The sequence below is a fragment of the Odocoileus virginianus genome, chromosome 9, assembly GCF_023699985.2.
Source record: "Odocoileus virginianus isolate 20LAN1187 ecotype Illinois chromosome 9, Ovbor_1.2, whole genome shotgun sequence".
NCBI lineage: Eukaryota > Metazoa > Chordata > Mammalia > Artiodactyla > Cervidae > Odocoileus > Odocoileus virginianus.
This window is the reverse complement of record NC_069682.1, coordinates 53,766,784-53,831,558: the sequence shown is the minus strand read 5'-3', so window position 1 is coordinate 53,831,558 and position 64,775 is coordinate 53,766,784. Positions and strand designations below refer to the sequence as shown.

The 64,775-nt window shown below is 47.9% G+C and overlaps 1 protein-coding gene across 1 annotated transcript; it reads right to left on the bottom strand.

Moving 5' to 3' along the window:
* Positions 1–4,161: 4,161 nt before the first annotated feature.
* Positions 4,162–50,696, bottom strand: APCDD1L (APC down-regulated 1 like). The gene is made up of 5 exons (XM_020905142.2): positions 50,441–50,696; positions 50,223–50,294; positions 12,975–13,113; positions 10,082–10,634; positions 4,162–6,519 (listed from the first exon to the last, which is right to left on the bottom strand). Exons 1-5 carry the CDS (start codon positions 50,694–50,696, stop codon positions 5,755–5,757), a joined length of 1,785 nt encoding a protein of 594 aa, XP_020760801.2. The 3' UTR covers positions 4,162–5,754.
* Between the last annotated feature and the right edge of the window lie 14,079 nt (positions 50,697–64,775).

Here is a 64,775-nt window from a genome sequence, read left to right as displayed (position 1 = left end):
TCTTCCCTACCAAGGGATCAAACCCGTGTCTCCTGAATTGGCGGATGGATTTGTTATCACTGAGCCACCAGAGAAGCAGGTATTTTTAGTGAAGCACTAAAAAGCTGATGGGAAGGTGCATGGATGAAGGTGGGATTTGTTGAACAGTGGGATTCAATGAAAGCTAACTCATTAGGGACCTAACAGATACCTCGTTGAGGAATTTCTATCTGTCAGTACCTGTAGTTGGTTTAGCAGGGGCTCATTTCTCTAAAGAGGAATCTTACAGTCTCCATAAGTCTCCTTATGCCTGGCAGCATAAGTCTGGCCATCATCCCTTAACAAGGAAGAGAATGTACAGCTTCACCCTTTCATGTGTAGAATTGTCTTTACTTCATTTTTAGCTTACACCTTGTCCTTGCCCTAAATGGTTTCCACATCCAAAGATACCCTGATTAAACTGCTGATTGTTAGAGGGGTTAGGGACAAAACTCCTTTTATAGACTTGCAAATGGTCCTCCTGTTTTCAGCCCTACTGCTGTCCTGCTTCTGAGTTGCCTCGGCCCACCAATTCCTTAGCCTTCAGGGTACGAGTGGACACACCTCTGAGCTCCACTTCTCAGCCACCCTGCCCCCTCTTTTCTTTGACTTTCTTGCAGCCTACTACAGGAAGGGGCCCATCCGTGTTCCAGATCCCAGAATTTTACTTTTGTTGGCTGTTGTCTCTTTTCATTTTTTATCTGTGTGATTTTGTGCCTTTTTATTCTTTTCCTGACATTTACTGGGATTTCAGAAGGAAGTAGAGGGAAAAGCATTTGTTTTACCTGGCCACTTTAGCCAGAAGTTTGGAAGGCCTTCATGGTGGATGCTAAGTCAATACTTATAGGTCTTATTAAACAGACATGACTGATTTTAACAGAAGTAATAACCACCTAAGTTTTTTGTTCATTTATTTTCTCCTGAGGTATTAAAACAATACCAGATGTAGGAGGAAGAATAGTACGTTATTAATTAACAGCCTTTAGGAAATAAATATGACATCACTGAGAAAAGACCCAACCTCACCAAGTTTCCTAGTTTAAAGCCATTCCTGTTAGACTCTGCTGCTGATTCCTCTTGAATCACTTGCCAGTTATCACTTGCCAGTTTTGGTCTTTCCTGTTGAAGATGGGTGGCTCCAGGAACATCATCAGGTTTCAGCTCATTTTGCTAGTGGGGGACTGGAGCAGAAGAACATGGAGTCGTAGGGGCACGTGTGAGGCTGAGGGTGTCCTCGATCTCCGTGACCTCTGTTAAGTATGAGAAACCCGAGATGGGTCCTCAGGGGGTCCTGTGCTGGGTGCTGTGACACCCTCTCCTGGGACAGCAGTTGTACCTAATGTCCTTCCTAGGGAGAGTCTGGCTGGTAGAAAATAGGTATCTTCAAGTTCACAGAGTTCTGCTTTGTCCATCTTATTAAAAAAACAAACAAAATTCCAAGCTGGTATTTTAAGAATGTGGTATCATCTTGATGCTTGAATGCAGAGCCCTTCCAGGCAGTTCTCAGAGCATTTCTTCATTTACTCAGTGTTTACTGAGCCCCCACTCTGCACCAGGCTCTGTTCCACACCCAGGGGGACAGCGGGGAACCAGACAGACAAGGGTTGGCTGTCAAGGAACTCATACTCTAGAGGAGAGAGGAGGAGTAGTGTAAGTCGCTCAGCCATGTCCAACTCTTGGCGACCCCGTGGACTGTAGCCCGCCAGGCTCCTCTGTCCATGGAATTCTCCAGGCAAGAAGACTGGAGTGGGTTGCCATTCCCTTCTCCAGGGGTCTTCCCAACCCAGGGATTGAACCCAGGTCTCCTGCGTTGCAGACAGATTCTTTACCATCTGGGCTACCAGGGAAGCCCCTAGAGGAGAGAGGCTGATGAGAAAGAAGGAAACCAACAAATAGGGTATTTGAGATCCTGAAAATTGCTGTGGTGGGATGAAAAGGATGCCCTGGTGGGCAGTGACGCAGTGGGGTGAGGTGAGCAGAATGCTCCAGGCAGAGCGGGGAGCAGAGGCAAAGAACCTGAGAGGGACCACGTTCGGGACAGCAGAGGGGGGCGACTGGCTGGGGCTGATGGAGGATGGAGGTGGCCAAAGGGGTCTCAGGGGAACCCGGGGGTCACAGGAGGGTCGGCCTCGAATCTGAGAGGGTGAGCCCTGGGGAATATTGGCAGGTAATTGACTCCTGGGCTCACGTCCGTGTAATGGGGGTTATAAGTGACAAGGAGCCAGCTGTCTGTCACTTAAGGCCATGAGGAACAGACTGGGGGTCTCACAGTGCTGCCCAGGTGACCCCCTCCCCAGCCAGCTCCACTAATGGCCGGGAGGGGGTTCAGGCCCGGCCGGCACTGACCCTGTGGCCGGAGGCTCTGCCCCTCCCCGCTCCCGGCTGCATCATGGGCCCCAGGGACCAGAGCCGCTGCGTCACCTCGAGCTGCGTGGCTCAGGCCAGCTGCACCACTGGGAGACTGAGAACATTCGTTTAGAGAAAGCAAAGAAATAACTTCTGTTGATAACCAGCATCTGTTAGTTAATAGGCCTCTGAGAGCTGTAGACAATTTAAACTTTTTATTAAAAAAGAAAAAAGCTCATTTACCCTCCTGGGAGCTGGCGCTATGAAATTATAAACTGCACAGGTTTTTTTTTTTTTAAACGTGACTGAACATACAATGGAGAACATTAATTTTGTTTTGTTTTGAATGAGAACTGTTGGTTTTCCTTTCCCCTCTTCTGATTAAAGCCATCTCGAGTTCTCTGCGGAGGGTCCAGACATAACGATAAGGCGGGTTCCCAGCCCTGGAAGAGTCCCCTCAGTCCTCTGGGTCAAAACCCACCCCTCACTGGAGCCCAGAGTCTGGGAAGCTTGGCTTATTGCCCAGGAGAAAAGAGCCTGGAACTTTCTGTCAGCAATGAGTGGGCTTCCCAGGTGATGCTAGTGGTAAAGTACCCGCCTGCCAATGCAGGAGATGTGAGTTCGATCCCTGGGTCAGGAAGATCCCCTGGAGGAGAGCACAGCAACCCAGTCCAGTATTCTAGCCTGGAGAATCCCATGGACAGAGGAGCCTGATGGGATATGGTCCATAGGGTTGCAAAGTGTCGACATGACTGAAGTGACTTAGCACACACACATCGAATGTTCCAGAACCAGGAAGCCCAGGATGGGAGGGTGTCTCCATCTAGTCCCTGGGGCCAAGAACCTTCTCTCTTCCTCAGCAAGGCTTCCTAATTAGGGGAGGCTCAGTTATGTCCTCCAAAGCAGCCCTGAGCTGCTTTCTTCAAATACAGTCATGACTCCCAACCCTGCCAGCAACCAGTGACCCAATGGGACACCCTGAGTCAGAGGCTCTGTGCTTAGGCTCTTGGGGCCCAGCTGTGGTGGCCTGGGGCTGATCCCTCTCTCCTCCAAGCCTGGATTCTCTCTGCAAGTTGCAGAAGTCCCCACCTACACTGTGGGGTGTCCCCTCATGGGATGCCTCACCGGGCATGTGGCAATGCCTTCTCTGCTGGTGAAGGTTAACTGGGATCACCAGCCTTGGTTTACCCAACCATATTCATCCAGGTTCTACTGAGTACCAGGTATGGTGTACCAGTTGGAAAAGATCCCGGTGACTGAATTCAGGCCTTCCCTCGAGGCAGAGAATAAACATGAATAAATATGACAGTGATCAGCAAGCATTATAAGGAACATAAAGCAGAGTGATGGGGTGGATAGAGAGGAGAGCAGGAAACGGAGGCTGCTTTGGGGGTGGGGGGCGGAGTATTCATGTGGCTTCCCCAAGGAGGTGGCATGAAGTCTGAGATGTGAATGAAAGGAGTTGCATCTCTGTGGATCTGGGGGAGGAGGCACCAGGCAGCAGCAATGACACGTGCAAAGGTCCTGGGGCAGGAAACCGCTTGGTGTGGTAAGGAGACAGAAGCACACCCAGGGTAGCCAGGGCAGCCAGTGGTATGTCTAGACCTGGGATTTTATTCTGTGTGGGCTGGAAGCCCCTGGAGAGCTTTAATTAGCACAGGGCAGTGGCGTGAACTGAAGGAGCAGCAGAGAGCGAGCCAGGGTTCACCTCCACTGGTTTTATTCTCTTTCACATGTTCTCCACAAGACACTTCACTTCCTTTCTTTAGAACCATAATCCCCTTGGTTGACTTTAATAACCAGCAGGAACATTTTTCAGGCTGTTTAATTTTATTAAAAGATTGAAATTTGATGATAAATGGCAGTATGGCTGCCTCAAGCCTCAGATACAAGACTTGCTCAGCTGTGGACATGTCCCCGCCACCCACCCTCATCCCCACCAGGAACACAGACATACACAACCCCCACCGTGATGCAGTCTGAGACTGTAAATAATCTAATTATTTCTTGTACTTTGGTAAATATGCCAGGAACACTCATAGCTCTCTGAGACCTATAGAGAATATTAACTTGGTGGGTTTTTTTTTTTTTTTTAAAGAATGGGTAGATAAGTTAGCAATTTCAGCGGACTGATTGAATCCCACACTATCGAACAGAGGACAAGGGCCTCCCTCTGAAAGCATCATTAGCCTCACAGACAATTGTTCAAGATCTGCAATAAGAGCCGGAGATAGCTAGGATTCTAGGATTGGGGCAGAGGAAGGAGGGCGTGACTCATCAGCACAGCGTCCCAGAAACCCTTGAGCCCACCAGGAGGCCAGTTAATTTCGCGGGGTACAGACGAGGCTCTGGGCACACAGGCAGGGTCCCTGGAGAGGCACAGCCTGTCCCCACCGCGATGACAGCTCTCTCTGAACTGAGAGCATGGGCACAGCGGCACTGCAGCGGGCAGGCTGGGCACCGCGTGGCTCTCCGCCGCCTCCTCCAGACACTGCTGGGCAGACCAGTGACCCTCGGATGGTCCCAGAGATGCACCGGAGGTTTCTCTCCCTCCTTGTCAGCCAAGCACAGGGAATCTTGAAAACAGAGGATGCCCGTGCAGGCCTAATTACAGAGCACGTTAGTGTTACCGCTGTCATTAGTATTAATTACTTTCCAAAGGCTGGAAATACTGCTTTCCTCCCAAGACCTGGCCCCAGCCGCTAGCTCCACGCACTGGTGAACAGGGTGGGCAAGGGAGGCCGAGCTTCTAGGCTCAGATGGGGCCGCCTTGATTTGCTCACTAGCCCAGGAGGGCTCGATTTCTCTGCACACGCTGTTGACAGCTTGAGGCCTGACTCGCAGAAGCACAGGCAGGCTCAGACAAACGCCAGCAGTCACAACTCAAGAAAGCCGAGCTGCCCCCAAAGAGAGACGAGCCCCTGCCGGCGAGCTGAGATGTGCCGAAAGCCCGAAGCAGCATCTTTAATTCATGGCTTGGTTTTGAGTTGGTATTGCTAAATGCAAATTAATAATCTTTAAACAGCAACCCACAGACTCAGGAGAACTGTGGCAGCATGCACACGGAGAACTGTGTTCCCAGTTCACTGAATCCCGGGGCTCCAGGAGAGAACTGGGGTGCCATCAGGCAGGAAGATAGGCGTGGTCCACTCCTCAGACTACCCAGGAAAATCAGAGTGAGTGTGTAGAAACTCGGAGCAGGTGACTTTGCTGCCAGGCCTGAGTCTGTGGTTGTGACTTAAGTTGCTGGCCGTGGTGCAGACCCTGCAGGTGCTGAGCTGATGCAGCCAGGCTGTGTCACTCTCCAGGACAGTCATGGGTGTAGGAGTCTACGGCCAGGAGGGAGTCCATGGGCCAGACAAGTGTCCTGAGGTACCGTATATACCGATTTCACAACCACTGGAGTAAGGCCGGCCTGAGAACCAGGAGTAGGACGGGGAGAGGGGCCACATGGGGACATGGCGTCCCACCACGGACAGGTGTCTGCAGCTGAGCCCCGTGCTGTGGGGAGAAGCCCCAGGCCACGCTGTCACAGGGCACCAGGGGCGCTTGATAGGATGTGGGCCGCTTCTCCGGGGTGTCGGGACTCGAGCCATCTGTGGGCCTTTGTCCGATGAAGAGCAAGCTTTGCCCGAGCAGGTCCCGCTCCATCCTGAAGAGCTCATACTCCACGTGGGGCAGCCTGATGCCTAGCGGCAGACATCCATTGGTGGCTGTGATGTCCCGCTCGGCTCCCAGGGCCCAGGCCCCCGGGCCCCCGCAGCTGCTCGGCTCAGAGAAGTTGAGCATGGCCGTGGTGACCCGGTCCATGGGGGTGATGCGGGCCCTCGTGACCTGGAATACCAGCTCGGTGCCACCTCGAACCTTGGCAGACGGCGTCCCCTTGGTGTAGCAGCCGGCTGCGTAGACAGTGAAGGTGGGCTGCCGGCAGGTGGGGTCTGAGAAGTGGTGGTAATACCCTTCCCAGGAGCGGTTGTGCCCGTGGAAGGTAAAGAGCCTGGTGAGGAAGAGCACGGCGGGGCGCACCTCGCACCCGGGGCTGACCCAGCGGCCGCCCAGACGCAGAGGCAGGGCCACCTGGGGGGGCAGCACGGGCGGGTGGTGCTCGTCAGAGCGGGCGATGAGGCTGCAGGCTGGACAGGGGTGGGCATGGTGCTGGCGGAGACAAAGGGGAAAGGGATGACATCAGAGGTGGGGTGCCAGGGAGCGCCTGGAGTGGGCTGGCTCACCATCCCGCCCCCCACACCCATCACTTCCTTCATTCCCACCTCCAGCCCCATGGTCACCTTACTCTTCTCGGACCTCTGTCAGCTCCTCCATCCTCTAGGCCTTTGCACCTGCTGTTGCTTCTACCTGGAATCCACCTTCCCCTCTGCCCCGGCACGTGGCCGGACTGCCCTCTTCCCAACCTCTAAGTCTCAGCTCAGAGCCCGGGCTCAGAGAGACCTCTTCTGACCTCGCCTTAGACAGTGGCCCTCAGAGATGCATCATCCCCTCTTTCCTCTTCTGTCCGCCTCTCCTGCTTCATTGAACAGTAAGCTCCAGAGAGCCAGACTGTCTCTCCCTGGCTGTTCCACCCCCAGCCGAGCAAGGTTCCTATTCACAGCAGGTGTATTGGGTGAAGGAAGGAAAGAGAGATGGAACTTGTATCCTGGGATTTGAAAGGAGGTGTTCTTTCCCACACCAGGCCTGCTTGGTCCTGAAATTTGACCTTGAACGTTTACTGTCCTTCTTGCCTGTAGTTACTCCCTTCACTCCCAACCCATTCTTTGTTAGGTGCTTCCTAAGGAGCCAGGAGCTACGCTGAGTGCTTTCCACGTGCCGCTAAAATTCTCATGCTCTCAGAACCCGCCTGCTGAGGGTCTGTGCTGAGGTGTGGCTGAAAAGTTGGCAAAGTGATGAGACACAAAGATGTCCATCCCTGTGTTGTTTAGAACTGGAGCCCAGCCCCTAGTGCAGTCAGGTGAGGTCACAGTCCTCAGGTGCCTGAGGCTGTGGATTTGTTTTCCTCTTGCTTTGGCCTTATTTACAGTTGCCTCTGCCTGATAAATTCTCATGGGTTGGGTTTACAGTAAAACACGTCAACAGGAAGCAGATGCTGAACCAAATTGCGTGGGAGGAGTCTTCTGCTTTTGGAGTGAAAAAGCTCAGTCCAGGCCAAGAAGAAACAAGATATTTTGACTTCTTTTTTTTTTTTTTTAAGGGAGCTGATGCCCAGAATTTAGTTGAGAGCATCCTTCTGAAAGGTAAATGTCCTGGGACAGCCTATTGTCAAAGCAAGCATCTTTAGCTTTAGCTGCTCCAGAAGGAGACTCAGGGCCAAGGGTACACAACAGGGCCGGGAAGGGAAATGCTTCTTGAGGGTCCAGCTGGGAAAACAGATCCAATTTTTCTTGCCAAAAAAAAAAAAAAAATTTCCACAGATTGCTGCTGGGTGAGTCTCATGCCAAACAAGGGGCATTTGGGAGTTCTGGTTTAGAAAGGAAATATTGGATGAGTGAAAACTTTTTTTTTTCTTCTATTTTGGATTGCTACATTATAAGCTCTTCTTATTTATTTCTATGATGAACCTACGCTTGCCCAGAATTCCATTTCTATCATACAGAAAATTATATTCTTTTCTGTTTTGGGGGATTTTGACCCAGAGGACCTGAAAGCACTTGGCAATGCTAAATAAATGGCTACAGAAATGTTTGTAACAAAGAAGCAAGAAAGCTGGGTAGTTAGCTGGAGTGCTGGTAATTGGAATGCTGGCTGATAAGAGTCTCCTCTAATTTAGGCATTTTAACCCACATTCCAATTGTTGTTACACTAATGTGTATTGACAGGACATAATGTGTTTTATCAAAATAATCTCTGGGCTGCCTTTCTCCCTCAAAAGATATCTTCTGCATACAGGCTATCTGGGGATGCTGGCTGGTGATCTGGGGCAACCAGTCTTCTGCAATGGCAGAAACAAATGGAGAACAAGCAAGACTGGAAAGTGAGAGAGGGAGAGAGAAAGCATCTCCTTCTCCGATGCTCTGGAAGAGGGTGGAAGGAAATATCCATCTCCCTCAAAAAAACCTTCCCAGCATCACTGCGCACAGATCCGGAGTTGCATGTGTTAATACACAAGACCCTGGCCAGCAGAATTCACACTTGAGGGCAAGCCAAACTCCTTCTGATTTAAGATTGTTCCATAAAGTTATACCAACAACACAGAACAGTTTCTAATTAACCCCTAGAGGTGACACCAGCCTTAGATGATTTTGGTCGATTAGGACTCTATATCCAGGCAATGAATTTGGGGATCAAATTGGCTTTAAATTAACTTCTAAAAATGTTCATATTTACCATCTGGTTTGGGTTGTGGGCAAGGCTTGGGACCCAGAGAGCTTAAGGTAATGACTAATTTGTTACTTGGGAGTTTATCTGCAGTGCATCCATCTTTGAAATTATCTTCCTTTTTCTTTTTCTATGGGGATGAGGGCAGTTGGTGAGAAGACATTTAATTTAACGTCTGCACATCTGGCCTGCCAGCCCAGGCTCAAATGCACGTGTGTCCTGCTTAGCAATTGCACTGCAGGTTGCATGGGTACCCTGGGTGGTCAGGCAGCAGAAGGCCAAGAGTGTGTGGCCCCAGGGACGGTGTCGTCCTCCGCGCCTTGGGGTCTTTTCTCTCTGTGTCCGGAGCAGATTGCCCTCCTAATGCGGTGATGGGTGCCGGTAATCACCCCACTGACAGCACTTTCTCTGCTCTGAGAAGGATGGACATCAGAGAGGCCTGAAACATTGGCTGACAAACAGAGAATTGTTTCGAGGTCATGAAAAGAACTCAGGCTGATTTTCTGATTGTGAGAACTTCTTATTGTGCTTCCTCCCAGATCCTGAGTTGGGAGGAGGGAAGAGGGAGAAGGAGAGAGAGCAGAGGGTGCCCCCGCCTCCCCCCGACCCATACACAGTGGATCCTTCGCCTCATTTGATTTAATTCCTTGTGTCTAGTATACAGCAGGCACTCAATACACACTGAATGTGTGAGGGTTGCCTGTGGGTTCAAAGAGCACTTGATAAGGATGCCCGAATGATTTTCACTTTTGAAAAATATCCCTTTGGTATTTCTTACAGACATTCTTAACCCACCATCCTAACCTTGAGTTCATTTTTACTAACCTCAACCTAAACTCAAAAGAATTAAAAATTCTTCTAATTATGAGAGTGGGCAGCAAACTCCTGTAGCCCTGTGGCTTCAGTGCCCCCCAGTCCCCCAGTTCATATACCAATGTTTATGAGCCCAGCAAGTGTGCCATCCCCTGGGCTCTGGCTGGGGAAACAGAGGGGCACAGGGCTTCCCCCCTGCAGAGGATCCAGTGCTGCCCGGGTAAGGCAGTCAACCTGCAAATAAACAGTGCAGCCCTGAGCGTGTGCAGAGTGGGGAGGGAAGGGGAAAGCCGAGCAGAGACCTGAGAGACAGGGACCTGCACCGGCCCAGCAGGGGCAGGAAAGAACTCTCTAGGATCCAGGAGGACCGGACTCAAGAAGGCAACCCAGGAGTTCCTGCTGGAAAAAGTCAGTCCTGTTCAGACCTGAGGAAAGGCCTCAATCGGCAGAAAGAGCATGTGCAAAGGTCCTGGGGCCGGTAGACCAGTGTGGGGTTGGCATTGGGAGAAAGAGGGCTCCAAGCAGGGACAGGCCCCACATGCTCTCAGAACTCACCCTCTCGGGGCCCCAGACTCACCAGGGCGCTCTGCAGCGGACGCTGGTAGCCGGTGGGCCGGTAGTGCCGCCGCTCGGCCCGGTCGGTGTGGATGTCCCCCAGGTAGAGCTCCTCCACCAGGCGGGGCGCGGCCCGGGGCTCAGGCTGCAAGCGGCGCTGCACGCGCACCAGGCTGAGCTCGTGCATGGTGAAGCCCAGGGCGGCCGCGCAGTCACGCTCAGCCCCGGCGCCCAGCAGCTCGTACAGGGCGCCGGGCAGCCAGGCCCGCGCCGGGGGCAGGCGGTGCGCGCAGTCCCGGCTCGCCTTACTGTGGTCCAGGCGCCCGGCCACGTCAAGCAGGGCGCGGCGGCTGTGGAAGACGACGCCCACCTTGTACAGGTGGTAGTCGGCCTCCGTGGCGCCGCGCGTGACCCAGGAGGCCCGGCGCAGGCGCACCCGGCCCTTGATGAGCAGCGAGTGGGCGGGCTCGCGGCACGAGGGGTCCCGGTAGTAGAACTGGTAGGCGCGGAACAGGCGGTTGGGGTAGAAAGTATAGGAGCGGGTGAGGAACTCGGGTCCCGGACGCACCTCGCAGCTGCGGGGCAGAAGGAGAGGGGGTGCAGAGCAATGAGCTGAGCTCGTGCTTAGTGAAGCCCGGGGCAGCTCCGGGCTCCACCTCCCGCAGCCTTCCTCTCAGGCCTGCAGGCTCAGTTTCCCCAACTGCCCTCAACCCCCCTCTGCGTGCTGCGGGCCTTCCTCTCTTGCCTTATGGTCTCAACAGAAGCTTTCCTTCCATTCGGTCCTAAGCACCTTTTTCAGCCGACATCTCCCTGCTTCTGGCCTGGGCCCCCATAGATCCTCATTGGTCCAGGAAACACACAGGATTTGCAGCCAGAGGCCCCTGGTTCAAATTCCATTTTAGTCCCTCATGAGGAGTGTGATCCGGGGTGACGCCCTGCTCCTTCCTCTGGACCCGGGCATCGGATCCACAGGCTGGGCTCCCAGGAAGCAACCAGCACAGTGGTGGTACCCGGGAGGTGTTTAAGAAATGGGGGCTCCTTTGCTTCGTGTGGGGAACCCTGTGCTCTGAGCTCCGGGAGGCAGAGTCCTGCCTATTCTCGCCCCGGTGGATTCCTGGCACCTGCTCCAAGGCCAGGCATACACTGGATCCCCCAACCCTGGCCCTCACTGAGTGACTCATGAATGATGAGCGCTTACATTGTCTCCCCATTTGCTAAGCTGACCGACACTGCCCCCACCCCACCCCAAACCAGGTTTCATCCAGGCCTGTGACAGACTTGTTGATCTAAACTGGGGGGTCAGCAAACTTTTTATGGAAAGGGTCAGACTATAACTAGTTTGTCTTTGTGGCCAGGTGGTCTTTGCTGCAGTTACTCAAGATTGTGGTCTTGGAGCCAAAGTAGCCAGAGACAGTACTGTATGTAATGGGTGTGGTTGTGTGCCAGTAAAGCTTTGTTTACAAAGCCAGTCCTGGTCCTCAGGCCCTATTCTGCTGGTGATGAAAACAGGACTCCTGGACCCTGTCACACCCTGGGGTCAGGGTGCATCTGGGCTCAGCTGGGGTGGACGGTGGACGAGCCACTCCACAAACAGGCAGTACCTGGACTATTATTTTCTCAGTATTTTTTGTACTAGGGCTGCTGGAGCAGGAGAAACGTTCTCACCAGCCTTTTCTTTCTATCCTGTGTCTTTAACACCAACCTCCCCTTTCTCCCAAAGCAAACAGACTCAGGGCCTTAGGCAGGCAGTGAGAGAATCGGGTGAGAACTTAATGATGTTGTTTTGTTTTCAGACTTTCTTTTTATGGTTACCCCCTATTTATGGCAAGTAGCTCAGCTCTCCATATCCATAGTGATATTACACTTCCTTTAAAACATAATCACAGAACTGTAAATGTGTACAGTATACCAATTATCCCCCAATAAAGCTGTAAAAATACATGAATATATTTACACCAACAAAAGCAAGTTGGTTTAAAGAAGAATCGTAAGGAAATCGCAAAGATTCTTCTTAAGAAGAATCCTAAGAACTACCACCTGTAAGAATCAGTACAGGCAGTAGTTAAACAGAGAAGTGACTCTCACCCCAGCGAGGGGAGATTTGCCCAAGGGAATGTAGCAGGTCACACTAGATGTCTTCATGGTTCTCAGACTCTGGGTCCTTCCCTATGCTGCTCCCAGAAAGCAGCAGACCCTGTCTGAAGGGTACAATGGAGGACTTTCTAGGAAGAAAATACTAGAAGCTTCTAGAACTATCTGGAATGCTGTTGTCCCAGGGCAAGAACAGCCTGTAGCCAGCCCCCTTCCTCCTCATGTTCTGTCTCACAGTGACCCTGGCCAGTGATGCCTGAATCCCACCTGGCCCGTGGACCCGAGGTGGGAGCAGAGCCTGGGAATGCATCCAGAGCAACTTTGCAGATCTCAAGTCCCCACCCACCCCAGAGAGCTGCTAGCAGATGTTTGGCAGTGGTATTTCCCCCAGGACCTCAGGAGGTGCATGGAGGACGTGCAAAGTCCAGTCCTTGACCCCAGAGTGGGACTGGGCCAAGGGGATGGTGGGGGAGGATGCTGCCTGCCTTCCCTCTGACCCTGGGAGGGAGGACCCTGCTGGCTGCCCGACCAGTGAGGGCAGAGCGCAAAGCCCACCCCTCAGAGCAGCAGTGGGGCCTCTGAAATGTCACATGAGACTGTCAGGTTAAAAGAATTGGGTGGGTGGGCTGGACTCTTGGGCCCTCTCTGGATGGCTCCTTCTGGCCTCCTAGGCTCACTCTGGGGAGGGTAACAAGCAAGCCCATGCCTGAGCAGCCTCTGGACAACTGCATGAATTGTGCCCATTTCACAGATGTGAACACGGAGGCTCAGGGCGAGGTCTCCCAGCCCAGGGGCCTGTGGTCAGTATGACCCTCGGGTCTTACCCAGTGGATATCCAGGGCCCATCCAGGCGTGGGGGCAGCAGCGCAGTGACTGGGGCTCTGTTGGGCAGGGGCTGCTGGCAGCGTGGTTCCCAGCGCAGGTGGCCTGCCCCTGCCATCCCAGCTGCCTCTGCAGTGTGGGCTGCAAAGCAGACAGACCCAGGTCAGCGATCCAGGCACATCCTGGTTCTCTAGCTGACTGCCGCCCCCCCCCCCCCCCCCCCGCAATGGCTCAGGGGGTAGCAGAGAGCTAGGCAAGGGTCTACGCCCACCTGCACCTTCTCCTGCAGCCAAGTGCCACTGGGTGGTGTGGAAAGGCCCGGAACCAGGGGCAGGAGGCAGCCAGGACCCAGACAGAGGAGCCGGACAGTGGGACTGCCGTCCTCTGCCCTAGGAGCCCAGGTTCAGCTTGACCTCTGCCCCCTGGAGTGGCCAGACCTGCACCTGCCCCTCGTGGCCACTCCCGTTGTGGTCTCTCGGTGGTGCCACGTCTAGGCATTGTCCATGCCCACGTGGGTGGACCAGGAAGGCACTGGGTACACGATGATGCTTAGGATGTGTGTGGGAGGGCCGGGGCTGTGGCACGAGGCCAACAGGGGGGCGGTGGGGGTGGGGGACTCGGAGGCCTCGGGGAAGAGGGCCCCCCGCCCTCTCCAGGGACCCCCTCCCTCCCCTGCCAGATATGATCATCTCGTGGAGACCAGACAGGCCTGGCCAGATCTTCACTTCTAGGAGCGGCTCGGAGGTGAGAGCACCAGGGCCTTCATCTGCTAAAGAGCAGCAATTCCCCTGGAAACTGTCATTCCCACTCAGAGAGGCAGGCTTGACGTGGCCCAGATGCGGGAGGCTGTAAGCTTGGCGTTGAGCAGCGTCCAAATATTACAGCCGCTGCAACCCACTGGCCCCACTCCATTGCCAGCCTTCTCAGAGTGTTTCCCCCCACACCGCACCAGGTTCAGGAAAGGTGCTCGGGCCAGGAGGCTTGGGGTCCCCTCCTCGCCCCTTCGCAGCAGTCTTCCGGGGCCCCCAAGCTTTCTGCTCCCCCTTGGCCTGCCAGAATGGATTCCTCACTTTCCTGGAGGTCTGGGGTCTCACTGGGAGACTGTTGGGTTCCCCTGGGACCGGCTGAGAAAACTGGAATGACGCTGATGGTGACGATGACAAGAGGCAGCAGCGGCCCCTGTTAGCTGGGTACTGACTCTGGACACTTTTATTATGTTATTTTATAAATATTTTTACACATTAGCTCACCATCGCGATGACCCTAGGGGACGGTGTTAGTCTCGACTTCCCATGATGGGCAGAGCCAAGGGCTCAGTCAACGGGGCTCAGCTGGCCCCGGGCCTGGCCTGCCCCGGGGGGATGGAGCCAGGCCATGGGCTCTGGCCTGTCAACTTCACTGTGGCTCCTTTTGAATCCCAGGCAGGGGAAGGGGTTGAAGGAATGAATGAGTGAAAATGCTGCTGTGGTACTGGATCCTTCATGTTCCTGCTGTACCTACACCTGATTTATGGACTTCAATCAGCCAAATAAGAGCAATGGCAATAGACAGCTGGCACACCAGCACTGCGGTGTCCCCAGGAACAGGGCACTTGAATTGCCCCTAGGGCTGTCAGGGCCACTCCTCAGAGTAACTCCATGCAAGGAGAGTCTTGAAAGAGTAGTTCTGTGTTCATTCGGGCACATCTAGTCTTTTGGGGACCAGAGCCAGGATGCTGAGGTGCCTGACTTGGGCTAAATGCCCAGCAAGGCTGATTGGGAGTCTGTAGCTGCAATATACACGTCTGGGTATCCACGTCTCACACCTTCTTCTTGAGCTCCCAAATAGACATTGTTTTCACAGCATGGTTTTGTTATTTTTTTTTAACTTAAAAGAAATTTTTTTAGTTTTTATTTTTTGGACACCAAAAACATTTTGTATTTTGACATGAATCCTCAGATACCATCTTCCCACTAAGTGTCTTTTAGTTTGCCTTGTTTTTTCTGCAAAAGTTTGGGATTTAATTAATTCAGGAGATGATGAGCTATGGTGGAATCTCACCATATTCAGAACATGTACACACGAAACACAAAATGGAGCCCTTCTTGGCAAAAACCTCAGCATGGAGCGTCATACTGCCTCCTGGCCAGAGCTTCAACCTCAAGGTTACAAAAAATGAAACCAACTGAAAAGAAATGAACTCATGTAATGCTTCCAGTCCTAGTTTCGGAGGCTGCTTATAGATTTTCTTTTCTCTCTCTCCCTCTCTTCTCCCCTGGAAAAGTCTGGGCTCAGGAAACCACAACGGAAAGCAGATGGTGCCATGGGCTGGCTTGCACGACTTTTCTCGGGGACCTGATAGACGGAGTTAAATGCGTGGGCCAAATTGATTTTTATCAACCATGGATTTTTAATTAACAGTGGTGTCCACTTGCCGCCATCCATTATTTACTGTTTACCCACTAATTAAAAATTATGCTGCTTTTGCACTCATAAGAGCAGGACATTTGAAATTAGATCGTGTCGTTGAAATTACCTGCAGAATGAAATCCGGAGCGTCCAATTGCTCAGACCAGACTACTGGGGTTTCAGATCTGATGTACTCCAGCCTGTTGTGTGATTGTGAGTCAGAACGCCAGCAGTGGGCTGCACAGCAGACATCACGTGGAGCCTGCCTGGGGCCTTAGGGGAGAAGACTTTGGAGCCTGTCTTGAGGACCGGTAGGTACTCTGTGGTCTCAAGAGGTAGTCTCACCCCATAACCACCCAGGAGGCAGCCGGTCGGCACCCTGATGGAGTGCTTCCATGTGCCAGCCATTCCTATGGACCATCTGCAAGACCACCCATGGCCCAAATTCCGTCTGTGCCCCCATTTTGCAGACAAGGAAACTGAGGTTCGAGAGGGTGGAGAGCTGGCTACCCCAGGCAGGTGCTTCATATTCAATTAACAAATAAAATAGGGCAAAATATACCTAACACAAACATTACCATTTTAACCACTCTAAAGCATACAACTAAAATTCAGTGGCATTTAAGATGTTCGCCAGGTCATGCAAACATCAGCTCTGTCGAGTTCCAAAATCTTTTCATCGCCCCAAAAAGAAGCCCTGCACACATTAGCAGTCACTCTCCACGCCTCTCTCCTCTCAAACCCTTGCAGCCACTAATCTGCTTTCTGTCTCGGTGGATTGGCCTATTTGGGGTATTTCGTAAAATAAAAAATATGTGCCCTTTTCTTATCTGCTGTTCACAACACTTCTATTAGGTGGACGTGATTATCTTCATTTTCCAGATGAAAAATGGAGTCTTGGGAGCCGGTTTACACCTAGGTGCACTGCCCTGTTTTCTTCAAAGATTGTGGAAAGCGTGGGTCTGGGTCAATAGGGGAGGAGGCGGGGGAGAGAAGGCATGGGGTTTGTAGCCAGAGCAGATGGAGAAATATCAGGTCTTCAGATATCTTTCTGTTGGGGGCAAAAAGCAAAGGAAAAACACTCGCTTTTTTTTTTTTTCTATCCTAATTGGCTTGTTCTCAGGTTCTGGGAGGTGAGCCAGGTGATTTTAGGTGCAGTGGTGAGTATTTCTTATTCCAGTGGTTATGCATTGATTTTAGAGGGTGTTAAAAAGCAGCGGCTGTTACTGTAGCAAAATCAGGCTTTCACGGCCCAGGATGCCAAAGATAAGACTGAGTTTTAAAAGGGGTTTGGTCTGCACTGGATTTTTGAAAATTAAGTAACACTTTAAGTAAATGATATTTAATAAGCAACTATTTAATATGTAGATGTGGTCAGTAGCCCGAAGGGGTGCACAGAATGGCAGAGGCCGAGGTTATCACCTCTCTTCCCCCCACAGCTGTGCCTTCTGGAGCCTTCATGACCAAGGACAGCAAACTAGGGGACTGAAAATGGCAGGACTTTATTCTTTCACAGTCTGGAGACCAGAAGTCTGAAATCAAGGTGTGGGCAGGGCCGCCTCTCTCTGGAGGCTCCAAGAGAGGGTCCTTCCTGCCTCTTCCAGCCTCTGGGGGCCCAAGGCATCCTTGGCTTGTAAGTGTATCATTTTACTCTTTCCCTCTGTCTTCACATGACTGTCTTTTCTCTGTGTGTGTCTATGTCTTTGTAGCCAAACCTCCCTCTCCTCTCTCTTATAAAGACATCAGTCACTGGGTTCAGGTCTACCCTTATCCAGTACGACTGCATCTACATCAGCAGAGACCTTGTTTCCAAATAAGGTCACATTTACTGGTACCATCTTTTTAGGGACACAATTCAATTCATAACCCATACCAAGCCACCCAGGCCTCCCAGCACCATAACCTTTGTCCATTCACTTCTCCCTCCCCTCCCCTACCATGAACCTTACATGGCTGTTACATGCTTTGTAAAGGAGCACGTGATAGCCAGAGTTCCTGTTCTCTGGGGGAGGCTGGCATTAATCAAGCGGACTCACTACGGATTGTAATTTCAAAGAATCATAAGTGTCTCAAAGGAAATTTACACAATGGCCAAAAACTTCCTAATATACTTGGAGTAGCATTCCATGCTTTTCCTTAGGATCTCCAGGGCCCTTCAAAATTGGCTGTCTTCCAAGGCCATCCACAAGCTCCCACCATACTTCTCCACTGTGTGTTCCTGGGGATGAGCAGCAAAGACTCTCCTGCCTCGGGGCCACTACAGAGCTATTTCTTGGCCAGAGCACCCTCCCTCTGTTTTGAGCGGGGTGTTCTCCACTTGCTGCGGCCTCAGCATAATTGGGATTCCTGGGAGGCTGACATCAAACCTTCCCTTTTGCTCTTTTCTATCTCTCTTCTCACCTGGACAGCACTCATCACCTCTCTCAATTATTTACCTGCTTACTGTTGTTAATTTACTTTTATTTTTTGGCTTTTCAAGTTGAGATCATTTCGTACCTTACAAAAATGTTGCTGAAGCAGTAGAAAGAGCTCTATTATCTCTGATTTCCCCAAAGGTTACCATCTTGCGTAGACATAGTACAATGGTCAAAACCAAGAAATTAACACTGATCCCATGTTATGACCTAACCTACAAATCCTATGCAGATATTACCAGTTGTCCCAGTAGTGTTTCCTTTCTGGTCCAGAATCCAATGCAGGATCAGACATCACATTTAGTTGTCATGTCTTTTTGTTGTTGTTCAGTCGTTAAGTCATGTCCAACTCTTTGCGACCCCATGGTCTGCAGCACACCAGGCTTCCCTGTCCTTCACTATCTCCTGGAATTTACTCAGATTCATGTCTATTGAGTCAGTGATGCTATCTAACCATCTGATCCTCTGTCACTCCCTTCTCCTTTTGCCTTCAATCTTGCCCAGGATAAGGATCTTTTCTAATGAGTCATCTTTTCCCATCAGATGGCCAAAGTATTGGAGCTTTGGCTTCAGCATCAGTCCCTCCAATGAATCTGAAGAGTTGATTTCCTTTAAGATTGACTGGTTTGATCTCCTTGCTGTCCAGGGGACTCTCAAGAGTCTTCTCCAGCATCACAGTTTGAAAGCATCAATTCTTTAGCCCTCAACTTTCTTTATGGTTCAACTCTCACTTCTGTACACGACTCAGGGAAAAACCATAGCTTTGACTATATGGACCTTTGTCAGCAAAGTAATGTCTCTGCTTTTTAATATGCTGTCTAGGTTTGTCATAGCTTTTCTTCTAAGGAGCAAGCGTCTTTTAATTTCATGGCTGCAGTCACAGTTTGCAGTGATGTCTCTTTAGTCCTTCAATCAGAAATGCTTCTTGGGTCTTTGTTTTTCATAAACTTGACACTGTTGAAGAGTACTGGCCAGTTGTTTTGAAGTGTGTTCTTCAATTTAGGATTTTTGGATGTTTCTTTATGATTACATTGTTTACACGGTTTTGGCCCAACCCCCAAATAAGTGATTTTGTGCTCTTTCGCAATGCATTGCTTCGGGAAGCACTGGTAATATTAACTTTGACTGCTCATGTAAGGAAGTATCTGCTAAATGACTATTTTCCTCTTTGTAATTAATAATTACCTTATGGGGATATACTTAGAGATCATGCAAATATCTTGTTTGTCATTATACTCTCCCTACTAATTTTAGCATCTATTGATGACCATTGATGATTCTTACTTACAAGTTATAACTGTGGTGTTTTCCAAATTGTCATTTGCTAGTTCCACCCTTCTTTCTGAATTTATTGATTGGGATTGTGCTATAAACAAGCATGCTCTCTTCTCCCTGCTTATCTCTTTATTCTATTGTTATTTGTATTAGTGTGAACTCAGTGATATTTTGTTTTAAAGGTTACAGTCCACTGCTGTCATTACTTAGTCTGTGGCTCAAATTATCTCTGTACCCATCGGGAGCAATATCGACTTACTTCTTGAGTCCTTTCTACATGCATTTGCTATTTATTTGTTTTTGCTTTTGTTTTTTAGCATGTCCTCACTTTCTGGCACTAGATCTTCCAGGCTCATTATGTACATATTTCCTGCCCCAGCCCCGTAGTCAGCTATTTCTCCAAGGTGTCCTGGTTCCTTTTATTGGAGAATGGTATTTAGAAACCAAGATCTGGATGCTGGGTGCTCACTGCTACTGAGGTGTCACTCCAAGCACCCCAAGTCTCTCTTCTCTTTTTCCTTCCTTCCTTCCTTCCCTCCCTCTTTTCTTTCCCTCTTTCTCCTCCTGCCCTCCCTCCCTCCCTCTCCTCTTTCCTTCTTTTCTTCATTTATTTCCTCTTTTCTTTCTCCCTCCTTTCCATGAGGACAGGCCCTTATCTCTCTTGCTCCCTGCCAATTCCCCAGCCCCTTAGGACAGTGTCCAATGGATGCTAAAGATCTGTTGTGTCAAGACATGGACAGCACTTAGGACAATGCCTTCGCATAGTAAGCACTCGGTAAATGCTAGTTGTGATTGCTGCTTTTAGTTGAATGGATGAATGAATGACTTGTGCTCCATGAGATCAATGCACATAAATTCCTTGTTGACACGTCGCCCATCCCTTGGGGCTTCCCCTCCTAAAAATTGGCTGGTGATTTCCATCATGTGTGTGGCTAATAGGGTCAGGCTTGAAATGGAAGTGAAGAAAAAGAAGGCTTGCAGCTGTTGGGATCACTAAGAATCTGGCTGAGGGTAGAAGGATAGTAAGTAAGGGAGTTCCCAGCAGGAAGGGGACCCTGGTTTATCCAAGCAGGGAGAAAGGAAAGAGAAGTAGTCAAAAGGAGATTTAAGTCTGAGCCTCAAGTCCTGCCGAGAGTTTTGAGGATGGGTGAGATCTGGCATAAACACCTGATGCTAGCTCCTTGGCTCTAAAGCCTTTTTGATCCTTGGGGCCCACCCTGCAAAACCAGGACCCTGATATGGTTCTTCATCCCAGGGCAGTCTCCAACCTGGCTCCACAGCACTGCTCAATAGACACATACTGTGAGTCATACTTTATAAAAAGCCAAACAGTAGCAGGTGCAATTAATTTTAACAATATTTTATCCAGCCCCAATAGTGTCTGTAATAAATTCAACATGTATAAATATGAAAACTCGTAGTGAGATATTTTATACACTCTTTCAAACACAAGTCTTCGAAGTCGGGTGTACATTTACACTCCAGTAGAACTCAGTTTAGATGGGTCACATTTCAGGGGCTCGGGGGCCATATGTGGCTGGTGGCTGCTGGACTGGATAGTCCTGGGCTGTCTGCATCAAATTTCACTGTATCAGAGGTTTTCAAGCTGGTTTCCAAAAACCAGAGATTTTTTTCAGGAGAGAAGGGAAGACCCAGTAAGTGGGACCCTGGCCTCTCACCTTCTGTTTCAGCCCATGCAGCCCCCCACCCTTTGCTCTGGTTTATGTCCTGGGAGGCTAATTAAGATCTGCTTTGAAAAAAGTGTTCTTTTGCTTAAAAAAAAAAAAAAAATCTGAAACCCTCTGGTTTATTTCAAAATCCTGAGCTTGAGGTAATTCACCTAGAATGTCTGGAATTGGAAGCTTATGCACGTTTTCAATAAAAATCCCCACCCCAAAATAACCTCTCTTGATTAGAGGCGGCCGCCCTTTACACACTTGAGAAGCGCTGGCGTGCGGCAACACACACAGGATGTTTGGCCAACAAGCTTCAGAATCCGGCTGTCGAGATGGCAGCCGTCACCACGTTGCTACAGCAGAAGACGTGCTTTGCAAGGCAGCCACGGCACAAAAACCACGCAAGGTTTCCGTTTAAACTCCCCTGAGGTCACAGATTGACATGCGATGACAGTACCAGCAAGTCACAGAACTATGAAGACAAAGTTTGAATTCTAAGGAGCCTGAACTTCCCCCTCTGGTGTGGACAGCCAGCCCTCACACCCCTCATATGGCCCTCATTTGGCCGTAATTGAATCTCATTATCCATCTGATCTGAGGGTCTTTGCCTTCAAGGCCAGAGGGAAGGGGCTTTGAGGGGGAGGGGGTGGGCAGGATAGACTTTGTATTCTTGGGAAACTCAGCAATGGTATGCTCTAGAAAAAGGACATTCTGCTTCCCCAGCCCTGCAGCTTCCCGGGACTGAGAAATGTGCCTGCCTTTGCATGGTGAGTTTGGAGAGTTTAAAGTTGCCCTGAGGGAGTAACTTTCTGCTCCCTCAGGAGGGACCACATCCTGAGGGAGCAGAAATTCTGGAGGGACTGCGTGCCTAGGAAAACAGATTCTGAGCTTCGGAGATGCAGGAGGGCCTCAGACTCAGATGTCAGTGTGTTGAAAGGCTGTGGAAGGAACGTAGCTTGGTTTGTCACTGTCTCCCCTGTTTTCCATGAAAAGTTCCAGCTTGGGCTGGACCAAGGGGTCGGTGGAAAAGGTGGACGTTATAGGTGCTGCTTGTAGAAGGCAACTGTTTTATTATGTTTATATTTCCAAAATTGAAAACATGTTGTCGAGGGGACTGGCTGACCACATAGATCTCTCCCCAAGGCCTGTGTTGAGCATTTCCTGCTAAGGGGAGAGAAAATGCAGGGCTCATGGGGTGGGAAGGGAAGAGGGGATTTGGGAGACAGAGTCTGGCCCACCAGGCCTGGCTCATCAGCCAGATTCTTTTTTTTTTTTTTTAATTTGTTTGTTTGCTTAGGAATGTTCCAGTACGGAAAACCGTTCCCATCAAAACTCCCTGAGCCCCATGATAATGCTAATCACTCCTCTCTCTGGCCGGGTCTTCTACCCGGATGAAAACTGAGAAATCCCAGCCAAGGTCCAGCTGCTTCCAAACAGCCGAGGCGTCCGGGTGATTCATGGGAGCTTTTCCCCTTTTACCCAGATGTTCTGGTGTCTTGGACACGTCCTCCTGAGCTCGACTTGAGTGCCTGTGTTCCCAGATCTGCACGTTGGCCCCGTAGATATTCATAATTTATACCAAATTTCCTGCTTCAGCCTCATCAGCACCCGCCTTCTCTCAGGGATAAGTGGCTGACAACCCCAGGAGGAGAACGCCTGACATCTGGCCCAGAGCCTCTGGGGTGGGGTGGTCCCAGCCACCACTGGGTGACTGCCGTGGGGAACGAAGAACCATATCAGTGGTCTACCCAGTGCCGATAGTGGTAAAGAACCCACCTGCCAATGCAGGAGACATAAGAGATTTCAGTCCCATTCCTGGGTTGGGAAGATCCCCTGGAGGAGGAAATGGCAATTCGGTGATCTTGCCTGGAGAATCCCAGGGACAGAGGAGCCTGGCAGGCTACAATCTATGGGGTCACAAAGAGTCAGACATGACTGTGCAAATGCATGCTGCAGATACCAAATTTGGTCAGTACCCTGCACAGATACCAACCTTCAGCCCTGTGCTTTGAGGGCAGTAACAAGTGGCGCGCGGGTGGGGTGCTGGAATGTGAGATCTCTCCAGGCTCCTGAGCCTGCCTGGGTCTCACCGAGCATTCTAATGCTGCCCGAGGGCTGTAGTTACAAGTCAGTGTTTGCGAAACAGAACGTGTGTCTAGAAGTCTCCTGTTGCATCGAAACCTTGTTCGCTCTCCTGGCAGAAGACTGAAGCTTCCATTGTTCTATAGGACAGGAATTTGGCAAGGCAATCACAAGGCTTTGACACGTTCAGTAAGAAAGAAGACGTTGTGTCCTCGCAGTGAAGACTCCCGCAAAGAGGCTCGGGAGAAGGGGCCTTGGAGAGGCACCTTGGGAAGCTTGGTTCTCCACGAGGTCTTCTCTGGAGGGGCCAAGAGTCCTCTTGTCTCGCGGAAATATTTAGGTTTCGAGGAGAGAGGAATGGAGACTGTTGGTCGCCTCTTGAGTGCCTTTGGGTCTGAGAGCGGTCCAGAGGGGTTGGGGGGTCCCGGGTCGCAGCCCCCGGCGTTGGGGGAAGTACACCACGTACGGGGCTGTTCTTGGAAGTGTCCACAAGGGGGCCCTCTTGAGCTTTGGTAGGGGCGGTTGGGCGGCCTCGGTTGAAACCCAGCACCATCTCCTCCAGCCTCGGCGTTCAGCCGAGGGCCAGGGACTCTCTCCGCCCACCTTGGCGCTGGTGGAAAAGGAGCCCTTGGAAGGCCGGCTCCGGGGCCCATGCTTTTTTCCACGTGGGGGAATCTTGGGTTCCACTCGTACCAAGAACGCATTTGGAGACCCAAGGGCGAGGGCCACGGGGTTACCAAGCTTGGCCTCCTTTGGAAGAAGTTTGCAAGGCAGAACAAACGCTCCAATTTGGAACCGTGAGAAAGGGGTCCGGGAAGCTTCATAAACAATGAAACAAACTATCCCAGCTCCTCTCGGCCTTTCCCCAAAGACGTACATGGGAGGACCTTTGGGTCAGCCACGCTGGGAAGCATGGAGATTTTAAATGCAAGAAAATTATTGCAATTTAACAAGTCAATTTTTCTTACATTGTGTTGAGATGGAGTTCATGGTCTCTTCTATACATTCAAAATCAGGAATTTCCCGGGAGTGTAGTTTTGTGGGAAAACCTACATCATGTTTTGAAAAACCCATTTTGTTAGGCATTACCAGATTTTATTTTTTTTAAAGAAATGGTAATATTTAATTACTGCATTATTTTACTGTCTAGAAAATTAATGTGCTTTCAGAGTTTCAGGAGAAAGGTGAGCTGTAAGTCCGAACCCTATTTTTAAATTACCATACAAATAGAATCCCAAAGACGTAAATATTGGCTTAAGTGTTGCAGGCGAGGCACAGGAAATGCGCTGGCTTCCTAAATGTTAAGTAAACAGGCTTGTAATTCTTATCTTCGCTTGCCACCCTGGATCAAGCGTTTGCATCCCAGGGAGGCATCCAGAGGAGGGAGCTCGCAGCTCACCCAGGGGATACAGCGGGGCTAACTGGGTGACCACAGTGGATTAAATTTTGGGCATCTAGTTACTGTCCTGACAAGAAGACACAGGTTTCCTGTAGCTCTAGAGTCTGAGAACCCACGTTTACTTATCTGTGGGGTCATCATACCAAGCCTTTGGGGGTAGATCTTGGGGTTGCCCACATTTCACACACGGGGAAACAGAGGTTCCAAAAAGGAGTGTCTGAGAGTGTCTAGCTTCTGTCACATGAGTCGGTGGATGGAAAAGCCCCAAGTCCAAACCAGCTGTGTTCCCTGCAAACCCCACGGTCCTTCCAAGTTCACACACAGGCCCAGGTCTCTGCGCCACATTGCACCTACCAAGTGCCCGGCCATGGGATGCAAAGGTGCTTCAACAAGGGGGCACGTGGCCTGATGTTCTGCACCAGGGCAACAGAAGTGGGTGTTCTGGTCTGTTCTGCCAAGAGGAGCTTTGCCACCTCCGTGCTCCTTGAGAGTCTCGGAGCAGGAGCGGCTTGATGGGTGGAGAGGGCCGTAATGGGCCCTGGGCAGAGGCTGGAGGTAGTGGGGAGGTGTGAAAAGCAAGCTGGCTGAGCAGGAAGTCATTAGTCCCCAAGCGGAGAGCACGTGGAGCTGCCGGCAGGAAGTGGAGAGACAGGGAGCAGCAGGAGCTGCATGGAGGCTTGCCCGCCCTCACCCTGGGGGAGTGAGGAAGCCCCGCGGGGGCGGTAGGAGAGCCAGTGGGCATTTTGGAAGGCAGTGCTTTCCCAAGGGCACTGTGCCCACCTGGGTGGCACAGGGTAGGTGATGGACAGTTTACCTTTGAAGTTTATCTGTCTTATTTTGATTCAGCTCGATAACTGACACCTCCAGCCTGGAATTTTGTTAGCACGAGGCTAAAGCATACAAAGATACATTAATTTTAAAAATAAGTGAAAATGAGTTAGTTGATTTGGAGAGAAAGGTTGACCCTATTATAGGACAGGAGAATCAGATGCGGCCAACGGCTGTTGGTGGCTCACAATGACAGCGGCCGGGGACCGAGGCGCTGAGGCTCTGCTGCTTGTGGTCAGGATGGTCCAGTGTATAAGGTGGTGGTGGGGCGGCTCACAGTGACCCCTGGGAGACCACCTCAAATCCCAGCACAAAGGTGAGGCTGGGGAAGAGGGGTTCTCAGGAGGAGGTGCCAGGGCGGCGGAGATGTGGGGTGAAGACAGGGAGGAGGGGGTGTGGCTGTGTGGGTTCTCAGCCGGGAAACTGGGGTCTGGGGATCCATTCCTGAGAAGGGGGCCTGGGGAGAGTTCCATTTTGGGCATGTGTCATTTGAGGAGCCGACAGGGCATCCAGGAAGAGCCAGTCATGAGGAGCTGGCTCGGCCACACAGCTGTCCACAGCACATACATGAGGCGAGGACAGAGCTCAAGTTAGCCAGAGGCAGAGTCCCAGGGCAAGCCGCCCTGCAGGAAGGGCCAGGCAGGGGCCAAGGAGCCCCTACCCCCACCCCATCCTTGCCGGAGATGCAGAAGTGCTGGGAGCAGGTTGTAAGTAGGGTGGCAGATGCAACATGAGACACCCACTTACATTTGGTATCCAGATACAAAAAAAGCTTCAGCATCAGTGCCTCGGTGATTGCACTGATGATGAAGGGGTTTGGAGAAGAGAGATAAGACCAAAGGGATAGATAGATTGCGTTTTATGGCTTAATTGTTATTTTTATATAAGTTCTTCCATGCCATACAAGGACAAAAAATAAATAGAAGATACAGAAAAGCATGAAGGTGATGTATAAAGCTCCCCCACATCACCTCATACAGAGCACACTGCAAGTAACCTGCTGGTACACAGGTCACTCCCTGAATTCTAGAGGCTGGGTTGTAAAGAGAGCTGAGCACAGGGACCCTGGTTCCGTTTGATCCTCTCCCACAGTATCTGGCCCATGGCAGGCGCACAATATGTCTTTCTTGAATGAATGAATAAATAAATCTTTCTAGACTTTTTTCTTTTCACACACATGTATGCACATTCAAACTATATATATGAAAGTGAAGGGAAATTGAAAGTCACTCAGTCGTGTCTGACTCTTTGCGACCCCATGGACTATACAGCCCATGGAATTCTCCAGGCCAGAATACTGGAGTGGGTATCCCTTCCCTTCTCCAGGGAATTTTCCCAACCCAGGGATCGAACCCAGGTCTCCTGCATCACAAGTAGATTCTTTACCAGCTGAACCACAAGGGAAGCCCAAGAATACTGGAGTGGGTAGCCCATCCCTTCTCCAGCAGATCGTCCTGACTCAGGAATTGACCAGGGTCTCCTGAATTGCAGGTGGATTCTTTACTAACTGAGCTATCAGGAAAGCATTTATGTGTGTGTGTGTGTGTGTGTGTGTGTGTGTGTGTGTGTATACACACATATATATATAAAACAAAATAGGACCATACTATGTATATTATATGAAATCTATGTTTTTAAATTAATAATGGATTTTGGAAATCTTTGAGGAAGGCTGGCCTTTTAGGACTGGAGGGACTAAGGCATATTTATAGTCTTTGAAGGAAGAATCTTAGGAAATGATGAAATGGCACAAACAGAAGAGGTAATAACCAGGGAAAGTGATGCCCTAATCAAGAAGAGTTCAATAAAAATAGGCTAAACTCTTCAAACAAAACAATATGTGGCTTGCAGCGGAATTTTCAAAATGTATAAAAAAGGTGTAAAATGAAAAGTGAAAGTTGCTTTCTACCCTGAAGCCCTTGTTGCTCCCTCCAAAGTGAATCACTTTAACAGTTTCTTGTGCATCCTCCCAGAAAATGCATTCATGCCAATCTCTGCATATAAATGTAAATTTTTTTTATTTGGCTGTTAAATTTTTTTATAAATGCAATCTTCCTATTCACATCGTTCTGCATTTTGCTTTCTACACTTAAATTATTGGGGATATCTTTCCATCTTGGCCTTCTCTCTTTGTGGAAAAGACAAAATTATATAGATGAATCTTGATTTAGTTAACCAATCCTCTGCAGAGAGTTATTTAGACTGTGGTCAATTTTTTAAACATACAACATGTTGGACATCCTTTTAATATATCTTGGTATAAATTTTATGGGTGTCTTTTAGAGAAATTCCTAACAAAGAAATTTGTATGTACATTTAACATGTTGATGGGATTTGACCAAATTGCCCTTTAAAAATGCCATTTCAATTTACCTTCCATCAATGGTATATGAAAGTATCCATGTCCTTACACATTTGACCACACTGGATATTATCAGACTTTTCACTTTTTGCAAATCTCACATATGAACAATGGAAGAGAAATTAGAAGCTAATGAAAGTTTGTGGCCAAACACACATTTTTGTGTGTGATTATAAAATACTGCTAAATAAAGGGGCACAGGTTAATAAGCAGTTACTCCACTAACTTGGATTCATACCCTTTTGCTTATTTTTATTGCCAGCACTCTGGGTAAAGCCATCATTTCTCACCTGAATTGTTGGGAAGCCTCTGAGTTCTCTGGTCCCCTGGATGAGCTGAAGTGGGGCCTGTGGAGACTCTACTGAGGGCAGAAGCCAACGTCAGCACTGAGGGGCAGGGAAGCAGGACTTACAGGGTTGCTGGTGCCCCTTGACACTTAGGAGAAGTAAATATGAATATTCTCCTGACCAAAGCATGATCATTTTAGGTTCCAAAATTTCCCATGATGTCCCAATTAAAGATCACCAAATACATAGTAAACAACCCACTATGGAGTAAGAGTTAGCAGGAAGAAAAGACTAACATACCAAGAGCCTCAGATATTGGCGTTACTATCACATAATAAAGAAAAGTATGTATGAAATATTTAATGAAGTAAAATATGGAATTTAAAAAATGAACAACAGACATGAACCTATAGAAATGACCAAACAGATTCAAAAAAGAATCAAATGGAACTTAAAGAAATAAAATAATGTACTGTTGGTATAAAAACTTGGTACTTAGATCATGCGGTAGATTAGATACTGTTGGAAAAGGAATTAGTGGACTGGAAAATAGATGTAAAGAAATTACCCAAAATTCAGGAAAGAAAGAGAGGGGGCTGAAAACTTAAAAAGGCTTTAATAGACATAGCAGCTATGATGAGAAAGTCTAAATAATATCTCCTAGAAGGAGAAAAAAGAAAGTTATAGGACAAGCAATAGGTGAAGGAGAAAATGTCTCAATATTTTCCAGAAGTGACAAAAGAAACCAAACTATTGGTACCCAGAAGAACAGTGAACACTAAGCAGGATTAGTAAAAATAAATCAACACTTGAATCTGCAGAACACTGAAGAGAAGAAGAAAAGAGCCATCAATCTAGATTTTTTTTTTTTTTGGACCCTGCCAAACAACCTTTCAAGATTAAGGATGAAACAAAGACACTTTCAGATAAACAACACTAAGAATGTTTATGAATGTATGAAATGATCTTCTATGCAAGGGAATTTATGATGAAGGAGGGTCTGATTTTTAAGAAGATATAATGAACAAAGAACTTGAAAATGTTGTAAATCTAAAATAAATACTGAATAAACTGATGATCTGTAATTTTGTGGGGTTAAAAAAAGGACATCAACAAAATTACTGGAAAACAGTAGCATGTAATTTGGAGGAGAAATGATCAGGTTAATGTTCTAAATTCCTTGTACTATCAGGGAAAAAGATTAAGATATTAAGATGCTGTAATTTCAGAAGTAGCCACTAAAATAATAAATAGTATTATATAACTTCTAAATTGGAAGAAAGAAAAAACTGGTATAAACAGAACCCAACCTTATTAAAAAAAAAAAACAAAAACTAAAAACACTTGTTTAAAAAAATACAAGAAAATAGAAAAAAACATAAAAAGCACAATTTTTTTGAAAACTAAATATGATAAAACAAGTCTCATTTACTAACCTGTTAATAGACACTATTAAATTGGATGTTTAAAACTCCTGCTTTATGTTATTTATATACTTGATGTGTAAAGACACAGAAAGGTTGAAAGTAAAAGGATTGAAAGTCCTTACCAAATACAGAATAAAAGGAAACTGATATCAGATAAAATAGGATTACTAGAAAAAGCATTACTAAGGACAGTGATCACTCCATAAAAGATCCAATCTTCCAGGAAGATATGACTATAAAACAGCATCAAAATACACAAAGCAAAAATTGCTACAGATATAGGGAGATAGTGACAAATTCATCATCTTAATGAAAGATTTTAGCACAACTCTTTCAATTATGTATAGGTCTAGCAGACAATAGTAGTACTGTAATGATACATAAGACTTAAAAAAACACAACAAACATATTTCATTTTCTACAGATGTGTGAGCAGTACATATATACATGTGCCTGTGCACATTTGTATGTGTTGTTTAAATGTATATACACAATTATTACTGAGCCAAACAATTAGAGAATGCACTTTTTTTTTTTTTGAGCACACATGGAACATTTACAGAAGCTGACCCATATGATGCCACAGAATGTCTCAACCAATTCAAAGGACTGGTATCATACAGGTGACACTTCCATAATCAAAATAAGAATCATAAATAAAAACAATTTTAAAAAATCTATGTTTGGAAATTTAAAATACTTCTGAAACACTTAGACATCAATTAAGACATACAAATAAAAAAAAGAAATAGAGCTTAGAACTAAGCAAAAAGAGAAAATAGTCCCTATAAAACCACATTTCATATGTGGAGAAAGCAAGTCTTCAAAGTAAGCTTATAGGCTTATACTTAAAAGAAGAAAGTCTGCAGGTTAAAGATACTTATCCAACTGAAAAAGGTAGAACACGAAAAGTAGGGTAGGCCCAGAGAAAGATAAAGGAAAGAGATAATAATAATAATTTAAAAAGCAGACATTGATGAAGTAGAAAACAAATCTTTGAAAGATGATCAACAAGGCTCAAGTTCATTCTCTAAAATCCTTAATAAATGGGATTCACCTCTGGTAAGACTGATCAGAAAAAGAAAGAAAGGAACAGAGCAGCATAGTGGCTGGGTGGGGAGAGATGAGAGGGAAACTAATAATACTGGGAGTGGAAAGGGAACATAACTACAGATCCTGCAGCAATATTGAAAAGAAGCTTCTGATCCAACAACAATATAAATCATCTATACTTCATTAAAAAAAGTCCATGATCTAGTGTTTATACATACTGGTATATATACATGGATAGTTCTATAACTGAGAAATTGAACAGTAATTTACCACCATCCCCCAGGTAAGCGAAAAACAAACAAAAGACCCAGGCCAGGGTGTTTGTACAAAAGAGTTCCACTAAAATCTAAAGAAACAGATCATTCTGATGTTACATAATCTCCTGCAAAGAGCAGGAGCAAAGGGCAGCCCTGAGGTCCTCTGTGGTCCTCTGTCCACACAGGGCAGATCCATGTTTTGTGGAGCCTGAAGTTTATTCAATTTGCAAGACCCTCTGAAGAAAAGGGGTGCAAATTTATACAAAAATTCAAAATTAGCATAAAAGAAAAAAGTCATATGAGATTACAAATTTTACACAGTTGACAATTGTTACACACATTACAAAACCCAGAACATACTATTTTTTTATTAATCAACGACTTGAATCTTCTATAGCAGTTTCCTCCTGCATCTTCCGGGTTGTACAGGCTTCGATTCCCTCTTTATATGACAAAGACTTTGTATTTTCATTCTTTTTGGGAAGAATGGAAAGGCCACTCAGTCTTTCTTTTGCCTTTGTTGGTTGAATGTAGTTTTGGCTATTGATAGTTCAGAAATGTTTCTTTTTAGCTTCACTGCTCCTTATAATAGCAAACATTTTCCAGGTTGTCATCAAACTTCGGAAAACCCTAACCTCTGTTAAGCTGCTTTCATCTACAGGTTAGGAGATGTGAAGCAACATTTCCTAGACTAGCCCCAGCTCTGGGTGGCTCACGCCTTGTCTCTCCTCCACCCTTGAATTTCTGATGCCAGAGGACAAATTCACACATGCCTTCGTGTCCTCACAGTGGGAAGGCAGTCCAATGAGAGGCATGTCTTCTTGGAAGCCAGCCCCCCCACATGCTCAGCCAGGTATAACTACACGGGGGAGTGGCTTTGAGACACATGAACACATCTCACTAAGTAAAAGAATCTCCAGCTCAGCTTCTCCTTAAGCTGATGCCTGAGTGCCCGTGGTCACTGCAACACTTTACAGCAAGAGGCAGGGGTGGAAGGTAGTCAGGTATAAAAGGACTGACCAGGGAAAGAAAAGGAAGAGACTGTCTCCTAAGTGACTCATGTTCACAGAGCTTACAGTTCCAATGTCTGCAAAAACTGATGTCCATATGAAGACCTTCCTGGTGTCCTGCCTCTCCTCCCGGTTTTGGAAAGGATACTCAGGAGAAGCCTTTTGAGAACAGTGTGAGGAAGGGAAATTAAGAATGATGTGAAAAAAGAAAGTTATAGATCAACCTCATTGATGGACCTGGTTGCAAAAGTCCTAAATTAACTATTAGCAAGGGACTTCCCTGGTGGTCCAGTGCTTAAGAATCTGCCTTACAATGAAGGTGATGTAGGTTCAATCCCTGATCAGGGAACTAAGATCCCATAGGCTGCAGAGGCAACCAAGCCCACATGCCACCAGAAAAGATCCCATGCAACTAAGACCTGAGGCGGAAAAAGAGACAAATAAATAAATATTTTTTAAAAATTAGCAAATGAAATACATAGTATATAAGAAGATCATGCATTATGTCCACCTTGGGGTCTATCGCAATGTGTTTAATGTTAGAAAAATCTATAAATGTCATTCACCATGTTCCCATATGACCAGAAACACCACATGATATGACTTATAGATGCAGGAAAGTCAGTTCAGTTCAGTCACTCAGTCATGTCCAACTCTTTGAGACCCCAAGGACTGCAGCACTCCAGGCCTCCGTGTCCATCACCAACTCCCGGAGCTTACTCAAACGTATGTCCATTGAATTGGTGATGCCAACCAACCATCTCATCCTCTGTTGTCCCCTTCTCCTCCCGCCTTCAATCTTTCCCAGCATTAGGTCTTTTCAAATGAGTCAGTTCCTTGCATCAGGTGGCCAAAGTATTGGAGTTTCAGCTTCAGCATCAGTCCTTCCAATGAATATTCAGGACCCATTTCCTTCAGGATGGACTGGGTGGATCTCCTTGTTGTCCAAGGGACTCTTAAGAGTCTTCTCCAAAACCACAGTTCAAAAACATCAACTCTTCGGCACTCAGCTTTATAGATGCAGGAAAACTTGATAAAATTCTACACCTCTTCACAATTAAAAAAAAATCCTTATCAAAAGATATCCTTATGTTGATTGAGGGCATTACCCAAATCCCTACATTAAATCATATCTCTTAATAGTAAGCAACCATTGGGAGTTGGTGGTGGACAGGAAAGCCTGGCGTGCTCCAATCTATGGGGTTGCAAAGAGTTGGATACGACTGAGTGACTGAACTGAACTGAACTGAATAGTAAAATACTGGCCAACTGGGATCAGAAATGAGATGACATCATAGTGGATGTCAATTACTCTCAACATTTACTGAAGTTCCTAGCAGTAGGATAAAAAAAGAAATAAAAGATCTAAAGATTAAATAAGAAATAGCATGGTCACTCTTTGTGGATGATATGATTATCTTAGACTAGAAGTCAAAATCTGCAGAAAAATGATGGGAAACAGCAAGAGTGTTCAGCAAGATGGCTGGATAAAATGAATCAATGTATAAAAATTGATTACATTCTATAACAGCAACAAAGAGATGGAGGGGGTAGATACCATTTTTAATAGTAGTAAAAAGTGTAAGGTACCTAGACTACATCTCACAAAAATATGCAAGACATATTTGGAGAAAATTATAAAAACACATTGAAAGATATTAAGGAAGATAGAAATGATATTTTCATGGGTAGGAAATATCGAGATGTCTGTTCTCTTAAAACTGATCCATAGATACAATGGATTCAGATCAGAATCCCAATATGTTATTCTATTTTATTTTATTATTTTAGGATCTTGATGAGATGGTTCGTATAAAATTTATATGAAAGAGCAAAGGTGTCAGAAATTGAAGAAAAGTAAGAAATGGGGGTGTGGTGTATTAGAGACCAAGATTTATGGAAAACTAGAGTAATTGCAGCATTGTACATTCTGTGAAGAGATAAACAAATTGACCAGAAGAATAGAATAGATCCCTCAGATACTGACTTATGAAATTCAGAAGATTGATAAGGAGCAGGACTGCTGATCAGTGAGGATGAAGGCTATTCAATAGATAGCCTTTGGTTATACACATGGAAAATAAAAAGAAATTCTTCCCTTTCCTCACACCAAGCCCCAAATCAATTTCCAATGGATAAAAAACTTAAACGTAAATTGTTGTTATTGTATAGTTGCTAAGTCACGTCTGACTCTTTTGCCACCCCGTAGACTGTAGCCCACCAGGCTCATCTGCCTGTGGGATTCTCCAGTCAAGAATACTGGAGTGGGTTGCCATTTTCATCTCCAGGGTATCTTCCCAACCCAGAGATTGAACCATGTCTCCTGCATTGCAGGTGGGTTCTTTACTATTGAGCCACCAAGAAAGGCCAAATATAAACTGCAAAGTACTGAAACTCTTAGAAGAATATATGGAAGAATACCTTTATGACTTCAGGGTAGGGAAGGATTTCTCAAACAAGATGCAAAAAGTGTTACGCTGAAAGACAAGCGAATAAATACATTAAAGTTAGGAACTCCTGTTACTCAAAGAAGGGGTGAAAAGGAAGACCACCAGCTAGGACGAGACACCTGCCGCACAGGGAACCAGCAAAGGACTGATGTACAGAACATGAAGAAGTCCCACGGATCTTAGGGAAAAGACAACACAATAGAAAAACAGGTGCAAGACCCAAGCCAGGATCTTACAGAAGAGAAAACAGAATGTTAAATAAAGCTTGGTAGAGACATTCCAGCCCATTAAAATGTCAGGGCCATGGAAGTTAAGGCCCAATGAGGTAACGTTTTACACTCATGAGATAAGCAAAAATCAGGAATTCCCCAAATAGCAAGTATAGGTAAAGAATAGCGGGAACCCTGCTGTTTTATAAAACCACTCCCATACATGAACATCATAAAAGTTTGCAATGTGAGACCAGTGGGCTTCACAAATATTTGCTGGTACTCACAGTCAGAAATCCATTTTACATCAACAAGCAGCATTCACACATGCAAACTATAGAATTGGAGGATTCAGGAAACAATATTGGTTCTTACCATGAGACAGCCATGCCTTTCTTACTGGTGCTATTTTGTAGAACAACGTTGACAGATTTTGTGGGAGGTTTTTTTCATATACTTAAAAAATCTTAGGCTTCTCTTTTCATGGTTTAGAATTTTCATCATTTTTCTTTTAGTAACTGGAGCTATGTATCAGGTATGGGGGAAATTTCCCCTTGTTTCAACAGTTTTGCCAATTTTTAGGCTGAAAAATGATGGATCGATGCCTAGAGTTTGCTTTATTATGTTGAATTAAAATCAGTATTTCTCTAAAAACAGCAGCAACAAAACATTTAAGAAAATACACAGATTAGGGTCCTCTAGTGTGGTTTCCTGATGCATTAATGATTCTGATTTTATAACTCTTGCACATGTGTACCTGGTGACAAGTACAAGAGTGTCTGTAAGAGCCTTGCTTGTAATAGCCTAAAATTGAAAACAAATGTAACAGACTGAAGAACAGAAAGATAATCTAGACTGTTATACATATTGGAATATAACACAGCAGCGAAAAAGCATGGCAGGTAGCCACATAGAACAACATGCACACACAACTTAGAGACCTAATATGGAGTGACCGAAGTGCAGAAGAACATGCACAACACATCATAACTTATATAGCTCAAGAACAAGCAACAAATGTAACACACTAGCATTCAGGGTATACATACCCTGAAAAAAACAAGGAACAGAAAACACAAAATTCAGGAAGGAAAGAAATATAGAAGGATAAAGATGCTAGTAAAGTTCTGGTCCTTGGTGTAAGAGATGGGCTCACAGGTGTCTATTTGTGACCCCATGGACTGTGGCCCACAAAGCTCCTCTGTCCATGGAATTCTCCAGGCAAGAATACTAGAGTGGCTTGCCATTCCCTTCTCCAGCAGATTCTCCCAACCCAGGGATCAAACCTGGATCTCTTGCATGCAGGCAGATTCTCTACCATCTAAGCCACCAGGGAAGCTCTATTTTTATTTTTTGCATTAATAGTTATCAAATATTATGTCATAAAAATGTACTTGTGAGCTAGTCACTCTCCTGTTTAAAATCCTTCCCATTTCCGAGTGCTTCAAAACCCAGTCTTTGCCTCCAATTCCTTTCTCTTAGTTTCTCCCAGCACCTGGCACATCACACACTGATTTACTGCCAATTAAAAAAAAAAATCATACCCAGTACTATGATTGAATGTTTGTGCCTGCCTCAAATACATAAGCTGAAGCCCTGCCCCCCACTGCAATGGCATTTGGAGGTGGGGACCTTTGGAGACATTCATTTTAGATGAGGTCATGACGGTGGAGCCCCCAGGATGGGATTAGTCCCCTTATAAGAAGAGAAAGTCCTGAGCCCCCTGAAGACACACCAAGAAGGCAGACAGAGAAGCAGGCCTTTAGTAGGTATGGGATTTGCTGGCACCTTGATCTTGGTTCCCCAGGCTCCAGAACTGGGAGAAACACATCTGTGGTTGAAACTGCCCCGTCCATGGTAACAGCTGTGTGGTAACAGCCACCAGAAACGACTAAGAAGCCCAGCTTGTACTAACCCCAAGGCTTTTGGACTGGCAGCTCCTTGACCCAGGAATGCTCTTTTGGACCTTTCAGCTCCTTTCATCCTTCAGCTCAGATGTCACCTCTTTAGTGACAATTTCCCCATGATCCTGTCTCAAGCCTGCCCTCCAGTTCCCTCTTTGGCCTGTGGTCCCCGCTTCACTATCTCCAGAGGGAACAAGGGAGGTTCTGGTCTCCACCTTCCCAGCAATGACTGCTGTCCTGCAGCGCTTGGGGATGATGGGTGTCTTCAGCCGACTGAGCTAGAGGACGGCTGGGACCCTTCTGCCTAGGGTCGTGCCACTCCTGCCAGACGCATGCAAGAACAACAGCCACTGGGACCAGCTCCATAAACTGGGGGCCCAGCACATGCTGAAAAAGCAGGGCCCTTGTTCAGAAAGCATTAAGAATTTCAAGACTGGGAGCAGAGCGTGACACCCGTGTAGGCCCCGTGTGTCAATGTCTACACCTGCCCTCTTGCAGATCAGTGCGTGAAAGGGGTGTGGCCTTAAGAAGGCACGGCAGGGCCTTGGGATCACATTGTGTCGTCTAACCAGGCCCTGTGCATCACGTCCCTGCTGAAGGCACGCCTCTGCCCGGGGAGCAGGAGGGGGCCTCTGTGCTTCCCTAGCCCCCAGTACACACCTGTGTTTCACCCCTATGCTGAGGCCCCTTGAAGGCAGGGACCATGGTGGCTAGGGCCCAGGCTGGACCCAGCAGATCTAGGCTGGAATCCAGGTTAGTGGCTTTGAGGGAGAAGCTCAGTTTCCCCATCTGTACAATGGGTTCAGAGGCTTGCTGTGCAGAAAGAGGTAACACAGGTGAAGTACTCTATGTTCAGTCCATGAGTGTGATGACTGTTGTAACCCAGAACGTCAAACGCCGGGCTGTGATGCGCTGCATTTACCAAGGGTCCCCTGTCTCCTCAGCACTGACCCGACCATCCACATGACAAGTGCTGTCTCCTTGCTCTCCTCCAGCCTTGGCAGGAGTCAGGACCCCCAGCCTTGGGGTCACTGCCTGTGTGATCAGGCAGCCCCATCACTCACTTCCAGCACAGGGACAGAGCACAGAGCTGGGGAGGCAGAGAGCTGAGCCTCCACGGGGCCTGCCACGAGGTGGGCTGTGGCCACGCTCACGCTTTATGAATATTTTTATGAGCAGAGGCGGGCAAGGGGGCATTTCTATTCAGTACTGCTACCCCTGAGGTTAATGAGTTCAGGTTGATTTTCTGAATCCTGAAAAGAAATTTTAGTGTATGCAATTACTGCTTTTATTTAGCAATAATCTATGCCAAACCCTGGGTCGGGTGTGGGAGAAGAAGAAGAAAAGAATAAAACCCATTGTGCCCTGGAGGGGTTCACAGTCCTGCCTGGGAGCCAGATCCCAGATAAATCAACAGTGTGTGGTTGGGGAGGGAGGTGGGTCCCCAGAGTGGAGTGGGGCATGGGATGGTGGGTGCAGTGCTGGGTGAGTGGGGACAGATACTGTTGACATAATCTCAGGGATGAAATATCACAACAAATGCTGACGATGGTTTTAGGGGGTGAAGGGGAAAAGTAGCCAGGAGGGCTCCCTGGCTGGGGGTCCAGGGGAGTTTGGGGAAATGACATGTGGAAAGTACCTTCAAGCTAATGGAACAGCATGTGCAAAGGCCCTGAGGATGGGCTGAGCTGGAAATGGGCAAGGGGAGGACAGAAAACTGCCGCAACTGCAGCTCTGCCTGCAGGGAGAGTGGCGTCCACAGGGCACGGAGGCTGCCCGGGTGGAGCAGGTGGGTTTGGGCAGGTGGAGCCGTATTGGAGGCAAAGGAGCCCTGGAGGTGCTGCAGGCAGAAGCAACTGAGGTAACGTGGGCCTGCAGGGGAGAGAGGGGTGGGGGAGCAGGTGACCCCTCGGGGGTCTTCCTGGCGCCTGGCAAGGATGGGTGAGGCTATGCCTAGGGTCAGGGGCTAGAGAAAGGGGAAAGGACTTCTTATGAGCGGCACTGCGGAGATGTTAATAAGATTCCAATCTACTTTGAGTGAAACAAAAAAAGGTAGGCAAGCCAAACTACGTGGAAAAAAAACAAAAGTCACTGTGTGAATTTGCAAGCGTGTAAGGTCTTCCCTTGTGAAACAGCTGGTAAAGAATCCACCTGGAATACAGGAGACCTGGGTTCAACCCCTAGGTTGGGAAGATCCCCTGGTGAAGGGAAAGGCTACACCCACTCCAGTATTCTGGCCTGGAGAATTCCATGGGCTACAGTCTAAAGAGTCCAAAGTCCAAAGAGTCCAAAGTCACAAAGAGTCAGACACAACTGAGCAACCTTCACTTTCGTTGCTAGGTCTGAACTCAGACCTGCTCACAGGGACCCCTCTGGGGATCAAGGCTGCAGGAGAGAGTATAAGGAGAGTTTCAGACTGCAGAAAAGCTGGGAAGAAAGTACAGAGCGTCCTCATCTACACTGGCCCCAATTCCCCTGTTATTAGCGTTTTATGTGAGTGCAGTGCGTGTTGTCATTGTGCTGTTCTGTCACCAAGTCGTGTCCGACCCTTTGTGACCCCAAGGACTGTAGCCCGCCAGGCTCCTCTGTCCATGGGATTGCCTAGGCAAGAACACTGGAGTGGGTTGCCATTTTCTTCTCCAGGGGATCTTTCCCACTCAGTGATCGAACCTGCATCTCCTGCATTGCCAGGCAGATTCTTTACCACTGAGCCACCTAGGAAGCTCACACTTGCTACAGTTACACAATCAATCTTGGTACATCATTATTAACTAAAGTCCATACATACTTTATTCAGATTTTCTCTGTTTTTACCTAATGCTCCTTTTCTGAGAAACATGATTTTAGCTTACATTTAAAAGCTAAAATTCAGTTCAGTTATTAGAACACTTTTAAGCTTTGGAACAACTTGGGTAAGCGTATGCCTCTCCTTTTCAACAGTAAATTTTATAAAGCCTAAATATATAATGATTTCTGAATATTTTGAATATTATCGCACATTATTACAAAGATAATGCCAACTCTCTCAATAATTTTAAAATATTGGTTGTGTGTGGCAATGATAGTATTTTGGATATGTTGGGTTAAATAAGAATACCTTTAAATATAAATCAAACTATGAACTTAGTTCAGGTGCGAAGTTGTGTCCAATTCTTTGTGACCCCATGGACTGCAGCATGCCAGGCTTCTCTGTCCATCACCAACTCCTGGAGCTTGCTCATACTCATGTCCATCGAGTCACTGAATCAAACTACATAATTATACAATTTCATTTTATTCTTTTTTCCTTTTAAAAGGGTGGTTGCTAGAAAATTTAAAATTACACATATGGGGACTTCCCTGGCGGTCCAATGGTTAAGACTCCACTTCCACTGCAGGGGACATGGGTTCCATCCCTGGTCAAGGAACTAGGATTCACGTGCAATATGTGGCAGCCAAAAATTACATGTGTGGACAGCATCTAATTTCCGTTGGCCGGCGCTGGTTTGAGGGATAGAAGCCTGTGAAATGACCGAAGAGGGATATCCAGAGAGGAAGGAGGGGTGTCAGAGTGAGGGAGGCTGGGTGGGCCGGCAGGGGGCCAGGAAGCAGGCAGAGGGGAGGAGGGGAGGAGGGGAGGAGGGGAGGAGGGGGAGGAGGGCCTAGGGCAGAAGCCTCACGGAGGCCCGGATGCCCCAGAGAAGAGGAGGGGCCCGTGTGGGGACCCAGCTGAGGGGGATCATAGGATCTTGGTGGGGACGTGGGATGCCTGGCCAGCATTGCTGTCTCAGTGGGCCTTTTGAAGACAGAATAGGGGAACGTGGTTACCGTGCGGGGCCGGGTGGGTGAGACGCCATGGTCCTAATCCCTCCAAAATTGCCTGGCTTCCCGTGCAGACTGCAGACAGGGATGGGGAGGGGGCGCCGGTGTGAGAGCTGCTAGGGTGGGGGCTGGGCCTGTTGTCCAACTCGGGGCGATCTTGATGCCCCACTTCATGGAGGAGGACACTGGACCCCGCCTCATGCCTCACTCTATTAGGTCCCAGGGGGCGCATCACCCAGCCCCCCACACTGGGTGCTTAAACAACAGAAATGAATTCTCCCTCACTCTGGAGACCAGATGTCCCAGGTGGAAGTGTGGCAGGGTGGGTTCCCTCTGAGGCTTTTCTCCTGGGCTTGCAGACAACTCCCTCCCCTTGTCCTCACATCGGTTCCCCTCTTTATGAGGACATCGGTCCTTTTGAATTACAGTTCCCCTTCTCATGACCTCACTTTAAATGCCATCACTCTGTAAAGACCTTTTCCGAAAAGAAGGGCTCATTACAGAGTTCTGGGGGTTACAACTTCATCATAAGAATTTTGGGGGTAGGGTGGAGGGGTACAATTCAACCCATAACACTGGCCCCTGCCTGCGGGGCTGGTGGAGGCAGGACTCTATCCAGCCCCTATTAGTATATTGGCATTACTAAGAAATAAGGCAGAGCGGCAGAATTCCCTTTAATCAGCCTTCAACCTCCTTCGCCTTTCCCAGCAGACCATTATTATCAATCTGCCTGTCTTTCTAGACCTTTGTTATGGAGGGATACACAGAAATATGTGTTGCAGGTGGGTGGGGGGGCAGACTGTTTTTAAAACAAAATTTAAATCCTCTTTACAGTGAAAAACCTAGCTAATGAAAATTATGTTTCAAAACAGACAGAGGCGTTCTTTGTGCTAAATATGATGTTGTCTCATTTGCAATGGAAAAGTCCCTTGTTTCAAAAAAAAAAAACCATTATTAAGAGGACTTACAATACAAACCACATTTTCCAACTCAATAGCGTACAAGGTCAGCCAAGCAAAGACAATGTAAACTAGCTCCGAAAGTGTGTTGCTCAATAATGAAATGTTTTCAGTGGGGGGAGGGAGCAGCAAGATAATCAGACTGCTGGTGGTGCAGCTGAAATTTCAGCCCCCGAAACGCACCCCTTCAGTAATTGGGGACCTATTAGATGATGCTTAAGTGCGGATTCAGGTACTGCATTCCTGATTAACGAGGATATAATTTCTTGAAGGGAAGAAGGACTCTGTACACACCCTTGGTTATCCTGAACCAGCCCTTGTGCACAAAGAAAGGCCATTTGTCCAGTGGGAGCTGATGGGACACACCTGGCCAGGAAAAGGGTTGGAGGGGCCGGGAGGGATGGAGGAGGAAGTTCAAAGGTGCCTGCCTGAACTGGCTGCCTGTTTGGACGTGGAGACCAGCCAAACCCACCCCTCCCATCCCTGAGAACTTTGGTTTCCACTTGAATGCCACCCTCCCTGATGGCAGGTCCTAAGCCAGTGCTGCTTGGAGATCACAGGTCTTCCCTCCTCCCTCGGACCAAAGCCCCTCGTCCTCGGAGGCTGCCCTGACCCTCATCACCTCCTGGTGGACGTCACCTCCAGCTGCTGTCCTTCCCTCACCGAGGCCATGGGCCCCGCTCTCACATCTCCATGCCCTCTGCGGAATCTCATCTCCATCCTGTGTCCACCTGGGAGGCTGGCCTCCTCCTGGCTTCAGACCCCTTTGACTGCTCACTCCCTTCACCTGCGTCAGGACCACTATTGGGTGCTGTGGTCCAGACCCTCAGCAGCAGTCACCAGGGTCGGGTGGACATTCATGTCTCGTCTGTGGTTGGGGCTGGTGTGTCTGCTGTGTCTGGCAGAGTTCTCCAGACCCCAGCCTTCCGCTCTGCCCTGTCCCTGGCTGTGACCTTCACCGGCATGGTCTCCTGAGGCTCTGCTCCACATCCCACCCCACCACCAAGACAGCAGGCTCCCACGTTCTCAGAGCATGTGACCTGGGAGCATGGTGTCCCCTGGCCCGGACGCCCCTCTCTCTAGCTCCTCTCTCCTCTGGGATCTTCAACCTCCTTTCCTGGGCCTCAGACCTAGTCAAGTCCTCTCAGGTCTCTCTCACATCCCTTCTTCCTCACATCACTGAGCGGTTCAATTCACCTCCTCTGGCAGCCACACCTCCCCAGTTACCATCTTTTCTTCGTTCCATAGCGCCACTGCCATCAGCCATTCTCTCGTTTTTTATTTATTGTCTGTGCTCCCCCACCCCACCACTCAATTGGAAGGCAAGCCCCACGAGGGCCATACCAGGCCCATTTTGTTCATGCCTGTGTCCCCAAGACGTGGAATAGGGCCTGGTACACTGTCAGCATCCACTGAACACCCCTTGAAGAATACTTGAATGAAGAAATGTTTCCATCATTGACTTGAAATTATACGAAGTTATCCAAAAGCATAGTAAATGCATACTCATTCATTTAGTTCTTCTAAATTAGAATTTGGAGGAGAGAGAGAAAGAAGTTTGTACTTAAGTGGGATTAAAAAAAAAGAACTTTCTGAGCAAATTATCTGTGTAAACAGGGGAATATGTTTCACCCTCTTAATAATGAACTCCAGCAGCTCTGGCCTCAAACACTCTGAGAAGCTCTGTGGTGATGAATATGTAAATTCCAAGTGATTTCATGTTTTGTTGAAGCCCTTACAGGATTCTGGAAGCTTGGTATCCTAACCTCTATTTCCTGAGGCCCCTGCCAGCAGTAGTAATGGATAGCCTGATATAATGGGACTGGGCTTAAGCTCTTTACCTGGTACCTGGAACACCAAGTTTTCAGGAAGTCAGCATCAGGAAGATTTCAGGAATTCACCACTAAACCTCATCAGTGGCAGAGATGAATACATCTCTGAATTGGCCCCAAACAAGCACCTATAGTCCCTGAAGGCTTGGGGTGGGGTTTACTAGGAAAATGCAGCTAGTCACTCCATCACCAGGTTAACAATTTTCTGAGGTTTCATTGGTGACTTTAAGTTGACCTCCCTGTAAAAGGCAGATGAAATGTAAAACTATCGTAAGAAAAAAAATAAGGGCAAACATCAACTGGAAAAGCCCAGGCACTCTCACCCCATGGCAAGTTGGTCTCCATTTCAGTTAACTTGGGGTTGCTGCTAAAGGAAGTGGAGCCCATCCGAACCCGGTTAAAGCTGATGGACCAAACAGTAGACTTCAGTTTCAAACGATCTAGAAACCACACCCAACCACCAAAAACACATGTTAAAACAACTCCTAATTGTACATTTCAGAGGACAAGTAATTCCGTTTTGCTGTGGTCACTGGTGATTCCAAGCTAAATACATCTCTGTGCTGACCTCTGTGTTTACCTGTATTTTGGGGCAAGAGGAAGGTTGGGTGTGAGCAACTGCTTTGCTTCTCCTTTTTTGTATAACATTGAGGTTTGGAGAGGGCAGCTCAGATTTTGTAATGCGCACTGAGCTCTTGGGATAGCTATGGGCACAGGCCTGAGATTCATGTCCCAGGGAGGAGGGGAGGCACCTTGGCTCACAAGTCCTCCAGGACTAGAGCCAATAAGGGAAACTTTGCTGTTAGCAGAAACAGGGGGAAAGGAACCTAGGCAGGCAGACCCAGCACTTGTCCACTGCAATTTGGCTTCAAGCAGAAGACCTGAGAAGGGGGCGGCTGGAGAGGATTCCTCAGGGCAAACCCTCCACTGCTAATGAGACCAACAGGTAGCTCCATGGATCTCCCTGGCATCCGTAAAGGATCCCACCTTCCCTGGCTCTTCTGTGTGATGGGGAATGGGTCTCCCGGTCCCTGAGCTAACTGGGTAAACAGATTATGAGTACCTTAGGGCCACCAGGGAGCAGTGAGTGGTGTGGACTTACTGGGTTGGCATCTCGCATGCTATGGATGGTTGCTGAGCAACCAAGCGCTCACCGGTCTGCAAACTTTTTAGGAACCCTAGCCCAGTGGCCTCCATTTCTTCAGGTGTGAAATGGCAATGACTGCAGTGTCCAAACAATAAGGCAATTGCAAAGAAGTAATATAATGCTTAACAAAAGCAGGTGCCCCGTGGAGGTTGACTTTTTAGCTTTTTTTTAATTTAATTTTTAATGGGCGGAAAATTGCTTTACAATGCTGTGTTGGTTTCTGCCATACAACAATGCAAATCAGCCATAATTATACACATATCACCTCCCTCTTGGACCTTCCTCCTTTTCCCTCATCCCACCCCTCTAGCTCATTGCAGAGCCCTAGGCTCAGCTCCTTGTGTATACGCCACCTTCTCACCAGCTATCCATTTTACGCACGGTAGTGTATTTACGTTGATGCTACTTTCTCTGTTCGTCCCACTCTTTCCTTCCCCCACTGTGTCCACAAGCCCATTTTCTATATGTGTGTGTTAGTTGCTCAGTCTTGTCCGACTTTTTGCGACCCCATGGACTATATATAGCCTGCCAGGCTCCTCTGTCCATGTAGTTCTCCAGGCAGGAATACTGGAGTGGGCAGCCATTCCCTTCTCCAGAGGATCTTCCCAACCCAGGGCTCATCCTCTGTTGCCCCCTTCTCCTCCACCCTTCAGTGTTTCTCAGCATCAGGGTCTTTTCCAATGAGTCAGCTCAGGTGGCCAACGCATTGGAGCTTCAGCTTCAGCATTACTACTTCCAATGAATATTCAGGCTTGATTTCCTTTATGATTGACTGGTTTGATCTCCTTGCAGTCCAAGGGACTCTCAAGAGTCTTCTCCAGCACCACAGTTAAAAAGCATCAATTCTTCAGCGCTCAGCCATCTCTACGGTTCAACTCTCACATCCATACATGACCACTGGAAAAACCATAGCTTTGACTATTTGGACCTTTGTCGGCAAAGTGATGTCTTTGCTTTTTAATATGCTCTCTAGATTTGTCATAGCGTTCCTCACAAGGAGCCCCCCCGCCAAATCCCTCCTCCCTGAAATGCATGGCGCTGTCCCACCCACTGGATGGGCACTTTGGGTCCATTACCAGGCAAAGGCAACCCAAGCCCCCACATGCCTTTGAAAGCAAGAACTCGAGTTTCTGACCCCCTTTTCATACTTTGCATCCCTGTCCTCCTCTGACTCTGTCCACTACCCTCTCTGACCCCTCCTCCCCAGCCACACTCCTGATATCCCAGACTGCCTTGTAGTTCCCCCAGCCCCAATCCTGCAAGGAGAAGGATAGCATACTCTCCAGACTGGACCTTGCGGGCAGTGTCCTGTCACATTAACAATGATGAGAGTGACCTCACCAAGCCCCTGCTGTGTGCCGGGCACTGTATTAAACGCTCCGTATGGATAGTGATACTGACTTCTCACAATAGTCCCTTGGGGTCGACTTCATGAAGGAGGAAACTGAGGCATGGAAGGATGAGGTAATCTGCAGCAAATGGAGCAGCTGGAATCTGAATGTGGGAAGCCGAATTCCAGAGCCCAGCAGCTATGCAGATGGACAATTAGGATCCTTCCCTCTTCAACAACTCTCAGATTAACATTTAATTGGGGATTTAAAACGCTGTTCTTGTTAGCATGCCTGTGGTCTCTACGCTGCGATCTTCCCCATTAAGTTGTGTTATGTAAACCATCAGCCCAGATGCCACAGAGCCTGTGGATCTCCTGGCACCCAGCCTTGGCTCAAAAGCCCAGTTCTTTCGAGCAGCAGCAGGGCAGGGAGCCTTCTTGCCTGAGCTTTGAGCTGAACTGCCCCAGGAGGGGACAGCTGAAGCAGGAAGCTTGGTGGTCCACGAATCTCAGCCCCTGGGCTTGCCAGCTGGACGACCTTGGGTGCGTGGCCTTGCTTCTGTCATCTGTAGAATGGTGCCCACGACACAGGGGGTTGAAAGAATCATGGGGTATCATTTACGACGTGCTTGTTAGCACAGTGCTTGGGCTATATCTCTCCCTCCGAGGAAAGACAGTTTCTCCTTCACACACAGACACCATATGTGGTCATTCATAGTAAGACTATCTGGCCATCTATTCTTCTCTTGGGTGAAAAAAATGCACATTTTGCTTAGAAACCACATGCCTTCGCACATTTCAGTGGAGTAGATGTGAAAGAGACCAGGAACAAAGAGTAAATTCTCTTTTAGGACACTTGGGTGGGCAAACAGAAAGCTAGGGAAAATGGCAATGTATACAGGAGACAGCTACTTCTCTCTATATAAAAAGCACTAACAAATCAATAAGAAGAAAATATTTTTTTAAAAGTTCGGTATAAAAATGGGCAAAGGAGATGACCGGACACGTCATAGGAAAGTCAATGAAAGGGGTAATATAAATAGACATTCTTCTTTACTCATAACTGAAGGAATGCAAGTATAAATAACCAGGCATTGCCACTGGCAAGATTTTTAAAGAACAGTGATGATGAAGGTTGGCAAGGATGTGGGGAACAGGGTCTCGTAGCCCATCCATAGAGGTTGTTGACTGTGCAAGCCATTAGAAAGGAAAGCTCTGGGGAGAATTTACACACATATTTTGCTGCAGCAATTTCATGACTAGGGATTTACACCCAAATCTGCAGACGAAGGGGAGGCTGGGGGCAGGGAACTGTGTTCTAAGCAGAGGAACAGGCTGTGGTGTAAAGGGCCATGGACTGAAGGACCGGCTCACAGAGTGTTTCTGTATCCTGGTGAAAGCTGGTGATACATTCTCTGAGGAGGAAGAAAGCTTGTCTGTGAAGTGTGCAGGGAGGAGGGTCACACAGGGATCGGGAGCACTAATAGGGGCTCGAAGGAGAAGGCACAGGTATGATCACAGCTGAGCTGGACAGAGGCTCTGGTTGGGACTGAGTGTCCCTGGAGGGTGAGGCTATCATCAGTCCCAACTCACTAATGGGGACATAGGTGACAGGGCTGGAAGGTGACAAAGCCAGGATGGGACCCAGGTCTGTTCAGTTCCTAAGATGCTGCTCTCAACTCCGAAGCACACAAGACGTGTTAAACTCAGCCAAGACCAACCAGCCTCCCAGTGCGCAGGTGGAGGTCCTGGGGCACTAGTCCTGCCTCCCCAGTGAACCAAAGCCAGCCACTTGAACCCCTGGTGGCCCTTCGCATGGGGAGGTCTGACGTTCTCTGGGACATCTGTCCACCATGACCCTTGTGCTCCCCACTCTGGGTCGGGGGCTGGCTTTGTGCAATAAGCTTCTGAAAGCCATTCTGGTTTGAGGATCAGTCACACTGCCCACCACCCGGCTACAACTCATGGCCACCTCTGGCGCCAGCTTCAGAATTCAGTTCCTTCCCCGGATTACCCCCAGCTCAGCCTGAGCTGCCCTCAAGTTCAAACTGAACTCAGTGGCCTCTTTTTGCATTGGATTCTCTTTAGTTAATTGATTGATTAATTTACTTGGCTGCACCAGGTCTTTTATTTTATTTTTTGCCTTTTTAAATTTTTACTTTGCATTGGGGTAGAGCCTATTAACAATGTTGTGATAGTTTCAGATGAACAGTGAACGGACTCAGCTATACTGTATCTTGGAAATCTTAACAGGGGCTCATTTTGGCTTTCGGCTTCCATGAACATAGTGAGCATCCAATACATTTCCCAAACAGTTCTTCACACGTAGCTTCTTACTAGTTCATCATCTAGACGGCTTGGAGACCAGCGAAGATGTTCTGTTTGTCTTGAACTGGTTATTTAGACTTTGGAGATTCTAGCATCAGTCAGAATACAAGTGAAACAGCTGGCCACCATGATCCAAGTGGTGAGAGAAAGTTTTCATTCAAAAATTTTTTTCTGTTTTAAGTAATGGATACAATTACCAATCTCCTTTCACCTTTGATTTTTCGGACCCATCTACTAAGTTAATTTTCTCCCCAGCTTTCACTCTCAGTTTTGAAACAGAGCCCCATATCCACAAGTAATTTATTATGGAATAGCCTGTGATTTTGTCCTAGTTAATCTGTCTCTAACCTATAACTTGCCATTGCAAAGTATATGGCTAGAGATAAAAGCAGGGCTGAAATTAGAAAAAAAGAAATACAAATGAGAGGGGAAAAAAGAAGCTGTGGTTTTTCATTTTCCCCCTCAAGCATAAATTGTTGAGTAAGGAGATTTTTAAGAGCCAGAAATTGCTGAGGAGTGAACCAAAGCTGGAAGCCACTGCACTGGCACAAGACTCATCTGGCGATGAAGGGTTTTGATGAGGGTCTGCTATAGCCGGTAACTAGCCACCCTCACCCACAGCCAGCTCCTGTCATCCCCAGGGAGGACATTTTCAGAGACCAGGGGAGAGAAGACAAGTGGGAAAAATCAACGTCTAGATTAGAAGCTACTTCGACTGTGTTGTTTTTCTTGAGGTCCCACTGTGCCTTTGATTTCCTGATTGCTCAGAGCAAGAATAACAAAATCCATCTAACCTGGTGATTTTTGACAGATTCATCTGAAAGTTGAATTTGATCTGCCCACACCAGTGGGTCTCAGCCAGGGACAATGATGGCCCCCGGGGGACATCCAGTAGCTTCTGGGGACGTTTGTGGTTGTCATAGCTGAGAGCTGTTGCTACTGGTGTGTGGTGGGTGGAGGCCAAACGTGCTGTTCCATGTCCTCCAGGGCACGGGATGGCCCCCAGCAGAAAAGGGTCTGGATCACAGTGTCAACAGTGCTGAAGCTGAGAAACCCTGGTGGGGTGTATATGTGTGTGTGTGTGTGTGTGTGTGTGTGTGTGTGTGAAAGTGCATTCCCGAGGTGGGGCCATTGGTGTTCCTATAGTAAAGTTTCTTGAACCTGGAGACATGAAGTCCAGGCTTGCCTCCGCTCAGGTACCTCAATTATCTAAGCATCTGAAGGATTAAAAGGGTTCTGCTTCCTTTCACTAAAGCACAAGGAACTTGTTGCCTGGTGATGCTGCCAGTGGTGAGAAGGACTTTGGGAAAAGAGTTAAGTGGAAAATGGGGCCTGGCTCAGAGTGAGGAGCTGTGAAGGCCGCCTGCATGGGTCTGGCATCCCAGACCCGCAGCTGCCTTTTCTGTACACCCAGGCCTCCGGGTCCTCTTGGCTTCTCTCCTGTGGAATCTGTCTGACTTGGGGTGGCGAGAGGTCACCAGGGGGCGAAGCAGCAGGACTCCAGAGAGCCAGGAGCGAGGCTGCACTGGCAGTGATTTTACTGGCGTGACAGGAGCATGGGGCCTGCAAGGACAACGGCCCTGTGCTGTGACCAAGGCTGCAGGTTTCTGGGGAAAGGTGCCCTACTGTGCTGGCCTGTCTTATCCCCACAGGATGGAACCACCCGGGAGGAGGTGAGGAGAGGTGAAGACACAGCTTCCTCCTTCTCCCCCTCCCAGCTCCGCACCCGCAGGGCAAGCACACAGACTCTTTGCCCAGCCGTCCCCTCCGTGCCCCTTTCCTTCCACTCTTACTTTCCTGGCCTGTTTTTGTGCCCGGGGAGAACTCCTTGGCCATGGACAGCTGTGCAACCTTTAGCCCCAGCCCTGAGGCAAACGTCCCCTTTTGGTGGATACATCTGCAGCTCTTCAAACTGCCTACACATCCTCCCTTGACCTTCCTTCAGACCTGGCTCATCTCTTCTTCAGATATCTAGCTGAGAAATTCGGGGCTGACTGAAGAGCTGCAGAGAGACCTGACTTTGCTTCTTGCCTGTAAGTGGAGAAAAGCGTGCTCAGCGATAACTGGGCAGCATGGCTTCCTGCAGGACGGATGCCTCGGGCCTGGGCAGTATGTTAGTCGCTTCTCCTGCTCTCCTTCTTGTAACCCTCACAATAACCCTAGACAGAGGTGAAGGTCTGGTAAGCCCATTTGACAGATGAGAAAGTTGAGGCTAAGAGAGCTGATGGACATGCCTGTCCAAGTTCACACAGGTTGATTGATATGAAGCTAATCTGGACTTCTGAGTTAAGTGATCTGACTCCAGGGGCAGAATTCTTAATCCTGCACAAGGTGAGGGTGCTTGGGGGTGAGCAGCACACTGTGGTTATTATTGTCATTTTTGCCAATGGTGGTGCACCACGGTCAGCGGGCATTACAGAATTTTGATCTTCCTATCCTCTGAGAAGAGGCAGCCGGAGAGCAGTTAGTTCTGGAGACGACACTATCCCCTTTATGGGGGTCCAGTTCCCTGCCCCCCTACCCCAAGCCTGCTGGGCACCAGAATTTGAGGGGTGGGGTGAGGGTCACTGTGCCCTCCCCTCACTTCTTCTGTAGCTCTGCTGTAGGACACCCGCTCTGAGTCCCAGCCCCTCTAGGATTCAGTGGGCAAGACCAGATTCTGCAGCCCAGGTCTGAGTGACGTGGAGCTTGTACCTTGCCGAGGGGGTCCCAGTGGGCTCGGGATCCTGAAAGTTTTTGGAGGTCCCAGCCACCCCGTGGCCTGGCACCAGGAATCGCTCGAGTGCCTGGAGGTCAGGCTGCGGCGGGCACTGTGCACAGAGGGGCGCGCACGTGGTTCCGCCCGGCTTCCCAGCAGTGTCTGGGAGAAGGCTGGAGGTGCGGCAGGTGCCCGGCCAGGTGAGGCTGGAGAAGAGCGCGCAAGGCACAGAACGGCCGGCCTGGCTCACGGGCCCACACAGCAGTCCCCAAGAAGCCCAAGGAATGTCAGACAGCAGCTCCCTCCCTTCTGACCTCAGGCGGCGAGCCAGTGGGGGGAGGGTGGCACCTACCTCCCAACAGCACCAGGACGCAAGCGTAGGGGAGCATGGCAGCCGGCATCCCGTCGGGGGTGGCAGGACGGCCCCTGGGGCGCATCCACGCTGCGTGGAGAGGAGGCGCCGGCACAGGGCTCTCAGGCGGCCCCGGACAGCGGCGGCCCGGCTGGGGTCCTGCGAAGAAGTCGCGAGGGTCCTGCGCCCCCCTCCGCGCTCGCACGCGCTCGCCCTCCCGGGCTGTTGATAGTTGTAGGGAGAGCAGCGCACTCATAGGTCCAACTTTCCACAAGAGGTGGAGACAGCCCCCGGCCTTGTGCGCACAGCCTCGCAGCGCGCCCAGCCCTCTGGCGCAGCTCCTCCTGCCATTCAGAACCCAGTCGACCCCCCTCCGTGCCCTGGTTCTTTCCTCTCCCCACCAAGTCTCTGCATTGAGCCAGGAGGCCTCCCGCAAACTCTTGTCCTGGCCAAGCCAGACGGTGCGGTGCGCTCCTCCGCCAAAGCGCACCCCTATGCAGGTTGTCCCCTCCAAGGGCAAGGGGGTCGGGGGCAGCTCATCTGGTTCCGCTGGGTCCTCGGACCCCCAAGGTTTCTCTTCAGGCCTTCCAGACACTTTTGGAAAAGTCGCGTCAACTTGGAGAGCAGGAGCGCAGTGAATGTGGCCAACCTGGGGCGCCCAGCAACCCACAGCCGCTCCCTGTAATTAGCCCTTCTCTGCTCCAAAGAGCATCTGGGCAAACAGTGTGGAGCCGACCAGGGCGGTTCCCCACACCCCCAACTCCTCCTCCTGCCCCCACCCCTAAACCCCATCTGAGTGAGTCAGCTGAGGGTGGCTGCTCAGAGGCAAGGCAGCTGGGAGAAATAGCTGGGAGATGGACCGGTCAGGCCACCTCCCGGCCTGACCTCAGGACCTGGACTCCCCCAGGCAGCTCCCCATTGGTAGGGAAGCCTTGAACAGGAGTAGCATCTGGGGAAGGAACCTCCCAAGTTACTGGATTTATGAATGAAGAAGCGACAGAATCACTTGGATTGGAGAAGTATAACTGGATTGTTCCCACCTGCGGGGATCACCAGGAGAACAGAAGTAAAGTCATAGGGGTGGGTTGGTGGGGGGCTGAGATGTGTAGATCAAGGTGTCCATTTTCAGTGTGTTGTCCTTAACAGTGAAAGAGGAAGGGAGTAGATAGAACCAAAAAAGAGGTGAAAGGGAGAACCTAGCAGGCGAGAGGGGGAAGAAAGATAAGGAAAGGGCAGAGAGAGGGAGAGAGAAAGGCAGGGACAAAGAAATAAGGCAGAGAAGAGAGGCAGGCAGAAAGGCAGATGGGAAAGGGAGGAAGAAGAAGAGAATGAAAAAGAGGGAGGAAGAGAGGGGGAGGGAGAGAGATGGAGGATGTCCCTTGCGGAGGACTTGGGCACGTGGGGACGTGTCTGTGCCCGTGTCGGCCCAGGAGGCTGACCTGCCCTCTGAGGGCTTATAGACCCACCTGTCCACACTTGTGGGCTGCTTGGCCCTGGGGGTCAGTAGACAGCACCCTGTCTTTTGATTTTTTACCCTGGGCCTCCGGAGCCCTTCAACTTCCACCAGGGAACCCCTAGCCACGGACCCCCCATCCCCGGACGTCCTTAGCTTTTCTCTTCTCTGAAGGAACAGACTCGACAAGTGTGGAAGGAGGCCACAGCGTGATCTTACACAAATGGAAATGTGAGAGAAATGATCAATTCCCTTCCTGAAAATGACATTTTTTTCTGGTCTCTATGGATTGCTGAGAACAGCATGAGGCTCGAGGTGGCCTTGCTGAAGCCGAGATGCCATCAGCTCCCCGGCAGACAGCGGCCGCGCGCCACATATTAAGTTTTGGTGAAAGGGGTAACGTGGGCGGGGGGTGGGGTGTGATTATTTATAATTGCATAATGGTAATTGTTTGTGGCAATTGTGTGCCTTTAAATTTTAAAAATTTACAATTATGAGTAGTTTTAAAAGCTGCATGCTCTTTTGGCCGTGACTGTTTGAGGCTGTACTTTCTGGGCTTCCTGTTTGCGGGCGTTTTGCAGTCCCAGGTCGCTGATGGGGCTTTGAGTATGAATGGTTTGGCTTGGGGGGGTGGGTGTTACACTGATGCAACATGGGTTATGGTTTGGTACTTTCAGAACCTACTGTACTGCTATTAGAAAACAGAACTTCCTTGCAAAGCCTGGTGCTCATGTATTAATTGTTATGTTGGCTTATTTATTTATATTGGCTTATTTATAAGAGAAATTGCTGATAATTATTGCGACCTGGAGAAGGAAATGGCAACCCACTCCAGTATTCTAGCCTGGGAAATCCCATGGACAGAGGAGCCTGGAGGGCTACAGCCCATGGGGTTGCAAAGAGTTGGGCATGACTGAGCGACTAACACCCACATTGCGACCTTGGTGTGGTCCAGGTGCTTTAGATGCATAGACTTTATATCTGGACAGACTGATGAGAAGTAAGAAGTATTGTTGGCCCCATTTTACAGAGCAGGGAAACTGAGTTCAGAGAGGTTGGGCCACTGTCTCAAGGCCACAGGGCTGGAAGGTGGCAGAACTCCTGAGTCCCTGCGTGTGTTTGGGATGCTCTGTGTCTCCATGGGATTCCCTGACTGACAGGGCTCTTGGTTCCATTATGAATCTCAAGTTCCTAAGTGAGAAAGCCCATCCTATTAATATGAGAACACCCTTCCTTGGAAGAGGCTTAGGAATGGCAGGGAAGCCCTATTGCAAAGTGCTGCCTAGGTCTTAGCCAAACTCCTCTGTTGAGACTGAGAATTATATGTGGTATTGTACTCGCCTAGCCTGACATGAACAGTGGGTGATGCTTGGAAGGATGGGAGAAGCTAGGAAGGGCCTTCAAGGCCCACTGGTGCTGCTCTCCTGGCTTTACAGGTGAGAAAACAGAAGCACAGGGTCAGATAAGTTCCCTGCTCAGTGCAGATTTTACTCCTCCAAAAAAGAAAGAAACTGAACAGTTAGTATTTGAACAACCCTCTGGTCATAAGAAGATCAAACAAAAGAGAGAGAAGGAACCGAAGCTAAACTTACTTGACCTCAAACATAGATATTTATTTTTAACCCCCCAAAGTTGTATTGTCCAGACCTTGCATTTTGCTGCAGGAAGGGTGTTAATTGCTTGATTCCTGACCCCTTTCGTACCTACAGACCCGTCACCCAAGAACATTTGAAATGGTTAGTAATTATAAGGTTGTCTGGGGGAGAAGCAGGTTCTTTCTTGAGCCCCGACTCTGCTAGCCATGAGTTATGTCCCTGGGCTTTACTGTCAGCCTCTAGAGCTGACTTCTCTGGGTTGATCACTGCAGGGGTCTTCCCAAGTGGTCAGAGCTGTGAGAAGAGTGGGGGGACACAGGGCAGGCTTTCTGGAGCCATGCACAGCTGGTGTGAGGGAGGGGCCCTGAGCCAGACGTCCACCCCACTCTCCCCCCAAATCAAAGTCTGAGGCTGGCCCGATAGGAGAGCTTTGCAGAATGGGCCTCTTTCTTCCCTCCCCACCAAACACCTACCTCCTCACCCTCCTGCATATTAACAGCACCACGGGAAGATAAGATCACCCCACGAAATCTTGCTGTAAAATGGTCTGTTTCCCTTGCTCATTATCAGGGGTGTCTGATCAAAGAAATGGTGCCCGGGCCTGGTTATCTAATAACCCAGTAAACATCCAGGCCAGCTTCCCTGGTGGGAAAGGCAGGCGGGGGCTGCTCTGGATGAAGTGAGGAGCAAGTTGGACATGCTTCCCCTGACTTGGTGACCATCTCTGCCTGCAGAGCCTACACTGCCTCTCCTGGAGCCCCCCAGACCCTCTGTTTCAGATGGAGAAACTGAGGCAGGGAGCCTGTGTTCTTGTCCCCCGGGAGAGCCTTTGGTACCCCCACAGTTGTCCATCTAGTCCCCCATGGCACTGGTATATCTCACCTTGTGTGTGATCGTAACTTAATATGTCTCGTTGAATGAATGAGCGAACGATCAAACGCACTATCACAGGATGAACACTGGGCCCTGTCGGAAGACTCTGTTGCAAATCTTTTTTAAAAAAAACTTTTTATTTATTTATTTGGCTGCTCTGGGTCTTACTTGTGACATGCAGGATCTTACTTGTGACATGCAGGATCTAGTTCCCTGACCAGGGATTGAACCCAGGCCCCCTGCAGTGGGAGCACAGAGTCTTATCCACTGGACCACCAGGGAAGTCCCTCAATTGTGAATCTTAATGCTACCACTTAGCAGCTCACCAGGGCCACGGCCAGGGTGCGGGACTGGGGCTCGAATGCCGAGGGGCTGCTCACTCTCAGGCTATGGAGGTACAGGGTGGGTGCCTGAAGCTAAGCAACACCTACATTTTGAGCCCTGGGTGCCTCCCTGGCCTCATCTGGTCCTAGCCTGCAACTCCCCACCTCAGCTTCCTTCTCTGTAAAATGGGGATACTGCCCGTGCAACCTTGAAGGACTAAGATGCCAGTGTCTACAGGAGTAGACAGTGGGTATAGGATCCAGTCTTCTCAGGCCCTGAGACTCCCTGGAGGGAAGTCAAAGGTCACACTGCTGGTGTGAGAGGGAGCCTGAATAAGAACCTGCTCTGGGGCTTGAGAGTCCTGCCCCTCAACCTGACTCTAAACTGCCTGAGTCTCGATTGACTTCCGGTTCACCAGCCTCTGGGGAGGTAGATTGTGAGAATGTCCTGGGATGCCCAGAAACCTCCCCATCAGCCCTCACACCTCAGTCTTCTTGCCCCATCAGGCTGTAGTAGGGGTAAGGGGACATTGGAGGGATCAACTCAGCACACTGACACAGAGGTGTTGAGTGAACACATTTTGGATGGATGGATGGATGGATGCGTAGATGAATGAGTGGGTGGATGGATGGATAGATACAAGTTTATGTGGGGGGTTGGATGGATGGGTGGATGGATGGGCAGAATGAATAGCGTTACAGTTGTCATGATTGTTGTTCTGGGTGGTCCCCAAGCTGGTTTGTTGATTTTATCCTCTCATTTATTAATTGATTAGTAATAATTCACTAATGTACCAACTCACACTTGGACTGCCAGTCCCTCATTCACAAGGTGTCCTCATTCACAGAGGTGGGGCCATGTGTTCCCATATGAATAGCTTCATCCTAGTGTCCAGGGGTCTGTCTAGCTAAACTGCACTGGGTCTCCTGATGCTGTCAGAGAAACCAATGAGATACTCACAACCGAACAGAGGGATCTAGAAAACGTAGTGCCTTGAGAAAGAGGTAGGAAGCAGAAGGGCTTCTTCACGGAAGCATCAAACATAAAGCTGCATCCACAGGTTTTCATGTGTGTGTATCTAAGGCAACACGTCCGACAGATTTGAGAGGCTGCCTTCAGGCGTGAGAGGAGGGAAGTGGGCATGGGGTGGGAGAAGGGAAAAATGATAAAATACAACAAATGAGAGGCCTCACACAGAGCTGAGTTATTAGCTCACCATGAACTCAGTTACGTGATTGCAGCTTTCTGCTCAGAGTCTGGAAAGTAAGATGAACAAAAGAGAGAGGAGAACGTGGACTCCCCTCCCTGAACAGGGGCAACCGAGATGCAGCAAGGGCAGGAGGCACTGCCTAGGTGGTTCTTTGCTCTTCATCTCTCCGCCTGGACCCTGGGGCACCGTGTGGGTGCCAACTTCTCCTGTCTGCAGTGTTTGCAAGAGGGCTGCCCAGAGCAGAGTCTCACCTTTCCCCAGCCACCGGCCCCCTGAGCACCCACCAGCTGAGTGGCTGGAAGGCAAACCTACTGTGACGATTCCTGTTTTGAGGGGCTTTTGTCAGAGGAGGAAAATTACAAAAAAAAGTTGGGGGGCACGCATGACTGCAGATGGCTGATTTTTTTTTTTTAACAATAAATTTTATGGTGGTGGTAGTGCTCAGTCATGTCTGATTCTTTGCGACACCATGGGCTGTAGTCTGCCAGGCTCCTCTGTCCATGGGATTCTCCAGGCAAGAATACTGGAGTGGGTTGCCATTCCCTTCCCTAGGGGATCTTCCCGACCCAGGGATTGAACCCAGGTCTCCCACATTGCCCCAGTTAGAAACATCTATATACACACCTAACGTAGCATTTAAAAAGCACAAAGTTGGTTATTTCTCTCCCATTGTAACATGTTCCTAATAAATTTTCTTGGAAAATACAAAGCAGAAAGGATAGAGATGAAAGTCATTCAGTGTCTGACCACAGGAGGACAAGTCCGGCTGACACTGGGACATTACCACTTTCTTTTCCATGTGTGTGTGTATTTTCCAACCTGTGGTCAAATTTAACAATGTGAATGTCTAAATAAACCAGTAATCCCCCAATTTCATCTTTTGGCTTAATTTTCCAGACTTCAAGGAACTATCAGGTGCGGGGCCACATGGGGAGGGGAAGGGAGGCCAGCAATGGAAGTCATGTTCTTTCTTGGCCTGCGTGTCCCAAGAGTGGGACTAGTTCTTGTTCTGTTTGAGCCTTTTGACAGGCATCAGTTTGTAAACTTTCCTCTGCTTCCAATTTCAGTCTGGAAGCAGCAAATTGATTTTAAATAGAAATACCTCGAAGGTGGTGGTGTTTGGGGGTTGCAAAATCCATCCGGAGGGCCCCTCCCAAGTGGGGGTTTTGTGGCTGCTTCGGTACATCAATAGAAGAGGCAGTGCGTTGTCTGGGGAGCAGGTGAGCTACGGTCGGTGAACAGACAGAAATTTGGGGGTGGGGGGGGCGGGAAGTTTACAAGTGCTCAAGGCACAGCCCAAGCAGAAGACCTTACATATTTTTCCCTTTCCTTCTTCTTTTTCCTTTTTTTCATTTTACAATTAACATTCAGAGTTCAGTCTCCACCCTCCCTCTTGAAATGGAATTTTTATCTCTTGATTCATGCTACAAGATAAAATCCCTGTTTATCCAGTTGCATGAATAATTGATAAGCTCCTTCCAACTTGCCAGAAGCAACTTAGTGGTCTCGCCTTGCGGCCTGGAACCCCTGGCAATTTCCGGAGTGCCCAGCGAGAGACCTTTGCACGGTTTCTGCTTGGAATGCACCGACTTTCTGTCTCAGGGGTGGGGTTTATCTCTTGATCCAGATTCGGGAGTTACAGATTAGGTACGGGCTCCCACATCCAGGGGAGGTAGGGAGGAGGGGAGGGCTCCTGGGTGTCCACTTAGATTTTCTGAAATCGAGTGTGTGACAGGTGTGGATTCCGCCGGGAGCCTCCTGGCTGGCGGCTTCAGAGTTCACGGCATTAATTAACTCTAATCTGTTCCCTGATAGTTTAAACCAGACCCAAGATGTGAAGGTATTTTCTTTCCTAATATTTAATGGGCTTAATGAGATAGCAACCAGGGCCTGTGTCTCGCCTCTTTAATGCACTTGGCTCTCTGGCCGTGTTTATATGATAAAAGCAGTGGGGTGTAATTTATGCTCTTAGCTGGGGTTTATCCTTTTTAAACAGGTCTGGACGGCTTACCTGTTATATTTGGCTCAAGCTGGCTTAAAAAAGAATTTATAGAGTGCACTGCAGAATGTCCCAGTTCTGCGACGCCAAGGTAAATGGAACCTGGGGTGATGGTGCAAAATGCGCCTAAGGAAAAGGGTTAACAAGATACTGTTTCTGCCTCTCCTGCCCCTCCCCCTCTCCAAGCTTCTTCTGGCCAGCTCTCAAGGTGGGTTTGATGCTGCTGAGATTGCTGTGCCTCGAGGCTGGCGGGGTCTCAGATTGAAACCTGTTGAGAGGAGCGGCTTCCAGGTCCCTCGGGAACTGTGCAGTGCTATCTCGCTGTGGGGGAAGCAGGTCTTTGATTTAAGCTGCTCTCATTTATCAACCACACCATTCATTCCGGTTTCTCTTTCATTTGTGGAAGGTGGAGAGAAAATGAATCAGAGACCTTTTTCCCCCTCCCCCCCGGCCCATTACCCCAAAGCTCCAGGAAATTAAGAAGCATGCCATTAGTTTTAGGGAACAATTTAAGCAGAGTCAAACCAAAGACCCCACCAAAAGCCTGGGATCTTGAAGAGACACTGTCAGTGGCCCTGTCCTTTCTAATGGAGGCTGCCGAAAGTGGAGGAGGAGCCAGGGAATGGGAAGGAGGGGGAGCACAGGGTGGGGGGGGGCAGTATATTTGGTCTGCGACTGACATATACATCACCACCTTCCCCGCCACCCCCCCACCCCCGCCTCCCCGCAGACTCCTAGTGCCAGCGGCCCTTTCTTTGGAAGCTGGTCCCTGACACCACACTGGGTGGCCTGCTCCTGCCCCACTTAAATTCATAGGTTCTGAAAGTGTCTCCAAGCTGGGCTGTGTGGTTTATTTGAAAGTAAAGTGTGTGGGGACTTCCCAGGCGGCGCTAGTAGTAAAGAACCCCTCTGCTAAAGCAGGAGACCTAAGAGATGGGGTTTGATCCCTGGATCAGGAAGATTCCCTGGAGGAGGGCATGGCAACCTGCTCCAGTATTCCTGCCTGGAGAATCCCTTGGACGGAGGAGCCTGGTGGACTATGGCCCATAGGGTCACAAAGAGTCAGACACAACTGAAGCAACTTAGCACGCATGCAGTGTGTGGTGGGTTTCAGCCATGTGTGCTCTAGCAGAAATGTGAATGGGCTGAGCTCTGCCCCAGGACGGACACAGTGGGACGCAGGTGCCCCGGGCTGGCTCATCACGGGGGGTGATCCTGGTGTTTAAGATGCACGTTTTGTTGGACCGCATTGATGGGTCTCCAATGGCTGTTTTGAGTAAATGAGAAGAGGCATGTAAAGCTGCAGTCCTGGTGATTGGCCTAAGGTGAGTGTTGAATGGTGTCGACTTACTATGACAATAATGATGAACAGAAAGAGGCAGGGTGTTAGGAATTCTGGCTCCAGCCCAGTCGAACCATAAGAATGACCTCGGCAAGTCCCTCTGTCCTTTTGGACTTTGCCTATTTGTCCACAAAACATCCAAAGTGTGTTGGAGGGAGGTAAGAAGTGATCTTGAGAAGCTGACACCCTGAAACTTCTGGTCTCCAGTGGTGCAGGTTTCTTTCCTCTCTCTCTCTCTTTATTTTTCTAATTCCAACATAACATACTTTTCTATTACAGAAAATTGTAATAAGCAGAAGACCCCCCAGGAAGACCAGAGTCTACTCATCCTTCAATCATTCATTCAGCAGACTCTTGTTGGGGATGGAGTGGGAGGGGAGCCAAGACTTGGGCTTTCACATAGAAATCAACACCTCCATTCTAGAATACATAGGACTGTTTGATTGGAATTGTGCTGACTCTGTACATTGATTTTAGAAGATCTGACACCTTAATATGGTCTCCCAATCTGTCGACATGGCATCTTTCTCCATTTATTGAGGTCTTTGGTTTCCTTCTTCACTATTGTTTTGTTTTCAGCATATAGGTTTTGCATGTGTTTTATAAGATTTATACTTAATTACTCATGGTTTTGGTACTATAGTATTTAAACGGTACCTTCATATATTTTCATTTTCAGTTGGAAGTGTAGAGAAATACAGTTGATTTTTGTACATAGACCTTGCATCCTAGGACCTCACTAAATTTTCGTTTTAGTTCCAGTTATGGTTGTTCAGGCCCTAAGTTGTGTCTGACACTTCACAACCCCATGAACTGCAGCATACCAGGCTTCCCTGTCCTTCACTGTTTCTCGGAGTTTGCTCAAACTCATGTCCATTGAGTCGGTGATGCCATCCAACCATCTCATCCTCTGTCGCCCCCTTCTCCTCCTGCCCTCAATCTTTCCCAACAGTTTAGTTCTAGTAACTTTTTCATAGATTCTTTGGAATTTTTTTGTGTAGATAATTATCTAATCTACGAACACAGACAGTTTCATTTCTTTCTTTCCAATGAATATGCTCTTTTTCCTCTGGACTATTTGCAGCAGGACCATACTGAGTAGAAATGATGAGAGCCAATATCCTTGCTTGTTCTGGATCTCAACAGTAAGGCATTTGGTCTTTATATGTGTGATGTTAGCTATCAGTTTACATGCTCTTCTAGTCCTTGTTTTCTGAGAGATTTTTTTTTTCTTAAATTATGGATGTGTCTTTATAAAATACTTTCTCTGCATCTTTTGTCATGATCATTTGATTTTTCTTCTTTAACCAGCTGGTACAGTGAGTTTCACTGACTGCTTTTTGAATGTCAAGCCAGCCATACCTTACTGGGATAAAGCCCACCTGACTGTGATGAATTATCCTTTATATACATTGTTGGATTTGATGTACTTATGTTTTGTTAAAGATTTTTATCTATATTCACAGAAGTTACTAATCTGTAATTTTCTTTTACTGTGATGTCTTTGTGTTAGGCATCAAGGTAATGCTGATCTTATAAAATGAGTTGGGAAGTATCTGTTCCTCTTTTATGTTCCAAGAGAATATATGTAAAATTGGTATTATATCCTCCTTAAATATTTAGTAGAATTCACCGTTGAAACCATCCAGGTTGAGGGTTTTCTTTTTTAAAAAGGTCTTAACTGTACATTTTATTTATTTAATAGGTAAAGGTTTATTCAGATTATTCATTTTTTCCTGAATGAGCTTTGGCAGTTGGTGCCTTTCAGGGATTATTTTGTTTGTAGGCATAGAGTTGCTTGTAATATTCCCTTATTATCTTTTAATCTTTGCAGTATAAGGTCCAATCTTTCATTCCTGATATTGATAACTTGTGCTATTCTCTTTTCCTATTGGTTAATCTAGTTAGAGGTTTATCTGCTTTATTTTTTCAAAGAAGCAGCTTTGGGTTTCATCCATTTTCTCTATTATTTGTTCTCAATTTCAGTAGTTTCTGCTCTTTATTATTTCCATTCTTCTATTTATGATTCTATTTTATCTTCCCTAGTGGCTTAGTATTTATATCTTAATTTTTTTAGTGGTTGCCCTAGGTTTTACAGTGTAAATCTTTAATTAAAATTTTTGACTTCAGTTAAAATGATTCTGCTTTATGTCTAGTCTAGGAAACTTACAACAATATACTAATAATTCTTCATTCAAATGCTTTGTGACATTGGGCATCAAGTGTTTCACTTTTATATATGATATGAGCACACAGAAGCTTGCCAATACTTTTGCTTCTGCTACTCCTCTTTTTGAAAATCAGTTATCTTTTGGAGTGAGAGTTGGCAAATTTTTTTCTTTAGAATCAGTAAATATTTTTGGATTTCAGGCCATGTGGTTTTTGTCAGTGTTTTGACTCTACTATTGTAATGTGAAAGCAGCCAAAGGCAATACATGATTGAATTGTATAAATTCACTACAGGTTTATTTACCAAAATAGACAGCAGGTGGAATATGGCCCACAAACTGGGGAATAAATTTGGGATTGATAGGTTCTTTTTCCTTTTAGCACTCCAAAGATGTCATTTCTATCATCTTTTATCTTGCCTAGTTTCTGATGAGATGTCTGATGAAATAATTATCTTTGTTCCTCTATATGAAAGGTGTTTCTTTTTCTTCTGTTTGCCTTTGCTTTTCTCCTTATCCTTAGTTTTCAGAGGTTTGAATATGCCTATCTTGGTGTTTGTTTTTATTTATTTCATCCTGGTTGGTGTTCTCTGAGCTCCTTGGATCTTTGGTTTGATGTCAGTCATTAGCTTTGGAAAATACTTTTTGTTTGATTTCAATGATTAATTTTGAAGTGTTAGCATTGCTTTCCTGGCTCAGAATATGGTTTGTCTTCCTGAATATTCCTTGTGTACTTGGATGGAATTTTCTAAAAATGTCACTGAGATAATTATTTCTTCAAATAGTTTTTCTGCCTCATTCTCTCCTCTGTTTCTCAGATTCCACGTACACTTCCGTTGGATCATTTGTTATTGTCCCATAACTGTTGGATGCTCTGATTTTTTAAAAACTCTTTTCCTATTTGAGTTTCAATTTGAATAATTTCTATTGGCCTGACTTCAAGTTTGTTATTACCTGCATTATATTTTTTAATGAGTCTGTCAAAATCACTGTTACTGTGGTTTTTATTTTCACTGTTGCCATTTGATTCTTTCTCATGGTTTCTACTCTTCTGTTGAAATCACCCCTGTGATCATTAGTGTTATCTTCATTTCCACTTGAGCCGTTAACACATTAATCAGTTATTTTAAATTCCTGCCTGATAATTCCAACATCTGTACCATATCTTGACTTCCCCAGTGGCTCAGCTGGTAAAGAACCTGCCTGCCAACGCAGGAGACTCAAGAGATGCAGGATCGATCCCTGGTTCGGGAAGATCCTCTGGAGAAGGGAATGGGAACCCACTCCCTTGTATTCTTGCCTGGAGAATCCCATGGACAGAGAAGGCTGTAAGGTCCATGGGGTGGCAAGGAGTTGGACACAACTGAGCGCGCACACACACACACACACACACACAAGGTACGATATCTGAGTCTGATTCTGTTGATTCTTTTGTCTCTTGACAGTTTGTTGCTTTTTTTTTCTTTCTGACTGCCCTCAAATTTTTTTTTTATTGAAGGCCAGACATCTAGTGTCAAACAATAGGGACTGAGATAAATAGTTTCTAAAGTCTGGAATCTGAACGTGCCTTTATTTCTGCCGGGCCTTTAGGATGGGGAGATGAGTCAATCACTTAAGAGTTCAGCTGATCTTAAGGTTTTGCTGTTGCTATGGTTACCCTCAATGCACCACTGGCTTCAGAGTCCTCTTTTGTTAGCTTGTGTTTATTTTGGGGGCTGCTTTTTGAGAGCATTCTCCTTAATGTCTGCTCCACCCTCAGCTTAAGTCTTCCTTTGCACTTTGCCAGAGAGAGAATCCCTCTGCTCCCTGTTGCCCCTCTCCTGGCAGCACATGCTGTTAAAATGCCGGTGACTCTGCATTATGTGCCCGGTGGTGGAAGTGTTCTCTGTTCTGAATGTGCCTTGATCACAGCCAGGCCCTGTGTGATCCTGTCCAGCCCCAGCTGGAGGCCTGAGCTCAGGATGTCTTCCTTTGCGTTTCCCGACCCCAGAAATAGAGGGGGTTTATCATTGTTTCCTTCAATCAGCTTCACTGGTCTTCACCAGTGTCCTAAGGGTACCAGGTTTTATTGTCCTGCCCCTAGAACTTTTAGAAGATGGGGAGAAAGACCTGGGTGGGGCTTTGTGCTTTTCCTGCAGTGGCCACTGTTCCCATCCTTCAGTATGAGGGAGCTTTCTCAGAATCTTCAGCCTGCCTTGTCTTATCTTTATCTGAATACTGGTTGAGTGATAGAAACAAACCTGCATGTAGAGGACTTCGCTGGTGGCTCAGTGGTAAAGAATTTGTCTGCCAATGCAGGAGACATGGGTTCAATCCCTGATCCGGGAAGATCCCACATGCTGCAGAGCGACTAAGCCCATGCGCCACAATTATTGAGCCTGTGCTCTAGGGCCCATGCTCCGCAACAAGAGAAGCCACTGCAATGAGAAGCCTGTGTACTGTGGCGAGAGAGTGGCTCCTGCTCTCCACAAGAGAAAAGCCTGTGCAGTAGCAAAGACCCAGCACAGCCCAAATAAAACAAATAAATAAATAATTTATTTATTTAAATAAATTTATTTTTTAATTAAATTACATATAATTTAAAAATTTTAAAATTAAATATAATTTATTTAAACCCTACATGTAGAATGAATTTCTCTTACATCATTGGCTCCCAGATGTTCTGCATTGTCTCTCTAGCCCACATTGAACCTTTAGCAATTTGTTAAATATTTCAGCTGTTTGTCCAATGGCATGTACCCTGGGTAAGCAAGTGCCCCAGTCCTGTCTGTCCCTGGAGGCATCTGTCTTTCCTTAGATTTCAGGTGAGTTGATTCCCTGGCAATCTCAGATCTCTGCTGATTAAAGAAAAGTTGCAAAATTTTAAGTTGTCTGGCTTCTTCTTTTGTTGTACTAGTAAGGATGGGAATGATGCTCTTTCTAGCTTTCTACATCTGAAGCTGTCTGACTTCTTTTAAAGTTAACTTTTTTTAAATAAAAAATAATTTCCTTTAAATAATAAATTCATAACATGAAACCAAGGGTAGTACAAGGAAATGGCCAAAGAAAAAGGGGGGGGGGTGTTGATAGGTGAGGTTGTAATCTAGAAGAACCCTGGGGTAGGGGCAGGAGCTTTGGAACCAGCGTTCCACCTCAAGATGACTGTGTCACCTTGGGTGTGACCTTGGGTGAGGGACTTGACCTCAGTGAGTCTCTATTTCCACTTCTTTTGTACACTGGAAATCAAATGTGACCACTTCAGAGGATTAAAAGGGCTAATTGGCTTTTCTGGTGGCTCAGTGGTGAGGAACCTGCCTGCAACGCAGGAGACCCAGGTTTGATCCCTGGGTTGCAAAGATTCCCTGGAGAAGGAAATGGCCACCCACTCCAGG

What these genes read in the sequence shown, in the direction of transcription:
- APCDD1L (XM_020905142.2), bottom strand. Translation starts at nt 50,696, where the DNA reads ATGAGTGCGCTGCTCTCCCTACAACTATCAACAGCCCGGGAGGGCGAG. An exon ending in GGGAAGCCGGGCGGAACCAC is followed by an intron (nt 13,114 to 50,222) that starts GTGCGCGCCCCT and finishes TCTGCTTTGCAG; the next exon opens with CCCACACTGCAGAGGCAGCT. An exon ending in GGGCCCTGGATATCCACTGG is followed by an intron (nt 10,635 to 12,974) that starts GTAAGACCCGAG and finishes TCTGCCCCGCAG; the next exon opens with CTGCGAGGTGCGTCCGGGAC.